Below are 72,089 nucleotides of genomic sequence, written 5' to 3' on the forward strand. Positions count from 1 at the left end.
ACCAAATATGGCATCAAAAGGGGCATAGGGGCAAATTAAATAAAATTCGAAAAACGCTACTTTTTGGCAAAAACGGCAAGGGTATAGTTCAGCTTTTTGTGAAAAAAATTGTAAATATTCGAATTGCCTAATATCCTCGAAATGAATGTGCATATATGCCATGAGATCAGTCATGACCAAATCTGGCATCAAAAGGGGCATAGGGGCAAATTAAAAAGAAAATTCGAAAAACGTACTTTTTGGCAAAAACGGCAAGGGTATAGTTCAGCTTTTTTGTGAAAAATTGTAAATATTCGAATTGCCTAATATCCTCGAAATGAATGTGCATATATGCCATGAGATCAGTCATGACCAATCTGGCATCAAAAGGGCATAGGGGCAAATTTAAATAGAAAATTCGAAAAACGCTACTTTTTGGCAAAAACGGCAAGGGTATAGTTCAGCTTTTTTGTCAAAAAATTGTAAATATTCGAATTGCCTAATATCCTCGAAATGAATGTGCATATATGCCATGAGATCAGTCATGACCAAATCTGGCATCAAAAGGGGCATAGGGGCAATTAAATAGAAAATTCGAAAACACTACTTTTTGGCAAAAACGGCAAGGGTATAGTTCAGCTTTTTTGTGAAAAAATTGTAAATATTCGAATTGCCTAATATCCTCGAAATGAATGTGCATATATGCCATGAGATCAGTCATGACCAAATCTGGCATCAAAAGGGGCATAGGGGCAAATTAAAAAGAAAATTCGAAAAACGCTACTTTTTGGCAAAAACGGCAAGGGTATAGTTCAGCTTTTTTGTGAAAAAATTGTAAATATTCGAATTGCCTAATATCCTCGAAATGAATGTGCATATATGCCATGAGATCAGTCATGACCAAATCTGGCATCAAAAGGGGCATAGGGGCAAATTAAATAGAAAATTCGAAAAAGCTACTTTTTGGCAAAAACGGCAAGGGTATAGTTCAGCTTTTTTTGTGAAAAAATTGTAAATATTCGAATTGCCTAATATCCTCGAAATGAATGTGCATATATGCCATGAGATCAGTCATGACCAAATCTGGCATCAAAAGGGGCATAGGGGCAATTTAATAGAAAATTCGAAAAACGCTACTTTTTTTTGGCAAAAACGGCAAGGGTATAGTTCAGCTTTTTTGTGAAAAATTGTAAATATTCGAATTGCCTAATATCCTCGAAATGAATGTGCATATATGCCATGAGATCAGTCATGACCAAATCTGGCATCAAAAGGGGCATAGGGGCAAATTTAAATAGAAAATTCGAAAAACGCTACTTTTTGGCAAAAACGGCAAGGGTATAGTTCAGCTTTTTTGTCAAAAAATTGTAAATATTCGAATTGCCTAATATCCTCGAAATGAATGTGCATATATGCCATGAGATCAGTCATGACCAAATCTGGCATCAAAAGGGGCATAGGGGCAAATTAAAAAGAAAATTCGAAAAACGCTACTTTTTGGCAAAAACGGCAAGGGTATAGTTCAGCTTTTTTGTGAAAAAATTGTAAATATTCGAATTGCCTAATATCCTCGAAATGAATGTGCATATATGCCATGAGATCAGTCATGACCAAATCTGGCATCAAAAGGGCATAGGCGATTTAAATAGAAAATTCGAAAAACGCTACTTTTTGGCAAAAACGGCAAGGGTATAGTTCAGCTTTTTTGTGAAAAATTGTAAATATTCGAATTGCCTAATATCCTCGAAATGAATGTGCATATATGCCATGAGATCAGTCATGACCAAATCTGGCATCAAAAGGGGCATAGGGGCGATTTAAATAGAAAATTCGAAAAACTAGTTTTGGCAAAAACGGCAAGGGTATAGTTCAGCTTTTTGTGAAAAAATTGTAAATATTCGAATTGCCTAATATCCTCGAAATGAATGTGCATATATGCCATGAGATCAGTCATGACCAAATCTGGCATCAAAAGGGGCATAGGGGCAAATTAAAAAGAAAATTCGAAAACGGTACTTTTTGGCAAAAACGGCAAGGGTATAGTTCAGCTTTTTTGTGAAAAAATTGTAAATATTCGAATTGCCTAATATCCTCGAAATGAATGTGCATATATGCCATAGATCAGTCATGACCAAATCTGGCATCAAAAGGGGCATAGGGGCAATTTAAATAAAATTCGAAAAACGCTACTTTTTGGCAAAAACGGCAAGGGTATAGTTCAGCTTTTTTGTGAAAAAATTGTAAATATTCGAATTGCCTAATATCCTCGAAATGAATGTGCATATATGCCATGAGATCAGTCATGACCAAATCTGGCATCAAAAGGGGCATAGGGGCAAATTAAAGAAATTCGAAAAACGCTACTTTTTGGCAAAAACGGCAAGGGTATAGTTCAGCTTTTTTGTGAAAAAATTGTAAATATTCGAATTGCCTAATATCCTCGAAATGAATGTGCATATATGCCATGAGATCAGTCATGACCAAATCTGGCATCAAAAGGGCATAGGGGCGATTTAAATAGAAAATTCGAAAAACGCTACTTTTTGGCAAAAACGGCAAGGGTATAGTTCAGCTTTTTTGTCAAAAAATTGTAAATATTCGAATTGCCTAATATCCTCGAAATGAATGTGCATATATGCCATGAGATCAGTCATGACCAAATCTGGCATCAAAGGGGCATAGGGGCGATTTAAATAGAAAATTCGAAAACACTACTTTTTGGCAAAAACGGCAAGGGTATAGTTCAGCTTTTTTGTGAAAAAATTGTAAATATTCGAATTGCCTAATATCCTCGAAATGAATGTGCATATATGCCATGAGATCAGTCATGACCAAATCTGGCATCAAAAGGGGCATAGGGGCAAATTAAAAGAAAATTCGAAAAACGCTACTTTTTGGCAAAAACGGCAAGGGTATAGTTCAGCTTTTTTGTGAAAAAATTGTAAATATTCGAATTGCCTAATATCCTCGAAATGAATGTGCATATATGCCATGAGATCAGTCATGACCAAATCTGGCATCAAAAGGGGCATAGGGGCAAATTAAAAAGAAATTCGAAAAACGCTACTTTTTGGCAAAACGGCAAGGGTATAGTTCAGCTTTTTTGTGAAAAAATTGTAAATATTCGAATTGCCTAATATCCTCGAAATGAATGTGCATATATGCCATGAGATCAGTCATGACCAAATCTGGCATCAAAAGGGGCATAGGGCAAATTAATAAAAAAATCGAAAAACGCTACTTTTTGGCAAAAACGGCAAGGGTATAGTTCAGCTTTTTTGTGAAAAAATTGTAAATATTCGAATTGCCTAATATCCTCGAAATGAATGTGCATATATGCCATGAGATCAGTCATGACCAAATCTGGCATCAAAAGGGGCATAGGGGCAATTTAAATAGAAAATTCGAAAAACGCTACTTTTTGGCAAAAACGGCAAGGGTATAGTTCAGCTTTTTGTCAAAAAATTGTAAATATTCGAATTGCCTAATATCCTCGAAATGAATGTGCATATATGCCATGAGATCAGTCATGACCAAATCTGGCATCAAAAGGGGCATAGGGGCAAATTAAAAAGAAAATTCGAAAAACGCTACTTTTTGGCAAAAACGGCAAGGGTATAGTTCAGCTTTTTTGTGAAAAAATTGTAAATATTCGAATTGCCTAATATCCTCGAAATGAATGTGCATATATGCCATGAGATCAGTCATGACCAAATCTGGCATCAAAAGGGGCATAGGGGCAAATTAAATAGAAATTCGAAAAACGCTACTTTTTGGCAAAAACGGCAAGGGTATAGTTCAGCTTTTTTGTCAAAAATTGTAAATATTCGAATTGCCTAATATCCTCGAAATGAATGTGCATATATGCCATGAGATCAGTCATGACCAAATCTGGCATCAAAAGGGCATAGGGGCGATTTAAATAGAAAATTCGAAAAAACTAGTTTTTGGCAAAAACGGCAAGGGTATAGTTCAGCTTTTTTGTGAAAAAATTGTAAATATTCGAATTGCCTAATATCCTCGAAATGAATGTGCATATATGCCATGAGATCAGTCATGACCAAATCTGGCATCAAAAGGGCATAGGGGCGATTTAAATAGAAAATTCGAAAAACGCTACTTTTTGGCAAAAACGGCAAGGGTATAGTTCAGCTTTTTTGTGAAAAATTGTAAATATTCGAATTGCCTAATATCCTCGAAATGAATGTGCATATATGCCATGAGATCAGTCATGACCAAATCTGGCATCAAAAGGGGCATAGGGGCAAATTAAAAAGAAAATTCGAAAAACGGTACTTTTTGGCAAAAACGGCAAGGGTATAGTTCAGCTTTTTTGTGAAAAAATTGTAAATATTCGAATTGCCTAATATCCTCGAAATGAATGTGCATATATGCCATGAGATCAGTCATGACCAAATCTGGCATCAAAAGGGCATAGGGGCGATTTAATAGAAAATTCGAAAAACGCTACTTTTTGGCAAAAACGGCAAGGGTATAGTTCAGCTTTTTTGTGAAAAATTGTAAATATTCGAATTGCCTAATATCCTCGAAATGAATGTGCATATATGCCATGAGATCAGTCATGACCAAATCTGGCATCAAAAGGGGCATAGGGGCAAATTAAAAAGAAAATTCGAAAAACGCTACTTTTTGGCAAAAACGGCAAGGGTATAGTTCAGCTTTTTTGTGAAAAAATTGTAAATATTCGAATTGCCTAATATCCTCGAAATGAATGTGCATATATGCCATGAGATCAGTCATGACCAAATCTGGCATCAAAAGGGCATAGGGGCAAATTACATAGAAATTCGAAAAACGCTACTTTTTGGCAAAAACGGCAAGGGTATAGTTCAGCTTTTTTGTGAAAAAATTGTAAATATTCGAATTGCCTAATATCCTCGAAATGAATGTGCATATATGCCATGAGATCAGTCATGACCAAATCTGGCATCAAAAGGGGCATAGGGGCATTAAAAGAAAATTCGAAAAAACGGTACTTTTTGGCAAAAACGGCAAGGGTATAGTTCAGCTTTTTTGTGAAAAAATTGTAAATATTCGAATTGCCTAATATCCTCGAAATGAATGTGCATATATGCCATGAGATCAGTCATGACCAAATCTGGCATCAAAAGGGGCATAGGGGCAATTTAAATAGAAAATTCGAAAAACGCTACTTTTTGGCAAAAACGGCAAGGGTATAGTTCAGCTTTTTTGTGAAAAAATTGTAAATATTCGAATTGCCTAATATCCTCGAAATGAATGTGCATATATGCCATGAGATCAGTCATGACCAAATCTGGCATCAAAAGGGGCATAGGGGCAAATTAAAAAGAAAATTCGAAAAACGCTACTTTTTGGCAAAAACGGCAAGGGTATAGTTCAGCTTTTTTGTCAAAAAATTGTAAATATTCGAATTGCCTAATATCCTCGAAATGAATGTGCATATATGCCATGAGATCAGTCATGACCAAATCTGGCATCAAAAGGGGCATAGGGGCAAATTAAAAGAAAATTCGAAAAACGCTACTTTTTGGCAAAAACGGCAAGGGTATAGTTCAGCTTTTTTGTGAAAAAATTGTAAATATTCGAATTGCCTAATATCCTCGAAATGAATGTGCATATATGCCATGAGATCAGTCATGACCAAATCTGGCATCGAAAGGGGCATAGGGGCGATTTAAATAGAAAATTCGAAAAACGTACTTTTTGGCAAAAACGGCAAGGGTATAGTTCAGCTTTTTTGTGAAAAAATTGTAAATATTCGAATTGCCTAATATCCTCGAAATGAATGTGCATATATGCCATGAGATCAGTCATGACCAAATCTGGCATCAAAAGGGCATAGGGGCAATTTAATAGAAAATTCGAAAAACACTACTTTTTGGCAAAAACGGCAAGGGTATAGTTCAGCTTTTTTGTGAAAAAATTGTAAATATTCGAATTGCCTAATATCCTCGAAATGAATGTGCATATATGCCATGATGAGTCAGTCATGACCAAATCTGGCATCAAAAGGGGCATAGGGGCAAATTAAAAAGAAATTCGAAAAACGCTACTTTTTGGCAAAAACGGCAAGGGTATAGTTCAGCTTTTTTGTGAAAAAATTGTAAATATTCGAATTGCCTAATATCCTCGAAATGAATGTGCATATATGCCATGAGATCAGTCATGACCAAATCTGGCATCAAAAGGGGCATAGGGGCAAATTAAATAGAAATTCGAAAAACGCTACTTTTTGGCAAAAACGGCAAGGGTATAGTTCAGCTTTTTTGTGAAAAAATTGTAAATATTCGAATTGCCTAATATCCTCGAAATGAATGTGTGCATATGCCATGAGATCAGTCATGACCAAATCTGGCATCAAAAGGGGCATAGGGGCAAATTTAATAGAAAATTCGAAAAACGCTACTTTTTGGCAAAAACGGCAAGGGTATAGTTCAGCTTTTTGTGAAAAAATTGTAAATATTCGAATTGCCTAATATCCTCGAAATGAATGTGCATATATGCCATGAGATCAGTCATGACCAAATCTGGCATCAAAAGGGGCATAGGGGCAAATTAAAAAGAAAATTCGAAAAACGCTACTTTTTGGCAAAAACGGCAAGGGTATAGTTCAGCTTTTTTGTGAAAAAATTGTAAATATTCGAATTGCCTAATATCCTCGAAATGAATGTGCATATATGCCATGAGATCAGTCATGACCAAATCTGGCATCGAAATGGGCATAGGGGCGATTTAAATAGAAAATTCGAAAAACGCTACTTTTTGGCAAAAACGGCAAGGGTATAGTTCAGCTTTTTTGTGAAAAAATTGTAAATATTCGAATTGCCTAATATCCTCGAAATGAATGTGCATATATGCCATGAGATCAGTCATGACCAAATCTGGCATCAAAAGGGGCATAGGGGCAAATTAAAAAGAAAATTCGAAAAACGCTACTTTTTGGCAAAAACGGCAAGGGTATAGTTCAGCTTTTTTGTGAAAAAATTGTAAATATTCGAATTGCCTAATATCCTCGAAATGAATGTGCATATATGCCATGAGATCAGTCATGACCAAATCTGGCATCAAAAGGGGCATAGGGGCAAATTAAAGAAAATTCGAAAAACGCTACTTTTTGGCAAAAACGGCAAGGGTATAGTTCAGCTTTTTTGTGAAAAAATTGTAAATATTCGAATTGCCTAATATCCTCGAAATGAATGTGCATATATGCCATGAGATCAGTCATGACCAAATCTGGCATCAAAAGGGGCATAGGGGCAATTTAAATAGAAAATTCGAAAAACACTACTTTTTGGCAAAAACGGCAAGGGTATAGTTCAGCTTTTTTGTGAAAAAATTGTAAATATTCGAATTGCCTAATATCCTCGAAATGAATGTGCATATATGCCATGAGATCAGTCATGACCAAATCTGGCATCGAAGGGCATAGGGGCGATTTAAAGAAAATTCGAAAAACACTACTTTTTGGCAAAAACGGCAAGGGTATAGTTCAGCTTTTTTGTGAAAAAATTGTAAATATTCGAATTGCCTAATATCCTCGAAATGAATGTGCATATATGCCATGAGATCAGTCATGACCAAATCTGGCATCAAAAGGGGCATAGGGTGATTAAATAGAAAATTCGAAAAACGCTACTTTTTGGCAAAAACGGCAAGGGTATAGTTCAGCTTTTTTGTCAAAAAATTGTAAATATTCGAATTGCCTAATATCCTCGAAATGAATGTGCATATATGCCATGAGATCAGTCATGACCAAATCTGGCATCAAAAGGGGCATAGGGGCAAATTAAAAAGAAAATTCGAAAAACGCTACTTTTTGGCAAAAACGGCAAGGGTATAGTTCAGCTTTTTTGTGAAAAAATTGTAAATATTCGAATTGCCTAATATCCTCGAAATGAATGTGCATATATGCCATGAGATCAGTCATGACCAAATCTGGCATCAAAAGGGGCATAGGGGCGATTTAAATAGAAAATTCGAAAAACACTAGTTTTTGGCAAAAACGGCAAGGGTATAGTTCAGCTTTTTTGTGAAAAAATTGTAAATATTCGAATTGCCTAATATCCTCGAAATGAATGTGCATATATGCCATGAGATCAGTCATGACCAAATCTGGCATCAAAAGGGGCATAGGGGCAAATTAAAAGAAAATTCGAAAAACGCTACTTTTTGGCAAAAACGGCAAGGGTATAGTTCAGCTTTTTTGTGAAAAAATTGTAAATATTCGAATTGCCTAATATCCTCGAAATGAATGTGCATATATGCCATGAGATCAGTCATGACCAAATCTGGCATCAAAAGGGCATAGGGGCAAATTAAAAAGAAAATCGAAAAACGCTACTTTTTGGCAAAAACGGCAAGGGTATAGTTCAGCTTTTTTGTGAAAAAATTGTAAATATTCGAATTGCCTAATATCCTCGAAATGAATGTGCATATATGCCATGAGATCAGTCATGACCAAATCTGGCATCAAAAGGGGCATAGGGGCAATTTAAATAGAAAATTCGAAAAACGCTACTTTTTGGCAAAAACGGCAAGGGTATAGTTCAGCTTTTTTGTCAAAAAATTGTAAATATTCGAATTGCCTAATATCCTCGAAATGAATGTGCATATATGCCATGAGATCAGTCATGACCAAATCTGGCATCAAAAGGGGCATAGGGGCAAATTAAAAAGAAAATTCGAAAAACGCTACTTTTTGGCAAAAACGGCAAGGGTATAGTTCAGCTTTTTTGTGAAAAAATTGTAAATATTCGAATTGCCTAATATCCTCGAAATGAATGTGCATATATGCCATGAGATCAGTCATGACCAAATCTGGCATCAAAAGGGGCATAGGGGCGATTTAAATAGAAAATTCGAAAAAGCTACTTTTTGGCAAAAACGGCAAGGGTATAGTTCAGCTTTTTTGTCAAAAAATTGTAAATATTCGAATTGCCTAATATCCTCGAAATGAATGTGCATATATGCCATGAGATCAGTCATGACCAAATCTGGCATCAAAAGGGGCATAGGGGCAAATTAAAAAGAAAATTCGAAAAACGCTACTTTTTGGCAAAAACGGCAAGGGTATAGTTCAGCTTTTTTGTGAAAAAATTGTAAATATTCGAATTGCCTAATATCCTCGAAATGAATGTGCATATATGCCATGAGATCAGTCATGACCAAATCTGGCATCAAAAGGGGCATAGGGGCAAATTAAATAGAAATTCGAAAAACGCTACTTTTTGGCAAAAACGGCAAGGGTATAGTTCAGCTTTTTTGTCAAAAATTGTAAATATTCGAATTGCCTAATATCCTCGAAATGAATGTGCATATATGCCATGAGATCAGTCATGACCAAATCTGGCATCAAAAGGGGCATAGGGGCAATTTAAATAGAAAATTCGAAAAACGCTACTTTTTGGCAAAAACGGCAAGGGTATAGTTCAGCTTTTTTGTGAAAAAATTGTAAATATTCGAATTGCCTAATATCCTCGAAATGAATGTGCATATATGCCATGAGATCAGTCATGACCAAATCTGGCATCAAAAGGGGCATAGGGGCGATTTAAATAGAAAATTCGAAAAACGCTACTTTTTGGCAAAAACGGCAAGGGTATAGTTCAGCTTTTTTGTGAAAAAATTGTAAATATTCGAATTGCCTAATATCCTCGAAATGAATGTGCATATATGCCATGAGATCAGTCATGACCAAATCTGGCATCAAAAGGGCATAGGGGCAAATTAAATAGAAATTCGAAAAACGCTACTTTTTGGCAAAAACGGCAAGGGTATAGTTCAGCTTTTTTGTGAAAAAATTGTAAATATTCGAATTGCCTAATATCCTCGAAATGAATGTGCATATATGCCATGAGATCAGTCATGACCAAATCTGGCATCAAAAGGGCATAGGGGCAATTAAATAGAAATTCGAAAAACGCTACTTTTTGGCAAAAACGGCAAGGGTAGTTCAGCTTTTTTGTCAAAAAATTGTAAATATTCGAATTGCCTAATATCCTCGAAATGAATGTGCATATATGCCATGAGATCAGTCATGACCAAATCTGGCATCAAAAGGGGCATAGGGGCAAATTAAAAAGAAAATTCGAAAAACGCTACTTTTTGGCAAAAACGGCAAGGGTATAGTTCAGCTTTTTTGTCAAAAAATTGTAAATATTCGAATTGCCTAATATCCTCGAAATGAATGTGCATATATGCCATGAGATCAGTCATGACCAAATCTGGCATCAAAAGGGGCATAGGGGCAAATTAAAAGAAAATTCGAAAAACGCTACTTTTTGGCAAAAACGGCAAGGGTATAGTTCAGCTTTTTTGTGAAAAAATTGTAAATATTCGAATTGCCTAATATCCTCGAAATGAATGTGCATATATGCCATGAGATCAGTCATGACCAAATCTGGCATCAAAAGGGGCATAGGGGCAAATTAAAAAGAAAATTCGAAAAACGCTACTTTTTGGCAAAAACGGCAAGGGTATAGTTCAGCTTTTTTGTGAAAAAATTGTAAATATTCGAATTGCCTAATATCCTCGAAATGAATGTGCATATATGCCATGAGATCAGTCATGACCAAATCTGGCATCAAAAGGGGCATAGGGGCAAATTAAAAGAAAATTCGAAAAACGCTACTTTTTGGCAAAAACGGCAAGGGTATAGTTCAGCTTTTTTGTGAAAAAATTGTAAATATTCGAATTGCCTAATATCCTCGAAATGAATGTGCATATATGCCATGAGATCAGTCATGACCAAATCTGGCATCAAAAGGGGCATAGGGGCAAATTTAAATAGAAATTCGAAAAACGCTACTTTTTGGCAAAAACGGCAAGGGTATAGTTCAGCTTTTTTGTGTAAAAATTGTAAATATTCGAATTGCCTAATATCCTCGAAATGAATGTGCATATATGCCATGAGATCAGTCATGACCAAATCTGGCATCAAAAGGGGCATAGGGGGAATTAAAAAGAAATTCGAAAAACCGCTTTTTGGCAAAAACGGCAAGGGTATAGTTCAGCTTTTTTGTGAAAAAATTGTAAATATTCGAATTGCCTAATATCCTCGAAATGAATGTGCATATATGCCATGAGATCAGTCATGACCAAATCTGGCATCAAAAGGGGCATAGGGGCAAATTAAATAGAAATTCGAAAACCCTACTTTTGGGCAAAAACGGCAAGGGTATAGTTCAGCTTTTTTGTGAAAAAATTGTAAATATTCGAATTGCCTAATATCCTCGAAATGAATGTGCATATATGCCATGAGATCAGTCATGACCAAATCTGGCATCAAAAGGGGCATAGGGGCAAATTAAAAAGAAAATTCGAAAAACGCTACTTTTTGGCAAAAACGGCAAGGGTATAGTTCAGCTTTTTTGTGAAAAAATTGTAAATATTCGAATTGCCTAATATCCTCGAAATGAATGTGCATATATGCCATGAGATCAGTCATGACCAAATCTGGCATCAAAAGGGGCATATGGGCAAATTTAAAAAAAAAATTCAAAAAACGTACTTTTAGGCAAAAACGGCAAGGGTATAGTTCAGCTTTTTTGTGAAAAAATTGTAAATATTCGAATTGCCTAATATCCTCGAAATGAATGTGCATATATGCCATGAGATCAGTCATGACCAAATCTGGCATCAAAAGGGGCATAGGGGCAAATTAAATAGAAATTCGAAAAACCCTACTTTTGGGCAAAAACGGCAAGGGTATAGTTCAGCTTTTTTGTGAAAAAATTGTAAATATTCGAATTGCCTAATATCCTCGAAATGAATGTGCATATATGCCATGAGATCAGTCATGACCAAATCTGGCATCAAAAGGGGCATAGGGGCAAATTAAAAAGAAAATTCGAAAAACGCTACTTTTTGGCAAAAACGGCAAGGGTATAGTTCAGCTTTTTTGTCAAAAAATTGTAAATATTCGAATTGCCTAATATCCTCGAAATGAATGTGCATATATGCCATGAGATCAGTCTCATGACCAAATCTGGCATCAAAAGGGGCATAGGGGCAAATTGAAAGAAAATTCGAAAAACGCTACTTTTTGGCAAAAACGGCAAGGGTATAGTTCAGCTTTTTTGTGAAAAAATTGTAAATATTCGAATTGCCTAATATCCTCGAAATGAATGTGCATATATGCCATGAGATCAGTCATGACCAAATCTGGCATCGAAATGGGCATAGGGGCGATTTAAATAGAAAATTCGAAAAACAGTTTTTGGCAAAAACGGCAAGGGTATAGTTCAGCTTTTTTGTGAAAAAATTGTAAATATTCGAATTGCCTAATATCCTCGAAATGAATGTGCATATATGCCATGAGATCAGTCATGACCAAATCTGGCATCAAAAGGGGCATAGGGGCAAATTAAATAGAAAATTCGAAAAACGCTACTTTTTGGCAAAAACGGCAAGGGTATAGTTCAGCTTTTTTGTGAAAAATTGTAAATATTCGAATTGCCTAATATCCTCGAAATGAATGTGCATATATGCCATGAGATCAGTCATGACCAAATCTGGCATCAAAAGGGGCATAGGGGCAAATTTTTAAAAAAATCGAAAAAAATGTACTTTTGGCAAAAACGGCAAGGGTATAGTTCAGCTTTTTTGTGAAAAAATTGTAAATATTCGAATTGCCTAATATCCTCGAAATGAATGTGCATATATGCCATGAGATCAGTCATGACCAAATCTGGCATCAAAAGGGGCATAGGGGCAATTAAATAGAAATTCGAAAAACCCTACTTTTGGGCAAAAACGGCAAGGGTATAGTTCAGCTTTTTTGTGAAAAAAAGGTAAATATTCGAATTGCCTAATATCCTCGAAATGAATGTGCATATATGCCATGAGATCAGTCATGACCAAATCTGGCATCAAAAGGGGCATAGGGGCAAATTAAATAGAAATTCGAAAAAACCCTACTTTTGGGCAAAAACGGCAAGGGTATAGTTCAGCTTTTTTGTGAAAAAATTGTAAATATTCGAATTGCCTAATATCCTCGAAATGAATGTGCATATATGCCATGAGATCAGTCATGACCAAATCTGGCATCAAAAGGGGCATAGGGGCAAATTAAATAGAAAATTCGAAAAACGCTACTTTTTGGCAAAAACGGCAAGGGTATAGTTCAGCTTTTTTGTCAAAAAATTGTAAATATTCGAATTGCCTAATATCCTCGAAATGAATGTGCATATATGCCATGAGATCAGTCATGACCAAATCTGGCATCAAAAGGGGCATAGGGGCAAATTAAAAGAAAATTCGAAAAACGCTACTTTTTGGCAAAAACGGCAAGGGTATAGTTCAGCTTTTTTGTGAAAAAATTGTAAATATTCGAATTGCCTAATATCCTCGAAATGAATGTGCATATATGCCATGAGATCAGTCATGACCAAATCTGGCATCGAAATGGGCATAGGGGCGATTTAAATAGAAAATTCGAAAAACACTAGTTTTTGGCAAAAACGGCAAGGGTATATATAGTTCAGCTTTTTTGTGAAAAAATTGTAAATATTCGAATTGCCTAATATCCTCGAAATGAATGTGCATATATGCCATGAGATCAGTCATGACCGAATCTGGCATCAAAGGGGCATAGGGGTGATTTAAATAGAAAATTCGAAAAACACTAGTTTTTGGCAAAAACGGCAAGGGTATAGTTCAGCTTTTTTGTGAAAAATTGTAAATATTCGAATTGCCTAATATCCTCGAAATGAATGTGCATATATGCCATGAGATCAGTCATGACCAAATCTGGCATCGAAATGGGCATAGGGGCGATTTAAATAGAAATTCGAAAAACACTACTTTTTGGCAAAAACGGCAAGGGTATATAGTTCAGCTTTTTTGTGAAAAAATTGTAAATATTCGAATTGCCTAATATCCTCGAAATGAATGTGCATATATGCCATGAGATCAGTCATGACCAAATCTGGCATCGAAAGGGGCATAGGGGCGATTTAAATAGAAAATTCGAAAAACACTAGTTTTTGGCAAAAACGGCAAGGGTATAGTTCAGCTTTTTTGTGAAAAAATTGTAAATATTCGAATTGCCTAATATCCTCGAAATGAATGTGCATATATGCCATGAGATCAGTCATGACCAAATCTGGCATCAAAAGGGGCATAGGGGTGATTTTAAATAGAAAATTCGAAAAACACTAGTTTTTGGCAAAAACGGCAAGGGTATAGTTCAGCTTTTTTGTGAAAAATTGTAAATATTCGAATTGCCTAATATCCTCGAAATGAATGTGCATATATGCCATGAGATCAGTCATGACCAAATCTGGCATCAAAAGGGGCATAGGGGCAAATTAAAAAGAAAATTCAAAAAACGCTACTTTTTGGCAAAAACGGCAAGGGTATAGTTCAGCTTTTTTGTGAAAAAATTGTAAATATTCGAATTGCCTAATATCCTCGAAATGAATGTGCATATATGCCATGAGATCAGTCATGACCAAATCTGGCATCAAAAGGGGCATAGGGGCAAATTAAAAAGAAAATTCGAAAAACGCTACTTTTTGGCAAAAACGGCAAGGGTATAGTTCAGCTTTTTTGTGAAAAAAATTGTAAATATTCGAATTGCCTAATATCCTCGAAATGAATGTGCATATATGCCATGAGATCAGTCATGACCAAATCTGGCATCAAAAGGGCATAGGGGCAAATTAAAAGAAATTCGAAAAACGCTACTTTTTGGCAAAAACGGCAAGGGTATAGTTCAGCTTTTTTGTGAAAAAATTGTAAATATTCGAATTGCCTAATATCCTCGAAATGAATGTGCATATATGCCATGAGATCAGTCATGACCAAATCTGGCATCAAAAGGGGCATAGGGGCAAATTACATAGAAATTCGAAAAACCCTACTTTTGGGCAAAAACGGCAAGGGTATAGTTCAGCTTTTTTGTGAAAAAATTGTAAATATTCGAATTGCCTAATATCCTCGAAATGAATGTGCATATATGCCATGAGATCAGTCATGACCAAATCTGGCATCAAAAGGGGCATAGGGGCTAATTAAAAAGAAAATTCGAAAAACGCTACTTTTGGGCAAAAACGGCAAGGGTATAGTTCAGCTTTTTTGTGAAAAAATTGTAAATATTCGAATTGCCTAATATCCTCGAAATGAATGTGCATATATGCCATGAGATCAGTCATGACCAAATCTGGCATCAAAAGGGCATAGGGGTGATTTAAATAGAAAATTCGAAAAACACTACTTTTTGGCAAAAACGGCAAGGGTATAGTTCAGCTTTTTTGTGAAAAAATTGTAAATATTCGAATTGCCTAATATCCTCGAAATGAATGTGCATATATGCCATGAGATCAGTCATGACCAAATCTGGCATCAAAAGGGGCATAGGGGCAAATTAAAAAGAAAATTCGAAAAACGCTACTTTTTGGCAAAAACGGCAAGGGTATAGTTCAGCTTTTTTGTGAAAAAATTGTAAATATTCGAATTGCCTAATATCCTCGAAATGAATGTGCATATATGCCATGAGATCAGTCATGACCAAATCTGGCATCAAAAGGGGCATAGGGGCAAATTAAAAAGAAAATTCGAAAAACGCTACTTTTTGGCAAAAACGGCAAGGGTATAGTTCAGCTTTTTTGTGAAAAAATTGTAAATATTCGAATTGCCTAATATCCTCGAAATGAATGTGCATATATGCCATGAGATCAGTCATGACCAAATCTGGCATCAAAAGGGGCATAGGGGCAAATTAAATAGAAATTCGAAAAAACCTACTTTTTGGCAAAAACGGCAAGGGTATAGTTCAGCTTTTTTGTGAAAAAATTGTAAATATTCGAATTGCCTAATATCCTCGAAATGAATGTGCATATATGCCATGAGATCAGTCATGACCAAATCTGGCATCAAAAGGGGCATAGGGGCAAATTAATAGAAATTCGAAAACCTACTTTTGGCAAAAACGGCAAGGGTATAGTTCAGCTTTTTTGTAAAAAAATTGTAAATATTCGAATTGCCTAATATCCTCGAAATGAATGTGCATATATAACATGAGATCAGTCATGACCAAATATGGCATCAAAAGGGGCATAGGGGCGATTTAAATAGAGAATTCGAAAAACGCTACTTTTTGGCAAAAACGGCAAGGGTATAGTTCAGCTTTTTTGTGAAAAAATTGTAAATATTCGAATTGCCTAATATCCTCGAAATGAATGTGCATATATGCCATGAGATCAGTCATGACCAAATCTGGCATCAAAAGGGGCATAGGGGTGATTTAAATAGAAAATTCGAAAAACACTACTTTTTGGCAAAAACGGCAAGGGTATAGTTCAGCTTTTTTGTGAAAAAATTGTAAATATTCGAATTGCCTAATATCCTCGAAATGAATGTGCATATATGCCATGAGATCAGTCATGACCAAATCTGGCATCAAAAGGGGCATAGGGGCGATTTAAATAGAAAATTCGAAAAACACTTTTTTTGGCAAAAACGGCAAGGGTATAGTTCAGCTTTTTTGTGAAAAAATTGTAAATATTCGAATTGCCTAATATCCTCGAAATGAATGTGCATATATGCCATGAGATCAGTCATGACCAAATCTGGCATCAAAAGGGGCATAGGGGCGATTTAAATAGAAAATTCGAAAAACACTAGTTTTTGGCAAAAACGGCAAGGGTATAGTTCAGCTATTTTGTGAAAAAATTGTAAATATTCGAATTGCCTAATATCCTCGAAATGAATGTGCATATATGCCATGAGATCAGTCATGACCAAATCTGGCATCAAAAGGGGCATAGGGGTGATTTAAATAGAAAATTCGAAAAACACTAGTTTTTGGCAAAAACGGCAAGGGTATAGTTCAGCTTTTTTGTGAAAAAATTGTAAATATTCGAATTGCCTAATATCCTCGAAATGAATGTGCATATATGCCATGAGATCAGTCATGACCAAATCTGGCATCAAAATGGGCATAGGGGCGATTTAAATAGAAAATTCGAAAAACGCTACTTTTTGGCAAAAACGGCAAGGGTATAGTTCAGCTATTTTGTGAAAAAATTGTAAATATTCGAATTGCCTAATATCCTCGAAATGAATGTGCATATATGCCATGAGATCAGTCATGACCAAATCTGGCATCAAAAGGGGCATAGGGGCAAATTAAAAAGAAAATTCGAAAAACGCTACTTTTTGGCAAAAACGGCAAGGGTATAGTTTAGCTTTTTTGTGAAAAAATTGTAAATATTCGAATTGCCTAATATCCTCGAAATGAATGTGCATATATGCCATGAGATCAGTCATGACCAAATCTGGCATCAAAAGGGGCATAGGGGCAAATTAAAAAGAAAATTCGAAAAACGCTACTTTTTGGCAAAAACGGCAAGGGTATAGTTCAGCTTTTTTGTGAAAAAATTGTAAATATTCGAATTGCCTAATATCCTCGAAATGAATGTGCATATATGCCATGAGATCAGTCATGACCAAATCTGGCATCAAAAGGGGCATAGGGGCAAATTAAATAGAAAATTCGAAAACCCTACTTTTGGCAAAAACGGCAAGGGTATAGTTCAGCTTTTTTTGTAAAAAAAAGTAAATATTCGAATTGCCTAATATCCTCGAAATGAATGTGCATATATGCCATGAGATCAGTCATGACCAAATCTGGCATCAAAAGGGGCATAGGGGCGATTTAAATAGAGAATTCGAAAAACGCTACTTTTTGGCAAAAACGGCAAGGGTTTTGTGAAAAAATTGTAAATATTCGAATTGCCTAATATCCTCGAAATGAATGTGCATATATGCCATGAGATCAGTCATGACCAAATCTGGCATCGAAATGGGCATAGGGGCGATTTAAATAGAAAATTCGAAAAACGCTACTTTTTGGCAAAAACGGCAAGGGTATAGTTCAGCTTTTTTGTGAAAAAATTGTAAATATTCGAATTGCCTAATATCCTCGAAATGAATGTGCATATATGCCATGAGATCAGTCATGACCAAATCTGGCATCAAAAGGGGCATAGGGGCAAATTAAATAGAAATTCGAAAAACCTACTTTTTGGCAAAAACGGCAAGGGTATAGTTCAGCTTTTTTGTGAAAAAATTGTAAATATTCGAATTGCCTAATATCCTCGAAATGAATGTGCATATATGCCATGAGATCAGTCATGACCAAATCTGGCATCAAAAGGGGCATAGGGGCAAATTACATAGAAATTCGAAAACCCTACTTTTGGCAAAAACGGCAAGGGTATAGTTCAGCTTTTTTGTAAAAAAAAGAGTAAATATTCGAATTGCCTAATATCCTCGAAATGAATGTGCATATATGCCATGAGATCAGTCATGACCAAATCTGGCATCAAAAGGGGCATAGGGGCGATTTAAATAGAGAATTCGAAAAACGCTACTTTTTGGCAAAAACGGCAAGGGTATAGTTCAGCTTTTTTGTGAAAAAATTGTAAATATTCGAATTGCCTAATATCCTCGAAATGAATGTGCATATATGCCATGAGATCAGTCATGACCAAATCTGGCATCGAAATGGGCATAGGGGCGATTTAAATAGAAAATTCGAAAAACGCTACTTTTTGGCAAAAACGGCAAGGGTATAGTTCAGCTTTTTTGTGAAAAAATTGTAAATATTCGAATTGCCTAATATCCTCGAAATGAATGTGCATATATGCCATGAGATCAGTCATGACCAAATCTGGCATCAAAAGGGGCATAGGGGCAAATTACATAGAAATTCGAAAAACCCTACTTTTTGGGCAAAAACGGCAAGGGTATAGTTCAGCTTTTTTGTGAAAAAATTGTAAATATTCGAATTGCCTAATATCCTCGAAATGAATGTGCATATATGCCATGAGATCAGTCATGACCAAATCTGGCATCAAAAGGGGCATAGGGGCAAATTAATAGAAATTCGAAAAACCCTACTTTTGGGCAAAAACGGCAAGGGTAAAGTTCAGCTTTTTTGTGAAAAAATTGTAAATATTCGAATTGCCTAATATCCTCGAATGAATGTGCATATATGCCATGAGATCAGTCATGACCGAATCTGGCATCAAAAGGGGCATAGGGGCAAATTAAAAGAAAATTCGAAAAACGCTACTTTTTGGCAAAAACGGCAAGGGTATAGTTCAGCTTTTTTGTTAAAAAATTGTAATATTCGAATTGCCTAATATCCTCGAAATGAATGTGCATATATGCCATGAGATCAGTCATGACCAAATCTGGCATCAAAAGGGGCATATGGGCAAATTTAAAAAAAAAATCGAAAAACGGTACTTTTGGGCAAAAACGGCAAGGGTATAGTTCAGCTTTTTTGTGAAAAAATTGTAAATATTCGAATTGCCTAATATCCTCGAAATGAATGTGCATATATGCCATGAGATCAGTCATGACCAAATCTGGCATCAAAAGGGGCATAGGGGCAAATTACATAGAAATTCGAAAAACGCTACTTTTGGGCAAAAACGGCAAGGGTATAGTTCAGCTTTTTTGTGAAAAAATTGTAAATATTCGAATTGCCTAATATCCTCGAAATGAATGTGCATATATGCCATGAGATCAGTCATGACCAAATCTGGCATCAAAGGGGCATAGGGGCAAATTACATAGAAATTCGAAAACCCTACTTTTGGCAAAAACGGCAAGGGTATAGTTCAGCTTTTTTGTAAAAAAAAGAGTAAATATTCGAATTGCCTAATATCCTCGAAATGAATATGCATATATGCCATGAGATCAGTCATGACCAAATCTGGCATCAAAAGGGGCATAGGGGCGATTTGAAAGACAATTCGAAAAACGCTACTTTTTGGCAAAAACGGCAAGGGTATAGTTCAGCTTTTTTGTGAAAAAATTGTAAATATTCGAATTGCCTAATATCCTCGAAATGAATGTGCATATATGCCATGAGATCAGTCATGACCAAATCTGGCATCGAAATGGGCATAGGGGCGATTTAAATAGAAAATTCGAAAAACGCTACTTTTTGGCAAAAACGGCAAGGGTATAGTTCAGCTTTTTTGTAAAAAAAAAGAGTAAATATTCGAATTGCCTAATATCCTCGAAATGAATGTGCATATATGCCATGAGATCAGTCATGACCGAATCTGGCATCAAAAGGGGCATAGGGGCAAATTAAATAGAAATTCGAAAAACGCTACTTTTTGGCAAAAACGGCAAGGGTATAGTTCAGCTTTTTTGTTAAAAAATTGTATATATTCGAATTGCCTAATATCCTCGAAATGAATGTGCATATATGCCATGAGATCAGTCATGACCAAATCTGGCATCAAAAGGGGCATATGGGCAAATTTAAAAAAAAAATCGAAAAACGGTACTTTTTGGCAAAAACGGCAAGGGTATAGTTCAGCTTTTTTGTGAAAAAATTGTAAATATTCGAATTGCCTAATATCCTCGAAATGAATGTGCATATATGCCATGAGATCAGTCATGACCAAATCTGGCATCAAAAGGGGCATAGGGGCAAATTACATAGAAATTCGAAAAACCCTACTTTTGGGCAAAAACGGCAAGGGTATAGTTCAGCTTTTTTGTAAAAAAAATTGTAAATATTCGAATTGGCTAATATCCTCGAAATGAATGTGCATATATAACATGAGATCAGTCATGACCAAATATGGCATCAAAAGGGGCATAGGGGCGATTTAAAGAGAATTCGAAAAACGCTACTTTTTGGCAAAAACGGCAAGGGTATAGTTCAGCTTTTTTGTGAAAAAATTGTAAATATTCGAATTGCCTAATATCCTCGAAATGAATGTGCATATATGCCATGAGATCAGTCATGACCAAATCTGGCATCGAAATGGGCATAGGGGCGATTTAAATAGAAAATTCGAAAAACGCTACTTTTTGGCAAAAACGGCAAGGGTATAGTTCAGCTTTTTTGTCAAAAAATTGTAAATATTCGAATTGCCTAATATCCTCGAAATGAATGTGCATATATGCCATGAGATCAGTCATGACCAAATCTGGCATCAAAAGGGGCATAGGGGCAAATTACATAGAAAATTCGAAAAACGCTACTTTTTGGCAAAAACGGCAAGGGTATAGTTCAGCTTTTTTGTGAAAAATTGTAAATATTCGAATTGCCTAATATCCTCGAAATGAATGTGCATATATGCCATGAGATCAGTCATGACCAAATCTGGCATCAAAAGGGGCATATGGGCAAATTTAAAAAAAAAATCGAAAGAATGTACTTTTGGGCAAAAACGGCAAGGGTATAGTTCAGCTTTTTTGTGAAAAAATTGTAAATATTCGAATTGCCTAATATCCTCGAAATGAATGTGCATATATGCCATGAGATCAGTCATGACCAAATCTGGCATCAAAAGGGGCATAGGGGCAAATTACATAGAAATTCGAAAAACCCTACTTTTGGCAAAAACGGCAAGGGTATAGTTCAGCTTTTTTGTGAAAAAATTGTAAATATTCGAATTGCCTAATATCCTCGAAATGAATGTGCATATATGCCATGAGATCAGTCATGACCGAATCTGGCATCAAAAGGGGCATAGGGGCAAATTAAATAGAAATTCGAAAAACGCTACTTTTTGGCAAAAACGGCAAGGGTATAGTTCAGCTTTTTTGTCAAAAAATTGTAAATATTCGAATTGCCTAATATCCTCGAAATGAATGTGCATATATGCCATGAGATCAGTCATGACCAAATCTGGCATCAAAAGGGGCATAGGGGCAAATTACATAGAAATTCGAAAAACCTACTTTTGGGCAAAAACGGCAAGGGTATAGTTCAGCTTTTTTGTGAAAAAATTGTAAATATTCGAATTGCCTAATATCCTCGAAATGAATGTGCATATATGCCATGAGATCAGTCATGACCGAATCTGGCATCAAAAGGGGCATAGGGGCAAATTAAATAGAAATTCGAAAAACGCTACTTTTTGGCAAAAACGGCAAGGGTATAGTTCAGCTTTTTTGTCAAAAAATTGTAAATATTCGAATTGCCTAATATCCTCGAAATGAATGTGCATATATGCCATGAGATCAGTCATGACCAAATCTGGCATCAAAAGGGGCATAGGGGCAAATTGAAAAGAAAATTCGAAAAACGCTACTTTTTGGCAAAAACGGCAAGGGTATAGTTCAGCTTTTTTGTGAAAAAATTGTAAATATTCGAATTGCCTAATATCCTCGAAATGAATGTGCATATATGCCATGAGATCAGTCATGACCAAATCTGGCATCGAAATGGGCATAGGGGCGATTTAAATAGAAAATTCGAAAAACACTAGTTTTTGGCAAAAACGGCAAGGGTATATATAGTTCAGCTTTTTTGTGAAAAAATTGTAAATAATCGAATTGCCTAATATCCTCGAAATGAATGTGCATATATGCCATGAGATCAGTCATGACCAAATCTGGCATCAAAAGGGGCATAGGGGCAAATTACATAGAAAATTCGAAAAACGCTACTTTTTGGCAAAAACGGCAAGGGTATAGTTCAGCTTTTTTGTGAAAAAATTGTAAATATTCGAATTGCCTAATATCCTCGAAATGAATGTGCATATATGCCATGAGATCAGTCATGACCAAATCTGGCATCAAAAGGGGCATATGGGCAAATTTTAAAAAAAAATCGAAAAAATGTACTTTTGGGCAAAAACGGCAAGGGTATAGTTCAGCTTTTTTGTGAAAAAATTGTAAATATTCGAATTGCCTAATATCCTCGAAATGAATGTGCATATATGCCATGAGATCAGTCATGACCAAATCTGGCATCAAAAGGGGCATAGGGGCAAATTACATAGAAATTTGAAAAACCCTACTTTTGGGCAAAAACGGCAAGGGTATAGTTCAGCTTTTTTGTAAAAAAAAAGAGTAAATATTCGAATTGCCTAATATCCTCGAAATGAATGTGCATATATGCCATAAGATCAGTCATGACCAAATCTGGCATCAAAAGGGGCATAGGGGCAAATTACTTAGAAATTCGAAAAACCCTACTTTTGGGCAAAAACGGCAAGGGTATAGTTCAGCTTTTTTGTGAAAAAATTGTAAATATTCGAATTGCCTAATATCCTCGAAATGAATGTGCATATATGCCATGAGATCAGTCATGACCGAATCTGGCATCAAAAGGGGCATAGGGGCAAATTAAATAGAAATTCGAAAAACGCTACTTTTTGGCAAAAACGGCAAGGGTATAGTTCAGCTTTTTTGTCAAAAAATTGTAAATATTCGAATTGCCTAATATCCTCGAAATGAATGTGCATATATGCCATGAGATCAGTCATGACCAAATCTGGCATCAAAACGGGCATAGGGGCAAATTGAAAAGAAAATTCGAAAAACGCTACTTTTTGGTAAAAACGGCAAGGGTATAGTTCAGCTTTTTTGTGAAAAAATTGTAAATATTCGAATTGCCTAATATCCTCGAAATGAATGTGCATATATGCCATGAGATCAGTCATGACCAAATCTGGCATCGAAATGGGCATAGGGGCGATTTAAATAGAAAATTCGAAAAACACTAGTTTTTGGCAAAAACGGCAAGGGTATATATATAGTTCAGCTTTTTTGTGAAAAAATTGTAAATAATCGAATTGCCTAATATCCTTGAAATGAATGTGCATATATGCCATGAGATCAGTCATGACCAAATCTGGCATCAAAAGGGGCATAGGGGTGATTTAAATAGAAAATTCGAAAAACACTAGTTTTTGGCAAAAACGGCAAGGGTATAGTTCAGCTTTTTTGTGAAAAAATTGTAAATATTCGAATTGCCTAATATCCTCGAAATGAATGTGCATATATGCCATGAGATCAGTCATGACCAAATCTGGCATCGAAATGGGCACAGGGGCGATTTAAATAGAAAATTCGAAAAACACTAGTTTTTGGCAAAAACGGCAAGGGTATAGTTCAGCTTTTTTGTGAAAAAATTGTAAATAATCGAATTGCCTAATATCCTCGAAATGAATGTGCATATATGCCATGAGATCAGTCATGACCAAATCTGGCATCAAAAGGGGCATAGGGGTGATTTAAATAGAAAATTCGAAAAACACTAGTTTTTGGCAAAAACGGCAAGGGTATAGTTCAGCTTTTTTATGAAAAATTGTAAATATTCGAATTGCCTAATATCCTCGAAATGAATGTGCATATATGCCATGAGATCAGTCATGACCAAATCTGGCATCAAAAGGGGCATAGGGGCAAATTAAAAAGAAAATTCGAAAAACGCTACTTTTTGGCAAAAACGGCAAGGGTATAGTTCAGCTTTTTTGTCAAAAAATTGTAAATATTCGAATTGCCTAATATCCTCGAAATGAATATGCATATATGCCATGAGATCAGTCATGACCAAATCTGGCATCAAAAGGGGCATAGGGGCAAATTAAAAAGAAAATTCGAAAAACGGTACTTTTTGGCAAAAACGGCAAGGGTATAGTTCAGCTTTTTTGTGAAAAAATTGTAAATAATCGAATTGCCTATATCCTCGAAATGAATGTGCATATATGCAATGAGATCAGTCATGACCAAATCTGGCATCGAAATGGGCATAGGGGCGATTTAAATAGAAAATTCGAAAAACGCTACTTTTTGGCAAAAACGGCAAGGGTATAATTTCAGCTATTTTGTGAAAAAATTATAAATATTCGAATTGCCTAATATCCTCGAAATGAATGTGCATATATGCCATGAGATCAGTCATGACCAAATCTGGCATCAAAAGGGGCATAGGGGCAAATTAAATAGAAATTCGAAAAACGCTACTTTTTGGCAAAAACGGCAAGGGTATAGTTCAGCTTTTTTGTGAAAAAATTGTAAATATTCGAATTGCCTAATATCCGCGAAATGAATGTGCATATATGCCATGAGATCAGTCATGACCAAATCTGGCATCAAAAGGGGCATAGGGGCAAATTACATAGAAATTCGAAAAACCCTACTTTTGGGCAAAAACGGCAAGGGTATAGTTCAGCTTTTTTGTGAAAAAATTGTAAATATTCGAATTGCCTAATATCCTCGAAAAAATGTGCATATATGCCATGAGATCAGTCATGACCAAATCTGGCATCAAAAGGGGCATATGGGCAAATTTTAAAAAAATCGAAAAACGGTACTTTTGGGCAAAAACGGCAAGGGTATAGTTCAGCTTTTTTGTGAAAAAATTGTAAATATTCGAATTGCCTAATATCCTCGAAATGAATGTGCATATATGCCATGAGATCAGTCATGACCGAATCTGGCATCAAAAGGGGCATAGGGGCAAATTAAATAGAAATTCGAAAAACCCTACTTTTTGGCAAAAACGGCAAGGGTATAGTTCAGCTTTTTTGTCAAAAATTTGTAAATATTCGAATTGCCTAATATCCTCGAAAAGAATGTGCCTATAATTAATTACACCACATAAAATCATATCACACCACATAAAACACGTCACATCATAGCATATCACATATCACATTACACCATATCATATCAAATAACATCTAACATCTAATCATTTCACATTACATGCAGCGAATCCAATCCCAACCCATCTCAACATGACATAAATCAAATAATCTTATTACATCATATCACAAGATCACATCACGTCATGGCACTACACGTTATAGTATTATGGAAAATGAGTTTAAAAAAAATCCCTTTAACCACATCACATCACGTCACATCACATCGTATCACATTAAATCACATCACATCACATTACCACATCGCATCACATCACATCACGTCACATCACATCATATCAGTCATCATGTCATATCACAATAAATTAAGCTATGAATGTCACTAGTCTCATGTGGCTGAATCACTTCCTCTACTGTGAACGACTGTAGATTTTGCTCAAAATTGTGTTAAAAATAACCAAAAATTGTTCTGAATCTCATGTCCGTTACGCTGGGATTGCCCAAATACGTATCAATTAAGTGCTCACACAATTTGTTAACAGAAACTTACTAAGTTTTAATCGCTTTAGTGTCGCTGGCCACTCCACAGTGGATCCACATTACGTGTCGAAGAAGCCTGGTTGAGATAGGCCAGGGCCTGAGTTCATGCTTTCACGTAGCATGACGTTGTCCTCGAGAGATGATAATCAAGTTGTAGAAAGTAAACAGTAAGAGGAAGATGAGGATGTTCTATTTCGCTTGAATTTCACTGTTTGCCCATCCTTGTTTTCTATTACAGCAAACGAATGGTCCTTAATTTGGCCGTCAACTGCTTATCGAGTGCAATGATACGTGACAGAGAGATAGAGAGAGCTCGCACCCGTATACAAGTACAAGTTGAATTCACTCGATTGTGACCATTTGTATTAGAAGTAATTAACCGCAATCACCTCGCATTCCAATGATTCTCAAATTATAATTGCAATGTCAAACAAAATGTTCGCTCCTCTCTTCAGCTGTTAATCATTGAAATGCAAGATAACTTGGTTTGAATTCATTTCAAGCATTGCGAGAGATGATACGAACCCGCCATGCAGGGCAGGAGAGATTATATTCTTAGGCAGATGAAAGTGATAGCCTGGTATTTAGAGGGCGGGAAAGTTAGAAAGGTCTTTTTTTAGGTGTATTAGAGAAAAAGAGAGAAAAGGGTCATCGTCGAGTAGGCATTTATTAGGTGTATTAGAGAAAAAGAGAGAAAAGGGTCATCGTCGAGTAGGCATTTATTAGGTGTATTAGAGAAAAAGAGAGAGAAGGGTCATCGTCGAGTAGGCCATTTTCGTAATATAACCAAATTGATGCAATTGCCTTTGTGAAGCGCCTTAATACAAATCATTTCATTCACCTGTTACGAGTAAATGTATCTCCATGCACTATGAACATGACTGACAATGAAAGCGGACAAAATATACAGTTCCTCAGGTAGACAAAGGAACATCCCTTCACTGCTATTATGTATAAAGGTGAATATGCATGTGACACCTGTTCTACATATTTTTACATAATAGCAGTGAAGGGATGTTCCTTTGTCTACCTGAGGAACTGTATATTTTGTCCGCTTCCATTGTCAGTCATGTTCATAGTGATGGTCAGAATTCAAATTATATATATATATAAGTTGTTGCTAGGTAGGACAAACATTATGGCTTGCCCTAACAGCACGTAAAATATGCAATTTGCATTCCGACTATTGAAATACAATTATTCGTAGCAGGTGAATGAAATAATTCGTATCAAGGGCAGGCCCTTAAGTTTATTTGGTTACATTATGAAAATTGCCGATTTTTCTTCACCTCTCTAGACCCATATGTCCTTTCCGCCTTTTTTGTTTTGTTATTTCGTTGTGGAAGAGAATCGCCCGCCCCCTCGGCTACGCCACTGCAACTTTTCCATAATGTTATTAAACGATTTCGTTTTCACTGGCTGCCTGCCGTAGCAACAAACATAGTTTTACTCACCACTCCGTTTCATTAACAATCAGCCATGCATGAAGTCTTCCGTTTTCTTTGTTGATAGGGCAGGCAGCCATTGGAACGGATTCGTTTAATAAAACCAGGGAGGTGAAAGAAAGGAGTCGAAACTCTTGTAATCATTCAAACGCATTCGTGAGTTCTACACAGCGTAACAATGGGATGTGTAACATATCACTTGGCTTTGAAGTTCCATGATCCGAGCCGCGCTTCCACTGCGGGGATTTTTTCGAGGCCAGGCACCAGTTTTACATTTATTACAAATTATTAAATTACCGGCAAAATTTCAGTGTAAATTATAAACTTTATATGGGGATTGTATTGGGAATAGTGCATCAAACAAGTTTTCAAATTTAGGACTCTGCCCTTCCTATAATTTGTGTGCCAGACATGGGCGTCAATCCTTACGTAATGCCTATTGTTCAGGGGGGATGAATGAATAGATCACCCCCCCCCCCCCTGAACAAAGGATTGACGCCCATGGTGCCAGAGTTGGTAACAGAAAAATTTGATCCCGACAAAAGGATAATGCGCTAATTTGTGCATAATTTAGTGTCCCGTTATGTAATCCATGATTTACAATCTTCGATAACTTTAAGTTTGCTAATGCGTGTTTTCGCGTGTTTTTTGTATTTTTGCAGTTCGAAAAAAGGATAAAATTTCACAAATTTGTGTTCGCTTGTTCTACTCTTTACACATTCAACAATGTATGAGAAATCATTGAAAGGGACAGCGAACAGTTGCTGTGATACCATTTCCTGATGTTGGAATTCTAAATCCTGAAATTTCATGCTCTCTTTTTTCTCACCACCTGGTCAACAGTTGCAGATTAGCGCATAACTTTTCGGCGGCTTGGAGCATGGGGTTAAAGGAAAAGGAAAGCGGCTTGATTCCAGTCCTTCTCTATCACGTCCCTGATAAAACTATGGAAATGCACGCAATAATTTAAACAAACAGAACTTTTCTATTATTCCTGGCTCATTATTCCTGATTGAGGTGTCATATGAAAGGGCAGAAAATGAACTTTCTGTTAATGTGATTTTCTCTTTGAAATTCAGATACCGTCCGCCAAATGAATTTTTGGTACCCTTTCTTCAATATGCGTCATGTGAGTTGCATCAAATCAAAGAGGATCTAAGTTATAGAAATATGTGTCATTTATTAATTATGATTGTGATGAAGTTATGATAAAACAATGATAGTTCTCGGGACGCACTGTATATATATATATTCATACATATATACACATATATACGTAGATAGAGAAAAGATATAAAGAGAGCGAAAGAGAGAAAAGAGAAAGGTAAGGAGAGAGAGAGAAAGAGAGAGTGGAATAGAGGGAAAGAGCCTGAAAAAGAGAGAAAGGGGGAAATATAAGAAATGCAAGCAAATAAGATCGCACCAACACTTTCGTAAGAAATTCAATGTCACTAGCCCTGCCCATCACATTTTGAAATGTGTGGAATTTACAATGACGTATTATTACCTAATCCGAACATAATTTTTTGGGTTGAATTTCGAAAGTCTTTACAGTCATGGTTAGAGAGAGTATGAGAAAGGGGAAAGGAAGAGAGAGAGAGAGGGGGGGGGAGGAGGGTGAGAGTGAGAGGAGAAGAGGAAGGGTAGAGAAGTGCATTATCCATATATACCAATGATTGAAAACCAAGCATTTCAGTCTAAATTGTACGCGTAATTGGATAAAAAGGAAGGCCCGAAGGCAACGAGATCCGAGGAGAAACATGTTTTATTATCATACATCTGCAAAGTCCATAGATTGAGGAGCTAGTCGTCGTCAGCATCGCTCCTTATCCGCCGCATCAACTTAGATTACAGCACACCTCCTATAGGACCTGTTAGCCATCAAGAATACATGAGCTATACCAAAAACAACGCCATCAGCTCACCATGCCTGCTTCCGATGTTGTATGTTGGGGGGTCTTTTGAAACATACACAAAAATTCTCGAAGAATACACAGATATTGCTCATAACAATGAACCAAGATAGTCGCCTGAACATCCAGTAGTATTGTTAACGCTTCAAACAATTCCAATTTAGTGTTATTTGGTTTCAGAGGTAAACGATATCATATATATCACATTCTAAGGTTGTTCTTATGACAGTCAGTCTCTGTTGACCAGTTGGGGAAACATCATTACTAGAGTAAAATTTCATATTTGTTAAAACTACACTTTGTCACCTACAATGATGCAGTTTTACTATTTTTGTTTGTGGGATTTAGTATCGTTACGACCTTACTTTCAAAAGATACCACGGAACGCTGGCAAGCCCAAAAACAAATTGGAATTTAAAAATAGTTAATGAATAAGTCAATTATTATACATCATTAACCACTGCGTAATATAGGATAACATGAGTATCAACTGGTGTTCTAAGTATATCTCTTTAACCTTAAAGGACAAGTCCACTTCAAAAATAATGTACTTTCAATAGATGCAGAAAAATCAGACAAACCAATAAAATAAAAAAAATAACGAATTCTAAATGACATGAAAAACTTGAAAAATCACATGACAAATTAGCAACTCACTCATGAGTCTGCGACGTCATTGCTTTATTATCCACTAATTGTTTTCTTTATATTGATGATATAAATTTCCAATTTTTTAAAGTTTTAATAGATGTTTATCTGTGATAATCATAGCAGGAAATGTTGGCTGTCAATTATGGATAAGGGATGTTCCTTTTTAGATGGCCATTTCTGGACTCTTCCGAGTCTTGACATTTTCCTTTGGACTTGTAATTTCCACTGGGTCTGCATTTTACCCTCGTTACCCATGTGAGCAGGCTTTTAGAAGTGATGACCTGCCAGCTCAATTAACAGGCAAGCAAGAGCCAAAAAGTAATTTTTATGCCAACAAAGTTTATGTTTTCAGGTTGTCCGTCCCGTTCTCATGATCGCGATATCTCCAGAATTGAATTGATGGATTCCCGCCAAACTTGGGTCATGTATGTTTCTTGCAGAGCCAATAAACTGATTAGATTTTAGGAACACAAGGTCAAAGGTCATGTGGTAATTAGACCGATGGACAGATTACCATCAGTTGAACTTTCCTTCCAGTTCTTTTTAACACCACAAATATTATTTTTGAAAATGTATCAATTTTGTTCGCCCCTGTGTATCTTTTTCACTGAGCCTCATACATTAATCTTGATGAACTGGTTAGATCACGAGGTCAAAGATCAAAGTGTCATACATGTATATGAAAAACAGCTTGTATTTTATGTATATTATAATCACGATATTCTGATAATGGATTACAATCAAACTTAAGTTTTAATAACTGCTTCCGTTTGTAAAATCGCTCTATGGCGGGGGCATCATCTTCATCTTCTGTGGATTTGCCCACGATGGATGGCTATTTCATTACGGATATCTGCTCAGTATCGCTGAAAGTGTTTGAAATGTACGTTTGTGTTGAAGAAGCAAGTCTTGGGTATACTGAATATGGAATACTGGTTATTAAATTCTAGAGTTTTTATTTTGTTGCCCGGACTGGAAGGCAGCAGCAGATATTGAGGGTGTGGGCCCCTGAGGCTATCCCAGCAAATGTCGTACAATCATAACCCTCAACTCCTTCACATTGTCAAATTATGGATGTTTTCGAGACGAAAATGTCGCCATTATAACATATTACCAGGGGAATGGGATAATAAAAACTGATGTTGTCACATCCACCCCCTTATACAGGACCAATACCGGCGAACAGAATCGGCCTCTCGATCATGCTCGCCACTTGACAAAGTGAGTTTTAAAAAGAGAAAGGAAATCAATGCAATATTTCTGCCAGTCATTAACCTGTCCCCCTAGCTATTTCAGGATTGAAGTTTTGTTTGAAGTTATGAATAAAAGGATGATACAAATAAAAATACAAAGATTTGTTATTTTTAGTATTATTTTATTTATATACACACATTGACTATGTTATTTACTGTATATACAAAGGAACAATTTTTATTACAAATTCATTTGATGAGGCTCTAAACATATTCATTGATAATGTAAATGAATATGATCAGAGCTCTACAGTGCGTCCCAAAAAAAATTCAAGAGAAAATCATATTTCTAGAAAATTCATTTTCTACCATTTCATATGACACCTCAATCAGGAAAAGTGAGCCAGGAATAACAAAATTCTGTTTGTTTAAAATAATGCTTGTATTTCCATAATTTCATTAAACAAATTCCTTTTCACTGGCTACCTGCCATAGCAACAGACAGATTCATTAAATAAAATTATGGAAATGCAAGCATTACTTTGAACAAACAAAACTTTGCTATTCCTGGCCCATTTTTCCTGATTGAGATGCCACATTAAAGGACAGAAAATGTGATTTTCTCATGAGTGAAATATGCATCATACAAGTTGCATCAAATGAAATAAAAGTGGAGGATCTATGCTTTACGAATATGTGTCATTTATTGATTATAATTAAGTTATGATAAAAACAAATTCTCAATGCTATTTTTGGTGCCTAAGCCAATATTTTTGGGTTGTCCATCGTTGAGATATAAGCTCGTATCGATTACCTAATTGTCGCATGCCTTGACCTGGCACCAAAAATCTTTTTAAAATCTGAAAATTAGGGATTGTATGAATTCATTTCCAGCTTTCATCAAGAGCAAATTGCTACTGTTTGATTTTCGCATGAAAAGTCTCTTTCCATCTCATATTCTGACAATCTCCACTGCAGTCCTGTTCACGGCTTTGTTGTCGGTCTTCTCATCATTCCCTGGGCCAGTATTTTTGACGACTAGTCTAGCATATGTCCCTCCAACTTGACCACTGGTCAGCAGACCGGGATTGATGCAGACAGCACTTTCGATTTCCTTGGGGAGAAGAAACAAAAAGTTAGGAGGCTATAGTTGGGTATATTCACAACATATTATTATTGGGTGCGTTGCAAATATATTAAAGATCATAATGCCATTATTACCAACGGGGATCACTTTAATTGGGCAATTGGGGACTTGCCTTACTCATAACTGTGCTGTCAAAATTCTTTTATGCTGAGTTTGGTCTGAAGCCATGAGTATGAGTGAAAAGCCATCAAATATTAGTTTTCATTCTGAAATAATTGCTTAGGTCTTTATGTCCACATTTGCATTCCCTGTACATTATTAGCATGTGAAAATTTGCAGTGTTAAAGCTAAGATACATTGGAAGCATGAAATAGAATTTATGAAAACCCTGTGTTACGCTTTAATATGAAATTCAAGGTTATTGGTTTTTAATTCAAAGCTACCAAAGTCAGGTACACGTTTGTTTGATTGGGAAGCCCCCCTCGCTTCCTTACCTTCACAAAGAAGCGTAACCGAGATGGGCAGACGAAGATGTGAGGAGCACACCCCATCTTGCCGTATTGGTGGAACTTTTCGTAATCTACCGGAACCTCTTCCGAGGCCGGATAAAGTGGGTAGAAGTTGTGCTGGGTGAGGATGTGACGAACAAGACGACCCAGGCGGTCCGAGGAACCTGGGGGACTGAAACAGAAAGGTTTATTCCTCGTTAATACAAGCTAAATAAAGAAGATAATACCAAGCCATAAATTTCAAACAAGACAACACCAGAAAATTATGCTAGTCATTCCAAACATTACAATTATTGACAATAACAAGAGAGTTGACAGCTTCTGGTCTAAACATCGATAAAACTCTTGCTTTTCTTTAGACAATTTCTCATTTTGATTTGTAAAGACACAATTTCATCTCGTGTACATAATGGAAAATTTAACTTCATGGTTTTTACTCTGAATCACAGTTACCAGTTTTACAATTTTATATTTACAATATTTTCACCACAAAATTTGGCATACATTATATACTTACCATGATATCTCTTCTCGACTGAGATGAAACAAGATGTCTGTTGAGGTGGTAGCTATGTTGATCCCATTGATATTAATCATCTCTGGCTCAGCCACAAAGTGCACTCTCTAGATAGAATGTAAAATAAAGAAACAAAATTGCAATTTGGGCAAAATGGGGGGGGGGGGCATTGTTTTGATTTCATACTCATTTCTAGGCCCTGCTTTAACAGTTGCGATTGCAAACTATAAACAAACTCCTTTAGTACAGAGTTGCAAAATACTTCCTCTGTTGAACCATTTTATTGCGATCCCAACAGATTCCACTTATGCAGAGTTAACAGTATTCCTTCATGTTTCGTCTAATGAAGGACAATTAATGAAAGAGAAGTAATTAGCAATGAGTGGTATTCTTTCATGTGTGGGTGAAGTCCTTGAAAAACTAGTAGAGCAGATGATAAATCAATAAAATTCACTTTCAAACCCAACAGTCCTTTTCAAGACTACCCTCATTCTCACATGATGTAACTGTAAACCCAATAAATGTTACTCACACCACCATGGAAATCTTCTGAAAGTGATTTCATTTAGTTTTCACTTTCACTTCATGACAAATTTGTTTACTTATAGAATTGTTGTAATTTGAAAGGAATAGAGAGGTTGACATTTGAAACTCCGAAGTCACTGGCCTAAGTTAAATCCAGTTGACTTGGTCTTTAAAAGAACACAGAAGTGGAATTGAGAAAAAAAAATTATCTTTTACGTTAGCAAAAATAAGTTAATTGCCTAATGAATAAAAATAATAAGGACAAGTCATTAATGTCTGCACAAGGTTGGCTGCGCACATGTGAAGTTAAAAGAGACATCTGCACAAGCATGCACCAATGATAAGTGTTCTTTTCTGAGTAATTCCTGTTGACATTTTTTTTCAAAACAGGCTCAAATCTTTGTCTTTACCTTTGGCTGGTTCTTGATCTCACTGTAGGGAGGTTGAGGATAGATGAAGTGATGATGGGCATCTCTCAAAGAAGGTTGGAAGATCAGCTCACATCCAACGCTGGAGGAAAATTGGAATATCAATATCACAGATGATCAAAGGATATTCATGACATTTGTCAGCGCTCTTTTTCCAAAGCTTCCGCTGAACTTTGGAACAAACTATCTTTACATGTAAAAAACTGTCAACCAATTCAAAACTTATCTTATGACACATTTGTTCCAAATTACCTTTAAAGATTAATTTACTCAGTTCACATTGATGTATATTTCATATGTATTGTAATTTTTTGTTTTGTGTAATATGTAATTGTTTATCTTGTCTTTTGTTTGTTATAGGGCTTAGAGACTTCGGTTGTAAGCGCTTTAAAAGCACTGTTTTTATGACTATTATTATAATACTATCAATCACACAGACCTGTTTAGGGTTTTTCATTTCATGCATATTCTCTCCAGAACCGCTGAATGCCAACTATTCAATTCACCTGCTAAGCACAAAACCATATAGATGGATAGAATCCAATTTGCATTAGTTGTTGCTATGTTTGGCAAGTTGGCAAACGGGCGTCATTGGCTTGCCGGCCTCTGACGCTCATGCCCTGGGGAAGTGTGTCACCATTGCAGCCATTGACACTCGGACTCGATGGAAGAGTGTCGCCATTGCGGCCACTGACACTCGGATCCCGATCACTGGCCTTGCTCCCGCTAGTGACATGTGCAACTTGAAGACTTGAGACTAGCCTGAATCCTCAGGAGCCGGCTTCCTCCCGTCTATTCTTGATGGTAGCATAGTTTTGGTAAACTAGAGAAAGTTTTTTCAAACTTCCAGAATACATTAAATTAGTAAACAAGTCTATGCATGGGAACACCCCTTGATGTAAATTGGCCAATCAAACTCTAGAACAGGTCGATTGTATCAAGATACTTGGTGCCAGTAACTGTTCAATCAAATTTGAAGCGGGATGGGCATACGGCTGATATTCTCTTAAAAGCCAATAGGAGAATGCACATGTTACGATCTATGACCCCATCCAAACTTCCCTAACAAGTTCTTATCACTATCTTTACAGGATTCATTTGACCACTGCTCGAATATGCAGTACCTCTCTGGCACTCCAGCCTTACCATTGCCCAAGCAAACCAACTTGAGCGTATACAAAAACATGCACTGCGACTAGCACTTGGCCCAACAAATAACCAACTTCGAAAACTTGCAAGACAGAAGAAAGCGATTATGCACCGAGTTTGCCCAAACCCTCGTAAAAGACGATAGATTTTGAAAATGGCTACCCCCTCAAAGGCAAAGCCTCGGTATGCGCACGCTATTAAAAAAGGGGCAATCTGTACCCAACATTAAAGTGTAGAATTGATCGATACATAAAGAGCCCAATCCCTTTTCTTGTCTCCATGCTCAATTGACTGTAGGATGAGAATCAAGAGTTTTCTATCATGTAAGATTTGTTAAAGTATCCTTGAGTATACTCCAGGTTACAGTTACAGTTTGTTTTCAATGTATTAGGTGTCACATAAAAGTCATACAAATAATATTTAATGTACTTGTAAAGTGTTAACTAATTAGTAGTTCATTCTGTTTTCTGCTATTGTTAGATAACACTTAATCAGTTTCGTTTCACTTGATACGGACGGAGGATGGTCCTCGGCCGGCCGAGAAGGTGCCAAGCCTTAACAATCAGGGGGCCCCAATGCAGCAGAGATGCTAAAAGAAGGTTTATTTTGCATTACTACAAGCAACACTTTGAAGTCCACGCTGGTCCAGATTTTCTCAACATGTCTAATTCAGACTCCGAATAAGGACCAGCAAATGTAAAATAAGAGCAAATGAAGTACAAGGACACAACACCCAACAATTTATGGGGAATTAGCAATACGGACCGCACACGTCAAATGGCATTCCACGCTCCCCTTTACGTACATGCGTGCGCCGTATATAAGCAGGCTCAACCCGCCGCCTTCGCCAGAAACCAGAACACAGAACCATGCAGTACCAGAAGTAAACATCTATAGCTAGAGACATCGGAGCATCACAGCAACACATCCAAGGATCGGACATCGGACATTGGATCTATCGGTGAGTTCTCTAAATAGAGATTTACTTTAAATTCATCTACCAGCTTCCGAACCAGAACGCCCACCTTCACATCATACTTTAAAACCACTAAGCCCACCTTCATGTGCGATTTGTTAATGTGCATGAAAGACGACATTTGATGGGGGCTTGCGGCTTCCTTTGATTCATGTGAGGATGTGGCTAATTAAGGTCTAATTGTTGTGCTTCTTCTCTCCTTTTCCGCGTGCACATTAATAGGCGGTAATGTGAGAATAAATTTGATTACTTTTACAATGTTGAATCAAGATATTAGTCAAGATCAGGACCACAGTTTGGGTGCTGAAGCTCCATCCGGTTCTCAGTACATAATTTTCAGCTTCAAAACAAGAATTCTTGCCTTCTGTACAGGACTTATCACAGGCAGTGGAAGAGCAACTGGACATATTTCATTTGGAGTGGATAGTTTTCTTCCTTGCTTAGACACATTTGAGGAAAGCTACTGAGCAGATTTTCATTATGTTGAATCATCAATTTGTACTACAGCCCCACATCTATGATTTTGTGTTAGATTTAGTGACCTGCCCTGTCTCTGTGTAATCCTTCGTAGTCGTACAGTCTACTGTAATTGGTATTACTCTTGGTGGTATCTAAAGGCTCTTTGGATTTATCCACGTTCATTCATCTATCGATTTGTTCTAGAAAACGAGCATGTTACCGCTTAAGCTTCTCCTTTCTCTCGCTGTCTCCGATGGACCAGTGCTCATTTGTAGCGGTACCCTGCCAGTTCCTGTTTCACTGTCTTCTTATGCTGGTTTTCAACCACACTCCATTGACCCATAGTCTACTAAGTAAGAGAGAATGATTTCTACTCTCCGATGGTCAACTTATCACGAGCCATTCGACCCCGATCTCGTCTGCACGTTGCAATGTTCGTCTAGCGCAGGGGACACTATCACAACCTGCAACGTTTGAAATGCGTTACCCTTTAATCGAACACTGGTCTAGTATAATAACAGCATTAATTTAATTCAACCCTCTTATATTAAACTATCATCTGATCTATTTTCAATTTGTCAACGTTCAATATTTGTGAATTTATGTTGTATCTCGTTGTATTGTGTATTTAAAATCCACACTATCATAGTGTATCCCCACTTAGCCAACCACAATCCATGTGAGATCTTAGACCAGCTGGTAAGCCTATTTTGTACTGTTCAACATTTCGTGCTCTGTTACATACTGCTGGTGACATTGAATGAATATCCTGGACCTAATAAAACTGCTACCACTAGTACCGGTCCTCATGAGAACATAAAGAGAGCTGGTAAGAAACATCTGTCATGTACACTACTGAATGCGAGAAGTTTGAGTAGTAAACTAGCTGAGTTAATAGCATTTGTGCAGTCGAACATCGAACTAAAAACCAGATATTCTCTGTATAACCTTGACCTGGCTGGGGGCTGATATTGATGATTGTGTACTGGGCCTTCCTCATTTCCTGATGATTACATGGTACTACGCCGTGACCGTGGTGGCAGACGTCGTATTATGAGAAATATTTTGTTTATGTTTTACATCGCTTGTTATTAATTAAGTTCATGCACTTCTATTGTAAGATCATTTGTAATTCAGCTCTCGAGCTGCAATGATGATTATTGAATGAATACTATTATATACATTTTCAAAAGAGTGCACAATGCGATCCTGTTTAGATCTCTGAAATATGTTGTGTGTTAAAATGAAATCCAACATGTAAATATATGCCAGTAGTGTTTGATTCAAATGGAAAGATTTTCTTAAAATAATACCATAACCGCAGTACTGCTTGTACAGCGAGCGGGATGCACGCATGTTTTCTGGCTCTCTGGTCGTATAGCTAATACACGCGTCATCGCGATGGTGTCGTTAGCTGCATTGCTGGAGTGGCGGGAATTTCAAACCCGGCCGCGCTGGGCGCTGGGCCGCGATAGGCTGGTTAACTGGATGCCTATCCTTGTATACACAGAGGACCATATTTCAACAGGCAAAGATGTGTTCTTAAATTTTCAGTGTCTTTAAAACTGACCTTTCTGTTTTCCTGACGATGGCCTGTACGATGTCACTGAAGACCTTGTCATAACTCTCACCAAGAGATCCATCCTAAATCAAGGTAAAGACAAATGTTAATATTAATCACCTTCCCTGGAGCTTTGTGAGATAAGGCCAACGCTCAAGTCCTTCTAAGATTATGATCAGTATTATAATGACCCTGCCATTGCAATGTCTCATAGCCAATCCAATTACTTTTATGCACAATAAATGCATCGCATTAAATCCAAATTAATATTATTGTTAGCAAACTATCAGGATTGCATTTGAAAATGATAGTAATCAACCCTGATGTCTAAACAACAAAAAAATCACCTATATTTTTTTTTTCGGGGGGGGGGGGGGGGAGGGGGGGGTCAGTGCTATAAGATCCCAGAGATTGATATTCGCTGATGACGATAAATTGCAGGGATGGAGGTTTGCTTGTGTTCAATTAAAAAAAATTGTGAAATGTTTAATATCGTATATCATAATTAAAGTTGTTTTTATGTTAACTTTCACAGGGACAATGCAAAGGATAGTATACAAGGCTAATAGTACTCAAGGCTTTTTTTTTTTTTGTTGCAATTCTTCCTTTCCCGCCCCCCCCCCCCCCAAAAAAAAAAAAAAAAATGTCAGCCAACTGTTACATTCAGATACCTGCTAAAAACACTAGAGGTATCAATATTTTACATTCTTGTGCAAAATTCTGATGAATCTTCCTACCTTGATTTGACCGTGTTCAACATCGACAAAGGGTCCCAGCTGTAAACAAGATCAAAATAAGAATTATGTCATCTTGACTAATAAAACAAGCCAAAACTACATCATACTTGTCCAGTCTTTACACAGCCCATTGTTCAAATACATGTATATTTACTCTTTACTTGGTAGGTACAATGTTCAATCATATTTTTGAAGTGTGTTCTCATGGATATAAGGAAACATCGTAAACGTGAAGTGCTGTTTACATTCGTCAGCTGATGCTCTTCACAAGTTTACACTCCTGCTTTCATTGTTTGATTGATATCCAGATAAATTGGGTAATCGTCTGGTTTTGAAGAGGATACCAATTTTATAGTTCAAAGAAGGGTTTAAGGGTTTAAATTGATCACATGTTCTTCAAGTTTTCTTTTACTGCTGCACTGTTCTAATAAAATGTAAAGTCTCGGTAAACAATATAACATATACATGCATAGAAACTTTGTCAATGGTTTTTTTTAAAATAGCGACCTTTGATCACACAATGATTTGGAACCTCTCAATGTCTGAGGAGTTTATAGCTTATTTTTCTTTTTAAAATCAATATGGTCATGCAATAAAAATGGACAAATGAGTGAAGAAATTTCTGCCCTCTTTTTTTCATTCTCTCATATATGTTTTAGGGCTCTGAATTAAAATTTACAGAGCCAGATCTCAAACTGTGGAATGCTTGTCTTACCGGTGCAGTTCATTTATTCTTTATTTTCCTTCCTCCCCTCCCCCCCCCCCCCCCCCCCTTATAAAAAGAAAATTTCACTAAACCTCCTAATGACATACTGTTCTTTGCATACAGGCAAGTTAAATAGCTAATTCGATTTTAATTCATTTCTCACCGGCATAATCTTTTATTTCAAATTACATTCAAATTTAAAAAGTACCGGTACTCAGTCATTTTGTATCCGATATGTTTTCACATATCACAGAATAATGAACACAATTAAAAAGTGAAAGCATTAATTCCATTCAAATTTGGTCACATCCAAGCAATAGTGGGGCTATCAACAACATAACAGTCATGATGAATATAGACATTGTCAATGTAACAAAATACAAAAATTTTAGAGGGAATTATCAATTATGGCTACATCTTGATTTTTGAAATTCATTCTTTCATCTTTATGCACATATACATGTGTATAATCTATGGAGTGGGGAAGAAGAAACATGCATGTGCTGATGGTGGTTTCCTATTTCACGAATATGCCCTCAATACAAATTCTAAGAGTAAAAAAATTACTCACCAAAATACAAGCATCAGGCCTGGTCTTCTTGATAACCTTGATAAGATCCTCCAGAGGTTCCAAGCTGAGGTTATCCGAGGTGCTGAACGGACCCGCTGCAACCAGGAGGTGAAGGTTACCTGTAGCCTCTGAGCAGTCTGTAGGCTTGAACTCTCCTGCCACACCCTGTAAAAGTTCAATGCATGAAAAGGACTCACTATTATACACGTTACTCTCATACAACTTTACACCAGGCAGAACAACTATTGGGTACAGTCATCACAATGGAGCAGCGTGCAGAGTTATTTCAATGAATAGATGCTTATTCCCTGAATGTCAATGGTAATGGACTTTAATGAATTATTAAATTATATGCATGCCTCTCCTTCAATAGTTGCTAGTGATGACCCAGCAGCTTGCTATGTCATTATAAATGAACATAGCAGCAAATTATACATGCAACCTGCATCTATCACTACTATTTGCTAATAGTCATTTAAAGATTTTTTTTCTTCATTTTTTGGAGGAAAAGATGGATAAAAGTTATGTGAACACTGCACATAATCACTGAATTACATAAACATTGACATACAATTAGCAAGTGTAGAGCAAAAAGCAAATTACAGCCCCTTTGCAAGTACAACACCAAGACTTACCGGATATATCTTGGAAGCCACAAACTTGACACCAGCACTGTTGACCCCGTCCATAGCAACGACCTGACCAGGAAACAGAGAGTACTCCTTGACCTCTGCTAGACTGACGGCGACTTGTTTACCGGCAGACGTCTCTACTGATCCTTCCATCATGACAGACTGAGCGTTGAGACGACCGTTGCTGTCACAGCAGATCCTACCGACTACCGTTTCTGGTTCCTGGGGTTACGTGAAGATGGTAATAATTTTTGTGTCTTTAATATCTTGGTTATAATACCAGTTTGATTGAACAAGTTTCTTACAATCTGGTCTGGTAGTGTGTTAAACTGAGCTTTATCCGAGTTGGTAAACAGAGAGGAATAATTGCAAGAGACCCTTTTAGCATGGTTGGAATCGCCTACGGGAGACATATATCTGTAATTAAGGAACGTCATTGTTTATTAACGTCAGACACTTTAAAAGTGTCCAATCAAACATGAATCTGTTCTATGATCCCTGATATTTTGAAAAGCTAAAGGCTAATATGAAAAGTGTGTTCCTCAGTAAAACTAATATTTCATAAAAACCTGTCAAAATACGAATGAAGAAAAAAAAACTCCAGTATATTATCATGCTCCTGTTACAGGTACATGCAGAATTTGACAAGGATAAAAAGGAAGTGAGATACAAGGAGGTAACATCTGTTAGTCTGCAACTCAACTCTGCTACAAGTTAGAGCATTGTGAACAACAGACAAGATGATCTCTCTTACCTGTATAGGTAATGCCAGATGGGATACACTCTCAATGTTGTGCTTCTCTTGAAGGGTTTTTGACATGTCCTCAATCATTTCATTCAGCACTGGAGGAAAAAACAGAAACACATGCGACCCTTATGATGAGAAAAGACTATGTATTAGCAGGGAGGGGAGGGGAGGGAATAGGATAGGAGGCCTACTTTGTGTAGACGCTACAAAAGGGGTATCTCACTGAGCGGCGAATGCTTACGAACGTGGCAAATTTTGGATTCGCCAGAGTTCGTACAAGGTTGCAAAAAGTTTGTAAAAGGCTGCAAGAAAGTTCACAAACAGTTTTCATTGTTGCACACAGTTTTCTTGTCTTCTTTGCAAATTTATTTTTCTGCAAACAGTTGCAAATTAAATTTTTGAAGATTTTTAAAAAGTCAATAATGAACATCGTTTGACACAAAATTGCACAAACTATCACATGTTTTCTTTTTAATACATCCAAAGCATTTGGGGGAAGGTTGCTCTACGGGCACTTTGGAATTTTCTCCTTTTTTGGGGGGTGAGGGGTCTGATACTCCTCAACAGAAAATGTATCAGTTTTTAAAACAACCCAAACTCTTCTTCTTCTTTTTTTTACAATGCACAATCATACTTATTCACTGACAGTTTAGTGCAATGGGTAGATAGGGAATAAATATAAGCCAAACTCTGGGGTCCTACCTTCTGCTTTCTTCTTCATCTTTTGCATCATGTACTTGTACTTGTCAGAGTTCTTCATGCACGGGTCGACTTGACCTCGAGACACGCAGCAGTTGGTCAGGTTTGACCCCTCCCAGATGACCGTAGTGACCGGTCCAAAGCTGGCCACCACCTCTCCTGACTTGCTGCGACTGCTGTACTTCTGAGAAGGAGTAGCAGTCCTGCAAATTTCATCAAATTCAAAGTTTTGCTTGTTACATACTACATCATCAAAGATTTTTTTTTTTAACTATCTAGTACTATTTTTATGCTAAACAGTGAAAACTCCATAATGAATTAACGATCCACAGGACATCACTATTCAACATTTAATATGTCAATCCCAACATTGATGATCACTCATTTTTGCACACTGCAATTGCACCAAAAAATTCTGCCACAAAAAAAAAAACAAGAAAAAGGTATAAATTTCTACTGAACTGCAGATTACAGTGCACCTAATTTGAATTTAAAGATAAATTATCATTGCAAAACCTTTTTTTTTAAACAAACAAACATCCTAATCCATAAAAAAACGGTCAATGCATGCCATATCATCCATCCACATGCAAACAAGCAACTAAAATAAAAATCGTGAAAATGTGAAACTTGATGGCCATAATCATAATCACAGTATAAACCAATACACATGAACGAATATCTATCCAATAAGCTCACAGTACTTATTTAAATCCATAGGCATACTGTTACAATCTTGATTAAAGAAAGACAAACTTACAATGAAGGCGAGCCCGCAGATGAAGTAATGTCCTCTTCTTTCTTGATATTGTGTTCTCTCAGGGGCGTCCTCTTGCTGCTGACGTTGTCTGGTGTCGTCATGACTCTCTTCTTCTGTCTGGCCTTAGGGCCGGGAGTATACGCATCAAGCAAATCCTCTGATTCATCATCATCATCAAGCCTAGAGTTGGTTCATTTTCTGGTTAAGGATGAATATTAACATACACTGTATATAGAATTGAATACTACCTGTTTGATAGGACGCAGAGTAGGACGTACCTTCAATTAATTCTCGATCTCATTCTGACCTTTTCAAATTGTTGAAATTTGGTTGAAATATTCCAACCTACCCTGTAATTCTTTAATGAGAACCCATACTTCTGTGTGTGAAAAACGTAAACAAGTTTACAAATTTTAAGCGCCAGCCAAGATTCTAGCCCACATAGGACATCCTTGTCCCACATACTCAAAGTGGTGTAGTTCCTCTACCACCAATTCACTTTTGGCGGGAAAGGCAGAGACTGGACAACAAGATTCACTTCCTGCAAGCTACCCAAGCACAATATTGTATACCAATACAACCTGCTACTACTTTCATGAGCTTCTGCTAGACTGCAAAAGAGTTGGGAGAGATTTTGCAATACAAATGTACAACATCAAGGCTAGATAAGTCTGATCCAAAGGCTCTACAATAAACAGGAAACAACTTGCAAGAACTCCGAGGTAAAACCTGAATATCTATAAACCCATGTTGCTGTCCTCTTTGGATCTTATGTTGCGTGAACTGTTGCCTGAACAACATGCATGCCTATCCTCTGTATTTGATATCATCCTCACTGTTGCATGAATATTATATCATATTCATTTATGTGCTTGCATGTCTCCCTTTTATAAACTTGCTTTAATTTTGCAACATTGCATGTGCTTGAACATTGTATGAACACCCTTGTTGTATAAGCTACAGGTAATCGCATGCTTTGTACAATTTGTATGTCTTCCTCTCACCCTTATCTTGCTTTATCAACCTTGCATGCTGTATGTATTCATCCTGTATATCCTGTAACTGTCTGTGTGTTACTTGTTACTGTCACTGACTGTTGACGTCTGTTTCCCTGTCAAGTGAAACGTAATGCATGTATATAGTCGTCTCCTGCATGCTGTATGTATTCGTCACCTCCTGTATAACTTGTAAGTGTCTGTAGAGGTCTGTTTCCCTGTTAAGTGTAACGTTATCCTCCTGCAGTAGTGTACTGTACAAACTTTAATTAGCATCTAAATTACTCCAAAGCTCATCACTTTCCTCTTCTGCCTGCATGCCAAATTGCTATACATTTATTGGTAATTCCAGAGTCATTTGTAACATCAAACAACTCGAAATACAATTACAGTGTACCACTGGTGAAGTCTTAATTGCTGAGAAACACCTATCCCAGCTCGTAAATATTATAATACCATGGATCTTGAACAAATAGAAACAAGACCACCCTAACTTCTTCCAGTTATCGGCTGAAAAATTCCATTTAAGAAATCCAAAAACCGCATTAGCTCTCAAATCCATTAGACACGCAGGCCCAGACATCTTTCTGAACTTTGGGAACTTTCTGCCCATTGTAATAAGAAACCTTAGGATATTTTATTCTTTTAAGAAGGCAGTTAAAACTATGTTATTGTCGAAGTATCGATCCTATCGTGTGTAATACTACTGTATTCATGTTCGTGTGTACATTGACTGTTAATTATGCATTCAATATATTTGTTTAATTTCGTTTATGATCTGTATAAAATTATATACACTTAAATTATTGTATCAAACCATATTGGCCCGAATTCACAAAGGAGGTTTGTCGACAAACCTTGGTTTTCGTACGTCATATGACGCGTTTTACGCGTTTTTTACAAACCTGGTTTGTAAGAACAAAAGGAGGTTTGACGAAACAAAAGGAGGTTTGACGAAACAAAAGGAGGTTTGAGCTCAAACCTTGGTCTGAGCTCAAACCTTGCTTTGTGAATTCGGGCCAATATGTTCATGAAAGAAAAAAAAAGATGCAGAAACCAATATATCAAATCAAATCAAATCAAATCAAATCTCTTTCATGATCTTGACCCATGCAGCTAGCGCTGCATCTTCAGATCCCAGGTGTCCTCCCTACACCTGCTCACCTGAGGAAAGAGTGATATTATGCCTACTTTTGCAATCTCTGCTGCCAACCTTCCCAAAGCCTTGTAACTATGAAGAATCAAATGACTCTGCCACTGATTCTGTAGAACCAACTGACACCGCAACGGCCCCCGAAATGGATCTCCTCCCATCAGGAAGTTGTATCACCCTTGAGGCAGCATCCCAAACTTTGCTTGTCAGTATCCCTGAGACAAACTTGGTAAATATAACCTGCCCAACATTGCCCTTTCCCTCGGTTGATCAGGATACTCAGCTGCCATGCTCTCCATGACCTAAGCTTGAAAAGTCATTGAAGACAACAAGAGGATATTATGGGGAAAAGAAACGAACATGTAACACATTGCTTTGTGAGCATGAAAGGATCATATGTGAACTTGAACAACTGAAAAGAGAGTATGAAACCCTGAAATTTTGACAAAAGAAAGACCAAGATATCATCAGGGAAAAAGAGAAGGCGACAGAACAGTAAAGTCTAAATCTTCTATCTGAAAACGACTACCTACATGTACATGTACACTCTGTCTATCTACAAAATGGTATTGCCACACATGGATTCATCCCTGATCCTCCTTCCCCTTCCATGTCTACCACAGGAGGTCCCGGTAGACCCATTGTAGTAAAGAATGCATTCAGCATTCTTAGTGACCTGGATGAGGTCTCTCCAGATAGTTGCAATAGAAAGAAGAATGCTTCTTATAAGAAGTTCTCACACTCTACAACACAACTCTGATTATGATTATGCTATGTTATATTATATGTTTGTTCAATTGTTTTTTTTAATAATTTTGTATGTATTTTTCTTGAAGGGTGGTTATATATGGGATCAGCCTCGACAGGCCAATGGTCTTTGTTGATCCCTCGCATCTACCACCCTTCATCCTTCTTCCATAGTACCATGTCAATGAATGTTTTTATGTTTATATTGTCTAATTTAAACTGATTTGTTTGTATATCTTCTGATGTGTTTTTAAAGAGATGTGAAATAAACATTTTTTTTTAATTTTATTGAATTCTGCATCTAATCAAAATGGTTTTGCTCTCTGTAATCATGACAGCAACATTTTCAGTAATCCTGACAGCACCGGTAGGAGGAACACCGATAGGAGAAAAAGTAGTCCGTCCACAAACAAAACTCTTACTTCTGTGGCTACTATTAAATTGTTACACATTATCAAATTATTTCTATGCTATAACTAGATGTCAGCTTATGGGTACGGTACTGGAAAAAATAAAAAAAATGTACGTAGGGTAGGTATTACTTCAGCAAATTATGATGTACTCCCCTTGGGGAATGATAATTGATCAGAGAATAAAGAAAGCACCAGTCAGAAACATTATATTTGACAAGGATACATTGCGAATGACGTCTGCTTGCCTGCTGGTTTACGGCTGGAAGGGGTCTTCACTTTAGAGCTCTTCTTGCTCAGAGTCTAGAGAAAGATACAGAGGTATCGCATTAAAGATTTTACTTGCTATTTTTTTTTTAATCCATAAATTTTGGAACAAAACAACTGTCCATACTAACTACTATGTTATAGAAAAGAATCAGGAATCAGAATTATTAATACAAACAGCATTTAGATCTGTTTTCCCCTGTATGTTATACATGCATACACTTTCATTTAATTTTTGGTTTTGTTATTGAAAGCAAGCCGATTCATTCAGATGTAAAGAAAATTCTGTTCCTCTATGATTTTACCAAAATTGTAAATGGAAAATTGTCAATCCAACTGATAATGATATTTCAAATTTACACGACAGCAGTTGTAGATCAATCCAATAATATTCTTTTGAGCTGCAACAATTTTGAAATCTCTGATTATCCTGACAAAGAGAATTTTAAAAAATACTTTTCTCAAGTAGAAACTGACAGCCTGTGTAATGTTGGAGATAATTTTTTCAACACTTAACGTTATTTTCTCAATGGTTCATTCATCACTAGTCATTTTAAGCCTATTAATCAAATAGAGGCGTTGTAGACGAGTGGATTAGTAACTTGACTTGACTTGACTTAGCCCGGGCTAATACGCCTACTACTGCAACTAAGCATCAAAACCTTCTTCAGGCATCCGAACCTCTCTTTCCAGCTGCTCCAGCGTATCCATGTTAATTGCCAGTCCGCTGTGAGTCGTAGAGAACGCAATCCACTCGGCCACCGCATCTTCTGCTGTCAGGCGGTATAACAAACATAATTCTTTCACTGTCGAAGAGAGAGAAAAAGAGAAAATTATAATTAATATAAAGTCAATACTAGCCACAGGTCACTTGTCCATATTGGCCATTTTTTTTCTCCTTCAAGAAAGAAATGTGTTGTAGAACCTGCCTACAGTCACCACTTACAGATTCACTTGGGTAACCTTAAAGACAGGTTTGCCTGTATTATGAACTTTCCACACTGTAGTTTAGTGGAAGCTAGACAGAAAAATATATTTAGTTTGTTTTGGAATATCCTCTACTGAGACTACAGCTTGATCTTTAATTCCATCTCGATACCCTTTTCCTATTGTTTTTTGTTTCCTAACAACGTAAGTTGAAAGATGTTATAAAACTCCTCCAACCATGCAGAATTTTCTGTCTGACTGCAAGCCGAAAATGGTAGTCTAATTAAGTGAAATTAAGAACAGATGGACTAATCTGTACCAAGTTAACTCTCAATCAAACAGTCTAGGTTTGTTTATAGACCATAATTGCCATTTCTATGTACAATCTAGCACAATAGGCTGACATGTACTTAGGTTATAACGACTCAACATGCAATCAATTAGGCCAGAGATGTAAATTCCTACATTACTTAGTACAGTATACAAAAAAATGACCCTCTCATCTAATTCTTGTCACTGACAGTGCAGTACTAGTAGGTATACAGACTCACTTAACTTTTAGCTTTCAGTTCTGAAGGTAGGCTGTGTCACATTCTACAGTTAAAGGAATTTCAAAACTTGATAAGGTGAAAGAGTATTTGTAAAGAGCAGTCATGATCATGACAGTGGTAAAAGGTAGACGAAAACTAGATAAGTTTTAGGTCTACTAAATAAATAAATAAAATTAAAAGAAAATTTTAAAACAGAAGAAACTCACATTTGTCAACAATGTCAGGATCATTGGTGTCTAACGTTACTCCAAACGTCTCAAACTGCTCAGAGAGGTCGTCTTCACTGACAGTAGCCATAATGCTCTAAATTTGCAAAAGGAGTACAAAAGGAGATTCTAAAACTCAAATAGGGCTCAACTCCAGTCCGACTCCACCGGCCAACCAAGTTCCAACATTTGAAACAAAATACACTTTGCAATTTATGAGTCGACTAAAAAAAACTTGAAATAGTAGCGTTACTCATAAGTGTCTTCTTTTTAACAATGAGTTGGAAAAACTGAGACGAAATACCGTATTTCGACCTCGATAAATGTCACTGATTGAAGAGCCTCGGCGCAAACCAATCCAATCGACCTAACACACTTTCCAAGACAGCTAGCCCAGCGCAGCCCCGTGAGTCTCAAGGCCCTCGTACCTCAAGCACTGCATAGAAATTCGCGCTCGCTGGTTAGATTTCCCGCGTTGTCACCTTTTGATGGTAGAGGGTGCTTTTTACTTCCGGTATTTGTGTGCACAAAGAGCTATAGAGGGCTCATGCTTACCTCTCAAAATAATGTGTTAGTGATCATGGTGTAGTGTTTTCAAAGAGATTGAGGGGAAGGGGAGGGGAAGGCATAGGAGGCCTACTTTGTGTAGACCCTACATAGTTTGTATATGATGCTATATATAGTTTAGACCTTTATCGTATACTTTCTGGGGGGATTATAGGCCAACAATTTGTTTCACTTACTACCTCTAGGATGCCATGTTATTTGTATGATCTCGACTATGAGATCTTTGTTAATGATTAGTTATTGGCAAATGCACCATCCAGCATATTTGAGGATATAGGATATTTTTCAACAACAGGGACATATAATGCATGACGTCTCATACTGAGGGGGGGGGGGGTAACCAAGTGATACTTTTCCTAGGGATTTACACCTTGTCCAAACTTGCCCGGCAAATTTGTTTGACTAAAAGATATTTGTTGTACTTTCTTATTATAAATAAATTTTCAAGGGGCAACAGCACCCCCCCCCCCCTGGCGATTGTATGAAGTGTATGGAGCAGAGAGGTGCCCGATTATTTTTCATAAATATATTTTTTTTATGTAGTGTGTTTCGATGCCGCTGACAATAATTTTACTATAACAAGTGTCATTATTATTTTTGTCCAAGGCTGCCTACTGAATATTCGACTTCTTATCCATCATTTTTTTCATTTTTTTGTTGAAATTTGCTTCATCGTCTGCGAATTTTAGATCTCTTTATCTTATCGGGACGGGGAACATTTTCTGATTATTTCATTTTTATATTAAAAAATAAATTGGCTCTGGGCTCATATACCACAATTCGTCTGGCCAAGAAGCCAAAACACTGACCAGCCCGTAAAGAAAATTCCCCGGACTCCTCATAATGGCTAGTCCGCCCCTGGCTGTAGGACCATATTCAGTATCTCATTCATTCTTTTTCTTTGAAATTAAGAACAGTCTCGCATTGTAATTAATCTCACTGCATGAAAAAATGACGTCTTTCGTCTCACATTAGAATAATGCTAAAAATCATATGATGTTATTATCTTGATTAATAATATTGTGTTTTGTAATTATGAAGTTGTCCTTCCTAACTCCCTTCATCTTATCTTATTTCACACTGCCTCCCTCTCTCTCTCTCTCTCTCTCTCTCTCTCTCTCACTCTCTCTCTCTCTCTCTCTCTCTCTCTCAGTTCAAACTTTTTTTCCAAGTTTTACTTTGTTATCTCATCCTCATCTCTTTACTTTTCTGTATATCAACATGATCACTTCGCTATTGTAAGTTGTTATAATAGTATATAACGGGCATTAAATATTTTGAAGTATTATTGTATTACAGTTTTATTCAATAACTTGGAAATTATGTTAGTCCTTGCAAATGCGAATGTAGAACATAGAGAGTATATGAAATTTAGATCCACGGCTTTTGTATATAATGATATAAAATTGTTTGAGGATAATTATGATTTCAGTTAGACAGTTGACAGTTAAAAGAATTATCATGAGTTGATTACAATAAAAAAAATTGAAGAATCTAGAGCAGATGAATTTTGGCGAAATGCTTTAGGAATTGAAAGTATACCTGCATGCATGGTCAGATGATTGGATATTTAAGCTAAAATGTATAAAAGACAGTTTACTGATCAATTTCAATTTCAAATTCTAATATTTTGGCAATACCAAATAATTTTTTTTAAATTGAAAGTCAATGCCAATGAGCAATGTTATTATATTGTAATCAACCAGGTGATTGTATGCATAATTATGTTCTTTTCTTGTAACGAGTTAAGTTTTGGAAAGAAGTTGAAAAGAATATAAAGAAATATGTCATGTTTAATTTTAATTTCAAACCACGTCATCTATTGTTTGGTATTGATTTTAATTCAAAGAAGGAAAAAGATGTTGACATATTTTTGAATTATGCACTTTTCACTATTTACAAAAGCTTTGTTGGAAACAAAAATTAAAAAGAAAAGAACAAAACAGAGACTTCTTCATATTTGGTTTACCTATTAAATTATCGTTTACAGATAAAAGAAAATAGTAGAAAACCATGTATATCCCTCCAGAAACGGAGGCAAATGCTGAAAATGTGAAAAATATTATATTATGAGGAAATGAAGAAGACCAGAAATGGTTATTTCACAAAAACAAAATTATGATAGGAAACAGTTTTTCCTGAATTAATACGTCTTAATGAATAAATAGAATACTAAATAAATACATCAATAAATTTCCCCGCCCCTTCGTCAAAGCCATGCAGCACTTTGTGTCGTTTGGGAAGACGCATAATATGGTAGTAGACTAGTCCAGGATCTGGCCTATTTAATTTTGATCCCCACCAAACCAACGCTACCTCCCTCTACTTACTTGCTAAAATGCAGCCGAAGATGGCGTGTTCATTACGCTGGCTAGCAGGATGGATGGGTCTCATGCTGGGCTGGTGAACATAATTATGAGTTCTTTGGCGGCGTGAATCAATATCGTAGACAACCTGCCAGATTCTGGACTAATAATAGACTTGCGCGATTTTTTAATTACCCCCTCACACCCCCCCCCCCCCCCCCCCCATAACTGGATTGGAAAAAAATAGATTCGCCCATCACACACCAGTCCCTTGTTGTTGTTGTGGGGTTTTTTTTGGGGGGGTGGGGGTAGGGATCGATGGGTTGCATATTCCTCTTATTTCTCTCATCTCTATCTAATATATATATACTTTCTCTCTTGATCTCCGGTTTATCAATTTTCTCTCTAATTTATCAACTAGAATCTCTCCAAAGTCTAATGTAATTATACCCCCCCCCCCCCTCCACCCTCACTGTCTCTATTCCCCTCTCTCTCTCTTTCTTTCTCTCTGTTTCTCACTGCTACCTTTTTTCACTTCTTTCCGTTCTATCTCAAAGCATTTACTTGCCTTGGACTAGTGACACCAATTACCACATATACAATCTCATTTAAAAGAATACACATATTAAACAATATTTTTTCATTTTACTTTTTCAATTTTTTCCTCTTTATTGTTACCTTCCACCACAGGAAGGAGAAAGAAAAGACAAAATCAAATTTAGGATAAAGTGACAACAAAATTATTAACGCTTTAATCATTTGTGTACATATGAATTGATAAAATACAGACCGATATACATTCAAATATTTGTATAGATAAATAGAGGTAAAGTATTCCAAAATCGTTCCCAATTTCCCAAAATTTGGAGATTAAAAAAAGCAGTTAGTGTACAATCATTTTTTTGTGTAGTTCGTGTTTATTCTGCCCAATCTTCTTTTTTCCTTTCTTTTTCTTCATGAAAGAAAACCACATTCCTGAGTGTAATACTTCTATTTCCCACAGATTGTATTAGTTCTATTTACAGTTATTGATATGCTTCAGAGACATTTATAATTTAACAGCTTTGCTTAAAAGACTTTGTGGCATTTCTGTGTCTATGATCAAAACCTAAATTCATGTATCCTTTCATCAAAAAGACAGAAAATGAACAAACAGCAAATTTAGATGATACTGAATACATGACTGATATGCATCTGTGAACAGCAAATATGAACATATTATGTACATTTTATTATATACATGATTTACACAAAACTATACAACGATCTTAAGGACATTTTTTTTTCTTCAGTTAATGTGCTCAGTGTGTTTGACAATTGATATTTGGAAAGAAAAAAAGTATGGCTTTGTGGCTTAGCTACAACAGCTCTTCCCTTGAAATAGCATCTATTTATTTATGTTTCAAAGATTTTACATTTGTATCCATGTTCTCATTCTAATATATGAAATATGTAAAGATCATGCCAGATTTTTTTTCTTTTTGCAAAATGACCTAAAATCTGTTCAGCTTCGAACAATTCCACCAACAAAAACTCTTGCTCTTCTAGTATGAATATTCATTCATTAATGCATGTGATATTCATTAATGAGACTATGAGACCTTCATTATTCTGGTCTGTCTCTCATTTCATATCTATACCATCACGGAAAATTTGAATTCCTAACCAACATGAGTTGAGTCTGCATATACATGTATGCCTATATATCTGCAACTGTAATTACACATGTATGCAAAAAGTATTTGGTACATGGTGTACGAAAACATAACAAAGGCAATGCATCTAACATCAATAGCATGTGTGTTATGTATAGATCCTTAAAACAGTCAAGCATCAAATAGACTATCTGCATCTCTGTAATCAGAACTTCACTCAACTGCAAACTCCACCCAACCTTTTACGATAATATCTAAAGGCTGGATTTCGTTATCTTTTCTTTTCACTGCTATTCTGCTGCAATAGCCTCAACTCTTGCCCCTTTTCCGTTTCCTCACTTCCCTGCCATGTAGTATGACAATGTCATTGGTAGCTTTGCTCTGTTAAAGCAGCATGCAAGCTCCTTCCCCAAACAGGAGATGCCAGCCAGCAACATCTCCTCTTGTGGAGACAGTTTCTTAGTTTTTCTTCATCTAGCACTCAACCCAGAATGGGGAAGTGAGAGATATGTTCATTGTTCAGTAGAAATAGTTGGTTGTTTCGTACTGATGTCCCTGTGAGAGCAACTCCTTCAGTTCGAGGTTGTGGGTCAGCTCGTACGCACACTGCCCCTCAAAGTTCTGGACTTGGGTGTCGGCCCGTGCCCCATGGAGCAAGAATGCAATGTCTACATGACCCCTTCCTGCTGCCAGGTGCAGCGGTGTGCAAAGGTCGAAGGTCACAGCATCAACATCGGCGCCCAGGTCACAGAGGATACACTGCACTAGGTGGAATTCATTCATCTCAACAGCATAGTGGAGGCTGGTGCGACCGCTCTTTCCATCGGGCTCGTTCACGTTGGCGCCGATTGCGACAAGGTACTTCAAAAGGTTCATGTCACGTCTCAGTGTTGCTAGGTGCACACATGTCAAACCTGGACAGAGGAAGAAAAATTCAAAAAAATGAGATGTATGTGAAAGCCATTTTAAATTCCCACTAAATTTTCTTAATCTGTTAAAATATGTAAATAAATAAGATGAATTAGGAAGTATTTTGAAATATTCACTAACTGGTAATACCCTTTAGTCTATATGATAAATATTTCCTTGACTCTTTAAAAAAAGAAACATTTCTGGTTTTGTATTACAATGTTTAAGGGGATAACACTTTGTCAATTCATCATTTGCTATGCCACACTATCACTATTTGTTTCTAAAAATAATAACAGGAAGATAAAATATCAAAAGTGATTTCAAGTTTCAACATGAAAAACATGCTGATTGGAAATATAAGAATAAACTTCCATTTCTACATCAACAAAAATAATTGCATTATAGTAATTAGTAAAGAATAAATGGAAGAGAATTTGCAAAAATAATAAACCCACTCAAATATTTCCTGGAATCACTTAAAAGGGAAGCAAACTATTAAGAATGCAATCCGGATCACTCTAAACTAGTCACCAGCCAACACATCTGGGAAAAACCAACGGGGAATCCCCATATGCAAATCACCACGTCTCACTATGGCTCACCATATTTGGTATGGTGATGAATAGGCATCACGCATATTTGAATAAAGCCTTTCATTTGCTTACAATGGGTTGCTCATGGAAACAAAGTTCAAAGTTCGGCCCAACCCACACTGAGCTTAGCTGACAAATGGCAGAGTCATTCTTCGTGCTAGCACACAATGGTACAGTGCACACACACACAAAGTCCCACACTGTGGTTTTTCTATGCAATAGGGTATTTCCAGTGGGAATTTTTTTTTCTTTTAAACTCAAGAAACATTATCCACACCTTTTTTTTTCCTGATGTTTTTTGTTACAGATTTGTTCCTCCCCTCTAGACAAAAACTGTTTTTGCAATAATTTGGATAATTCCCCTTTTACAAACTTCTAGATTTTTTTTTGTCTTCTGAGGTTGTACATTCATGATACATTTCATAAATGTTTTTCTAATAAATGTAATATTTTTCCAAATGATTAAAATCAGTAATTATGAAATCTTAAACAACAGGCTTCATTAATTGGTACTTAAGTCCATAGGAAATATTTAAATCCTATTAATTAAACCAACTGCTGAAGTCCTATTTATAAGACATTCTTTTTTTTCTATTTTTTTACAACCTTTTCCCTGTCATTAGGAGGAATTTCAGTAAAAGAGAAAATGTATGAGTAAAGAACAAGGCAATGTGATTATAAATGCAGCTAAATATCCATCCACCCAGAGGGAGCAAGTCCACTCCAATGTTACACAATTGAATCATCGTAAACACACACAAAAATCCAAAATGACTTGTTTCTTACCTTCATAATTCTTGAGACCAAGTTGCGATGTGAGTGACTGGGCTTGTCTGTAATTCCTTGCACTCACGGTATTCTTCATCTCGATTGGCTGTATCGGGGATGTCAGGTGCTGGATACATGCCGTGAAGCCGAGGCGGCAGGCCAGGTGGAGGGCGCTGTTACCCCCTTGGTCCTGAATGTCGACTGACGCCCCCGCTACCACAAGAGCTCTGCACACTTTGGGTTGGTTCGTCAGCACAGCCAGCATGAGTGGAGTCTGAAAATAAAGAACAACAATCAAGATAAAATTAAATACTTTGTCTTTGTTCATGTAATCACAGGTACATGTACATGTAATTTCTTTAATTTACAAACTGTCTTCTTTTGCAAGAAATATTCTATTGTAACAACAATCGTATCAATATATTTTTTTAAATTGTAAATTAATATCATTAATCAACCATTTATTTTCTACAACTTCAACTCACCTGGCCAAGACAGTTTCTGATGTTGAAGAATTCTGGCATTGATGTGTATCTGATAAATTTCAGCGCTATGTCCACTTTCTCATGTATGATCGACTGACTGAGTGGCCTGTATCGGGAGAAACAAATGGCATATACAAATTAGTAACATAACATTTAAAAGATTTCATCTTTTAAAAATGGTTACAACGCAACAAACAAATGCATCATTTATCACAAAATACACATCAAACAGATTAAAGCTGATACAAATTTAGCATTGAAATATATATATTAAGGGTTAATAAATATCATATCTTCATCTACATTGCAAAGATCAGGTTTAAAAAGTTTTAAAATAAATGAAATAAAGTAAAACTCACGTGTCTCCCTCCTCATCTTGGTCATATGCATCAGTTGTCAGATAAACCTCCTCTGACAGCGATTCCTCTGCTGGTCTCTTTTGAGGCCTAGCATTATCATTTGCAGTTCTTGATTCAACAGAGTCTTTGAAGTCTGATAACTGGATCCTTCCAGAAGATGAGCTCACTTGACTTTCAGATTGTCCATCACTGATACGTAGGTCTTGTAATCTCTCCGAGACTGAACTATAGGTACACTCAGAAAGGTAGGCCGAGTCGCATGTTGATTCGCATCGGTCCTGGTCTAGTTGACCCATTTTGTGCTGGAGCTGGAACTGACTTGCAACATTCACAGCAACGGCCGGCTCAGCGCCGTCTTTCACCGTATTGGAGTCCAATGTAAATCCATCCATCTTTGTAGTATTCAAACTCAGAATTGTTCCAGGCAAAATTAAGGCTGTCGTCCAAGTTAATTGGTATTCCTTAGATCCAAGAAAAGGTCGAGGAACCGGACTCAGAAGACAAAAGTGAGGATCGACAGCAAATAAGAAAATTGACAGGCCCAGGGTCAGCCGGCGTGGCAGTAGATTTCTGCTAGAATGTAGTAACAAAATATATCTTACTGCTATGTATAACTAAAACTTAATCAGCTGTTTAATGAAATCACTAGTCCTTTGGAAATATTAATCTCACACATCCAACGTCTTGGTATTGCGTAAATTCTGTATTGAAAGGAAGGAGAAGTCGTTACAAAATGGTCGCCACGTCGCCAGTCGCCAGTTATATAGCAGAAAGACAAGAAAGGGGAATCCCAAATCATTTACGGCTTCCAATTGGGCAACGAAGTCACGAGGTTCCATACACCCAATCATGAGGACGCATTCCGGGGAATCCCCGTTTTTTAGTTGAAGCAGATCCAATACGGCCGTTATGCACACAAAAAAAAGCACAGAGCGAGATATTTTCTAAATTGTTTTTTTTTGTGACCGCGAACAAGCCCAAACAAGCTGACATTAGAATGCCCCCATACTTGCAACACTTACGGAAAAAATTTCCCGAAGAAGGGAGAGGTTACCCTATTGGTTCATATTCTTTATAAATCATCTACAATAGCTGTTATGCAACAAATAATAATTTAGGGACCAATAAACTTACTTAGTGACATGTTACAGGGATTTAGACACAGGCACAGTTTATACTACAAAGTAATACTACAATACTGATCATAGGAAGAAGAAAAAATAACATCAGTTCCTAACTCTTTATCAACGTTTTGATTTTGCATACGGCAGGAAAAATTCAGAAGAAAAAAAGTAAATCTATATGCCTCTGTTTTTTTTTATTTGAAATTTGATCGTAAAACAGTGTAGGAAACCTAAATGCTTGTTATACATTTTCATTGCCAAAATCATCCTCTTACATTTCACCCCCAAAAAAGTCTATTAACTTTCCCAGGTGTAATTACTATAATGATGAAACTTGATGTCAACATCATTACATCTGATTATTCTTTTCTACATCATGTCCTTTTTTTCTCTGGCAGTCTACATAGCTTGAGTTGATTTCTCCTCTTTGCCATCGTGTGATGAAAGTTTACATTATGCCTATCGATTTTTATAATTTTTCTCTTATCAAAATCAATAAAGTTGTGCACACTGCACTCAGGTAGTACTGTTGCCACGCTGGCATGCTCAGAAGATCGAATTTTCTAGTAAAGCCCCTCGATCACAAATGCCATTACCAACGATTTTCAGACAATGGAAATTCGGGAAGACAATGGAAAAATAGGGAGATTCGTACGAAATTATCGTTCTCTGTGACCGTAGCATTAGGTTGATCATGCATTGCTGTCATGATTTATATGCAAAGAAATTAAACCTGGATCGGGCCTTTATAGGAGGACAGGCACATTGCCTACGTACGCGGCAGGGGCGGGGGTGGTTGGGGTCAGTGCCCCCCCCCCCCCGACAAATTTGAATACATTGATATCTGGGCACCCATCAACACGAATATATAATTTTATATCTTATCCAGTATGTTTTGATGACGAAATAACTATTGACCTATAACAATTGGTCTCCTTTTTTTTTACTCGCTGACAAATTTATACTGAAAAGTCGATCTTCGAGTAAGAGACATCAATTCTTGGGAAGATTACCGCGTGCACCTATACGATTAAAGGAAACTGCTATATGAAAGCAAGACTGTTTGGAGAGGAAGAGGAAATAAAGGTAACAGATAATATTGTACACAAGAAATGAAATCACATGAACGTAAGTAGAAAGAAAAAAGTAGATACAGTGTGAAAAGAAATGAATAGGTTAAACATTTAGAAATGTAAACAATAATGTAATGATATTTACATTTTGGTCATGAAGGCTTTCATCATTTCAAGAGAGTTAAATAAGGAAAGAACATGAGAGTCGGATGCGGCTATGAATTAAAATGTAAGAAATACAGACAATATTATTATGAAGCGATTAAACTGCAGTAGTGAAAATAATAGAAATTGTAAGTTTTAGTAATAATGATATTCATAATTCGTATGTTTTGGACTTGAAATAGGGCGCGTAATAACTTATCTGCATTTTTTACCAGAGACGATATCAATCATAATGGAATGAGATGAAGAGAGGTGAATGCTGAAGGTGGAGATGAGATAGGAGTAGGGAGTTTGTGTTTTACTATATTTCAATAGTTTTCATCAGAAAATATTAGCTTGTAATGTTTTTGTAATCTTTGAAATGGATGCTATCATCTTTAACGTGCATGAAAGGAAATGAATATTAGATTTTCAGCGAATTACTTTTTTTCAAACTATAAACGAATACACGAGCTCTTTCGCGAAATGTCATCATGCTAAAAGATAGACGAACAGGGAAGTATTTATTTCCAACTGGTATTCCACTCGTCATTTACAATGCTTTTTATCGTCATCATTAAGGCGAGAAGAGAAAAGACAAAGGGTATTCTTCGTATATTATGTTATGATATCAAATACAGGATTTGTTTTGTTTTTCTTAAAAACCCAAATCATCTCAATGATATATATATTTATGAGTTCGACTAATGGACCGGGCAGGCGGCGGGTGATATAGGGGAACATACCTTTTTAATTCAATTCAATATCATAGAAAGTGAATGCCCTACCGTGGTGAAAGAGTGTACTTTTTTTAAAATTCTGTTGAGCTCATTCTAGATGATGATGCTTCTCTTCGAACAGAATTCTGTAGCATTTCCCGTAAAATGTCCTTGTATACCGAGAAATGGTACTACCAGACACAAACTTCCTATACGTAATCTAAATTGTTTGACACTTTGTGATAAGAAATGGTGGGGGAAATAAAATGATTCAGCTAGTTTGAAGTGACACTTGTTGGACAATGCCAGAATGCAAACCAAAGAGCTGCCTTACCCTCTTAATCAACCACAGGCTTTAGACAAACAGGATGTCTTGGATCGGATTACTATTGACCGTTTCTATGGGAATTCTCCTCTGATAATGCAAGCAAAATTTAATGTCCGTACACGACAAACCTGATGAAGTCGTACATACTACCATCTTCATTTCCATATGGAACTAAATCAATCACCATTTCAGCTTACGGAAACCCCGAGTACATTTGACACTCAGTTGAATTTCCACCGAATTATTTTCTCGCGAAAAGGAAAGAAACAATTGCAGCAGCTTAATGATTATGAGGCAAACAATTTGAAATAAATATTTTTTCAAACAAAACATAAATACATCATTCATTGAAAAAATGAATAGAGAATATTTTAGGATCGTAATTTGATTTCGAAATTTCTCTCGTTACTTTGACAGAATATAACCCCTTTTCGAATTTCCTGGTTCCATATTTGGCCGAGGGCCCCTTCCTCATGCTGTAACGCCCCACTTTAAAAAAATATAATTGTGACAATCCACTTTCTTCCACTTAATCCTTTTCTTCTTTTCTTTTCTACTGACAGTCTGATAGCCTACAACCTTTCATTGATAACCAATTCAAGAAGACTATAACGATTTTTCTTTTACTTGGTATATATTCAAAATCATAATCAGAAAAAAAAATCATGTTTATTTGTGATTAATGAATTTGTTTTGTTTTGTTTTGTTTTTTGTTTGTTTGTTTTTTGTTTTTGTTCCGTTCGTTCATTATCCTTCACTTGGTGCGGGGGACACTATAGTGAAATGATTTTTTGTTAATGCCTTTGTATCTAAATCTACCCATACTAATTTCCAGAAAGTCGAGTGAACTCTATAATCTAACCTACACGTAATTGCATAAAATTGTAACGAATCACCATGAGTCCTTTATTTTAAAAGGAAAAGTATGAAAGATGTTTTAATCCTCTGTTTCTGCATGGAAAATTTTCAAAGTAACTCGAAAGATCATTACCAAAAATATTGATAATAATTATAATAGGTGTATTTGGATATTGAGAAATAAATTAAATAACAATGGCGAAATCATTATTTGTTACCGAATGATTATTTTGTTGTCATGATTTATTTTGAGAGGGGTATGACCATACTAACTCGCATATCGTCACGTGAAATGATTTTCTATGGAACGTATAGATTACTACGTGATCGCACAGACTTTCTCAATACAACGTTACGCAATACCCCAGATATATATTGCAACACTGTATGAATACAAGTCATGTATTGTGCGACATATACTTTGTGACAACACAGTTGTCTGATCTTACATAATGTAATTCCATTTAAAACGGGATGACCAGAGGAAGGGGATTTTTTATTTCAATATTAAAGATCAAATGATTTATAATCCACGTAATTACAAACATGGCAATGCGTCATAATGATTTATTTTGTATAAACGTAATATGAATTTGTATCACAATTGAAATAAAATGTAGGATTGCTTCAGATATAGGCCGCATCAATATATTCATGCATATTCATGTTTATCAATATTCTAGAATGTGCACAGTGAATTCGAATGAAGTGCACACGTCACAATTCCCCCACCCACGAATGTTCTCGGGTTGAGTGCGTCATACATGCATGCGTGGGTATATAATACTATGACGTATAATTTCCAAAGAGCACGTCCAGTCTGAACGCCTTCAGTATGTTTCTTCATGCAGTCAATCTATTCTTTTATAATATTTGTATTGATCAGTCAATGATTTTTTAGGGACGGGAATTTATTGCATTCATATCCATTGTGTTCTCTCTCCCCTATATGAATCATGGAATGGTTGTAAAAGGCTGTACGTGGAAATTATATCTACATCATTGACAAATTTAACTTTGTGATTCAGTTACACAACGTTCTCGCAATCTCGTGACTGGTTAAAATCAACAATGTCGAAAGTCAATAAAGATATACTAGTAGTCCGATCTAAATGACGATTCGTATGATGTCGGACGATAATCAATATGTACATTGTATTTAATGACTTGCGGCTCTGGTGATAATTGTTCTGATTTTAACTCTAACCGAATACATGTAATTATCATGGTATTTTCTACCCTGAACCCAATACTATAACCCTAAGCTTCTAAAACCCTAAACCTAACCTAAAACCCGATTGGAACTTGAGCCTGACAGCATTTTTGTTATGTGTAGTACAAAACAAATGTAACGCATACTTTTTTATAGTTTTATTTAGACAAATAAAACATTTCAAGATTATTTAAAAAAAGTTGAGTCTGACCCCTCTATCTTCGACAACATTAATGTCGAATGACCAAAGTCAGATTCTGATCATCCTTAGATTCCTTTTGCATCTTTGCAGTACTATCACAATAACTTTGCCCATTTTTGGTTTACTATCATTAATATATGTTCGATAGTTCACCCCTTCAAGAGCAGGGTGGTTATAGATGATGAATTTTATGTATTTACGTACGTAAATGAAATGGATTTATAGTTGATGATTTTCGAATCAATGTTTTTTTCCTTTGCATTAACATATATGCTAGTTCAAGACATAGACCTATATGTAATTCATAAATCATTTAACTCTTTTCAATAACTGTTCATTTGGAGTATATCTCTTTTTTCGCACCTTTTCTCCTATGTCATACCTTACCTACAACGGCAAAATAATAGTACAACATTAAATGCATTGTCAACAATGACTGTCAAGGTAATTCTGAGTAGGGGCGTATAACCCACCTCCGCCCCCTCGCTCCCCTTCTCATTATAATTATGATGACGCCCCCGGTCGACGCACAATAAACATGGTAAAGGGGAATTCATCTCTAAATTTTAGCATGCACGACAAGTTCGTTAAACAAGTACCGGTATCAATGTTTGCTTACCTCTACCCTATATTAGCTGTGGACTTCGATCTAATATAAATGTGTTCTACCATCATTCTATCCTGATATCTTTCCATCTGTTCTAGATCTTCTTTATCACTTTTATTGGCATTGATCCAAAGGTATGTCGTTCTTTATGTTACTACCTGTATTTGTTGTATGTTGTGTTGTAAAAGATGTACATGAGCTCTGTGTAGAACATTCTGAGGGTATGAACCCCCCCCCCCCCCCCCTTGCGTTGCGGTGCCCGTTGTAAGCATGCGCAAACAGCCTGATGAGTTCAAGATATTTCATGTGATAATGAACTACATGTTCATACTAAAGTAAACTGCGATGACTCGGCATTCCAATCTACCTATTTCTTAAAACAATGATTATAAACAAACAAACAACAATCAAATCAATTTATTGAGACATTCTATCACAGTGAACAAACTCGTACTGGAACTAAAAGTACATGAGTAGCTCAGGGCATGTTAATACCCGACAGACAGAATATAAACACCCTTTTTTTGTAGGGGGCGCTTTTAGACAACCAATATAGGTTATAGGCAAGTTGTATTTCCAAATATTAAACAATTATGCAGGGGCTTTTGGATGAAATAAAGTCATGTGATTCGTAATTGCATAAGAAAAGTTGTGAAAAGATAGTGTTATCATTTTGTTCGGTAGATTTTTGTGAAGGTTTAGGGCGGGCCAAAACTTGCATAATTTTACGCGCCGTCTGGTTGTCATCATTCCAACAGCTTGCGCAATACTGACTGCAATGCCCCCCCCCCCCCCCCCCCTTTTCTCTCTCTCTCTCTCTCTCTCTCTCTCTGACATTTATGTTTGGTTACATACACGCAGAATTTAAGACAAAATATGCATCCTAAAATGCGTGCGTTACGTGCTGCAAATAGAAGAGGAGAAATATTGTGGGCAATATAAAGTGTTTATCCAAAAATGCATTAAATTGGAGTAAAAACGATCTACCCTGCCCACAGAAGGCTGCTCCTTATACTTTCATTTCAGGCGAAAGGTGAAGGGGCGGCGCTGTACTTATAACGCCCCTTAGTATGTTATGGAAGCCCTTTACCACCCTATGAATTATTAAAATGTACACAATGAAAATGTTTTATAACAAAACTATCAAACATTAAAATCATATTAGTCTATAATCTAATCAACAACAAAAAATCCTAAGATCTGATTTTCTGGATCTAGACACTGAGGTGAAATAGCTTCAGTAGTCGATGGGGTGTGCATTTATTCGAGGGACTTAAAGGTTATGTATGTCTTTCCCCAGGGCATGATAGCGCACTGACATTGCTCTCACGGAAACACTCGTTTCCGAAACTGGATGTTATTATACCAGTACTTGCATTGCTCCCATAACACACGTATAGTTAAGGCAAACAGGGAGAGAGAGAGAGGGGGGGGGAGAGAGAAACTGGGTGGGTTGAGGGGGCGGTAGAGTTTGTATAAGTACCGAATATTTGAAAGGGGGTCCAGAACATAGGTGGCGTATCCATATACGTCTTCACATTTTGCCCTCAAACAGGGAGAAAGAAAGAAAGACATTAAAGGTTGTTTGGTCGCTTATGGCAAAGAAGAGTAGAAAATGTTTATCCCATCTAAATATTTTTTTGGCTAGACACTGCACTGTGTTATATCATTGCAAGCAACATTTTTTTAATTCTACTTGCAAGGCATCACGTAATCATAATAGGATGTATAGACCTATAATATTTGAAATTATGTGAGTAATAATCCTACTTATATCATGCTAGAGGAAGGAAACGGTGGTGGGTCTTGTCAAAACAAAAGAACCATAACATGACCTTCCCATGGATATCAGCCGAGTGAACTGAGCATATTTACACGTCCCTGCTTCTGATGATATATATAACAGAAGTGATTTAAAATGGGGGTCGGAGTAATTTAAACTTGTATGCTTCATTTTTACACGGTAAAGAAAGAGAAATAAAGAAAAAGGAGTAAAGTCAATTAAGAAGCAAATTATTGTAACCCCTCCCTTCTGCATTCTCACCCCATAGTTATTTCCAGTCACCGAGTAAGGTTGTACCCCACCCCTCCCCCCCCCCCCCATGATATCAGTGCCCCCTCATTGACGGGACCGTACACTACGCCAATACAACCATAAAGCAGGGGCGGCGATCCCGGGGGACGGGGGGGGAAACGTCCCCCCTCGATTTTTGTAGGGGGGATCGTCACCCCCCCCGGAAAATTTGAAAAAGTACACACAAATAATGTATAGCGAATACTGACTAAAGACTGCAACACACTATTAGGCTATGGAGGGCCCAAGAGTTCAGCGTTTAGACAAATAAAAATGCAAAAATCTTCTGGCTCGTGAGCTATGCTCCCTCGCATAATATCCTTCAAAATGTACAATTAATATTGTAGAAAAGTGAAGTGTGAAACAGGTATTTTGTTTGTTTTCATACTATAGTTTTGCTAAGGAATATAATTTACCTTGACCCCTCTCGTTCACTATGCTCACTCTCTCGTGCTTTGGGCAGTCCCCCCCCCCCCGATAAAATTCAAACGTGGTAGATTTCTAATTCGATACTAATTTGATTTGATTACTAATGTACAAATGTTGCTGAAATGGAATGATTTTCCCCAAGCTTCCGGGGCTCTGCCCCCTGTACCCACTAAGGGCCCTAAGGCTTGTCCCTGGTTACTCAGCTAACCATAATTAAATTCCTAAAACACCTGAGCTTCCGCCGGGGCTTTGCCCCTGGACCCCACGCCAAAGTTACACCCAACTTAATTGCTTTGCTCTATCTGATCGCAAATATTTATCCCCCCCCCCCTCCAATTTTGAAAAACGGTTCCTCGGGGCCTGCATGTAACATGTAAGAGCGATGATGATGCGGATTTTTTTTTTCTCCCCTCCCCCAAAAAAAACGTTTTGGCTCATTTCGTCACTCCTCCCTCGTTCCTCGCATTTCGTCCCCCCCCCCCCCCCGGTCATGAAAAGAAATCGCCGCCCCTGCCATAAAGCATACCTTGACGCGCAATACAATGCGTTAATTTTTTAGATGTCTGAACTCTATACACTACAACTTCATGACTTTTCTTTCTGTCTTTGAAACTAATATTTCAAAAAAGAAAAATAGGCGCGCTATAGAACTCTAATGGCTCTTTGCAAACAATCAAAACTTTCCGAGAATATTAAGCAACCCTATAGTTTGTGCAAGGATGTCAATGTCAAATGATATTGAATCATATTCACCGCGTCCTGTTTTTTGTAATGAAATTTACCTGGTATTTAAGTGTTGTCAAACCTTCATACATCACACATTGGGTAATTGACATTACACTTGGCATAACTAACCTGTAACTTATTTATCAAATCAATATACCTGCGTTAGATGTGTCATGTTTCTTATCAGAAATGTGATGATATAATAAGACATTCAGAATTTGATAACTGGTGGCAAGGCCTCATTATATTTGGGCAGTCTAACATCACACGTCGATTATAAAACAATATTATTATAATTTTGGCTTTTCTGTTGGTTTGCATGAGTTTGGGCTACCAGTTATCACAATCATTGTCGAGTTATAATTCTGCAAGACATATATATCAATCGTAATAGCAAGGAGATTCGAGGCGTGAGTAAAACAAAAGGCTGGAAGGTCAATAGGCCACTGATATACCATTAAAAGAAATTTTCAGCTGCGTTTGGGCTTCGGACTTTGGAGAAAAAAATGTCTTTTAAACGTCAGGTTTACCCCTATCCTCCCCCACCCCCTCCCCCTCCCCTCACTCCCTCTCTCTTCTCCTTTCCCTCTCTCCTCCCCTCACTCTCTCCTCCTCTGCGTCTCTCATGATTCCCCTCCCCCTCACTCAGTCTCATCCCCTCCCTCTCGCATCCCCTCCCTTTCTCCCTCCGTCCCTCCTTTGCCTCCCTCCCTCTCACCCTTCCCCTCCTCCCCTCTCTCTCTCTACCCTTCTTACTCTCTATAAAATAAAAATGGTGAAGGCGACAGGGAGAACCACCATTCTTTTCCAAGGAGTCATGGAATTATAATTATAGTCATTTTTCCACATATCGAAACAATTTGGTATTAGTCACCCAGACCACGACCTCACTCTCTATTTCGAGATCACAGTCAGAGATTTTTGGGGTGTGGGTGATTAATCTGGAAAAAACAGAAGAAATGTCAAAATTAATCATAATGTTGCATGGTTTGATGTCATCAGTATATCGACCAGGGGTTTTTCAGAAATCAATGATTATTATTTAAAAAAAATATGAAATAGCGTTACGGGTCAGAAGCCCCTAAAACTCATTTTTCTCCATATTCTTTTTTGTAAAATCATTTTGACACGATTTTGCATGCGCACTGATTGCATTATCCATTACAACTGCATACAGACCTTAGAACAGTGTCATACATGTACTTGGGATTCGGTAACCCTGAATTGACAATTGAAGGGAATTGTTTTTTTAATTAAAGTTCATACTAAATCCTTCATTTTGAGAATAACGTCGTTTTAACGGGAAACGGATAAGCGAGAGTCAATAAACACGAAGAAAAAAAGAGAACACAAACTTAACGGATACAATCTATACACGCACATACTTACCGCCGGATTATAATGCGCATAATTAATATCACCATTTATGGTTATGCCGTATGTAATATACCTGGATGTACATAATTACTAGTTGGCGATCGGTCGGGGATTCCCCGATTTAAAGGGAAATAGTTTCTCAAGTGACTGTATGATGTGTTTGGTATATGGGCGCGCCTCCGCTCCAAACTATAGGTGTGTATACTATGGGTGTATCGCCTTCAGTTTTTACATAATTGATGGAGGAGTCACTGATAAAATTATTATCGGGATTCCATTCAGAGATGAAATCTTAAGTGGAATTTCCTTTTTAAAAATGGAATGCCTTTTTTTATCATTCATGCAAACATGCAGGTAATGAAAAATATGTAAATAAAAAATATTCGAATTAATAAACAATCAGTCGCCATACGAAATTAGCCAAATTAATTGTTATAACATCGAAATGAAAGGAGTAGACACCTACTAAAATTGTATGCTACTTTGATTGTAAGAAAGCAGTAAATAAGAAGAATTGGAAATTGAGGGAGAAGAGCAGGGGGTTTCTATTATATTTTATATTTTTATTCTCATTTCCATCACTATATACAAATGAAAGAGAAAGTGGAAGCCGTCATTTATTTTAAATTCATATTAATGTTAATTCTTACGCCCAATATTAATCGAAATAGAAACAAAATGATCACAATCATAGCTCAGCCGGGTACAACACTCATAAAAACGTCTGATCTATTTAAGTGCAGTGTACTAAGTGATACAATCATAATAATCATAAATGACAATATTTAGACCTTTATTCGGTATGAGTATAATCATCATAAGGGATGAAATTGAGAAGGAAGCGTTGTTTCTATTTTAAAGAAAGTGTGTTTCCTCATATAAACATAGTCGACTTATTAAAGTTTCCAAGAGTAATTTTGTTGAGGGGAACTTGATATGAATCGTTCTACTTTCAACCATAATTTCTAGGTATTAGGCTTTAATCTGTAGCCAAACTTGTTCAAGAGTTGTATTTATTTATATGAATCAAAGCAGAAATTACTTATTGTGCTATAATTAGTTGATTTATTTTTAAAGTTTTCCGCGACTGCATCACAATTGACCAAACTGTCAATTTGAGATTCGCAGCATAGCAATCTCAGATTTCAAACATTCATAATCATCTCATTATTGGTCATAATGTACTTCAAACTTTCGCCATTCTGTCTGATTTCCTACAAATTATCTTGTTACAGGGTTGGATTAATGGGATTTACCCCCCCCCCCCCCCCACCCTTTCTATATAGCGACGTCTAGTAATAATAATAATAATAATAATAATAATAATAATAATAATAATAATAATAATAATAATAATAATACTAATAATAATAATAACAATAACAATGATATAAATGAGAAGAACAAAATCAGCAATATCGCATCCGAATACTTGCCCTGGGTCACTGTCTGGTGGATAAGGACCACACACAAAAACGGGGAATCCCCATTTTCATCTCGAATGCTCTATGACGCCTTTCAGTTGCATTTTGCAGTGTTGTGGGAACGTTTCAATACTATTGTCTACTGGATTCATTGTCTCATTTTAATATCGTCGACTAGTGTTCGTCATGATTGTGTTTGTTAGAACCTCGATTGACGCTCATGCAGGCAGTCATGTATGAACATGGTTGTGTCACCAAGATACCAGATGCCAAATAATTATTATGCTAATAAATATTTCGCATCGTAAAACAATATGGTTACAGAGGTTGTTTTTGTTTTGGGTGCAGAGGAGGAAATAACATGTCTATTTGCGCAATTTCGAGAAAACAAAACCCGAAACCATTATTTCCTGAAAACCGGCAGGGAAAACATTGCATTACCAGATCTGACCCTTGATTTTAAAGGGGATTGTGCGATAAATGAAAAGATAATTATGCATGGCCATGCTACCGATATATCTTGCTCACATTAATCATAGTCGGGGAAAAGAGCATAACTTTTGTTTCAACCCACTTCGTTTCTTGCAAATAAAACCAATATCTTTTAATTCCCCTCCAACTTCCGAACTTATTTTGACAGGTCTTAAAAGTTTGATATGGCAACCCCCGCGACTTCTGCTTAACCATACCGTGGACATCACTGGCGTACTGGTGGGGGAGCTAGGGGGGGCGCCAGCCCCCCCAAATAAAATTGAACCATGACTTATTTTCAATTCCATATACAAGTGATGTATAAATGTTCGTGATATCACATGATTTTCAACAAAATGCTCGTTTCTCCATTTGAGTTGCAAACTGACACATTCCCAAATGGCCAGGAATTAAGAGCATATGTTTTTTTATAGTCACTAAGGGGCCGTGGCCCTAACAGTAACACTAGTAAAAAAATCCTTTCCAGAAGCAACTGTAACACTGCACATGTACCGTTAAAGGTACTATGTCCCTTTTGCAGCCAACCTCAAATGCTGTAGAACTTTGCAGGAATTATGAATATGTCATGTATGTCCTATCTGTGAAATTTAAACGTTAGCAGTGTCCTCATATTCAAATTATGCAAGGAAAACCGTATACTTGCTAGACTTCAATGTCAGACAGTATTGAGTGACTGACTGGCTTTTTTTTCTTATTTGGTAATAACATACATGAAAAGAGTTGTAAAGGGTACATGAGCATTTGTCTACATCAATAACCCACTTCTTGTGATGGCCAAGATTAAACTGATTGAATCTTTGCGCAGCATAAAACGTATGACCATTCGGTACAATTGTCTGAAAATCAAGACTATTACTTTTGGGCTCTATAGCCCTAAAGTCGATTTGACAACTAATGGTCGTTATTTTCCCACTTGAAGACATTTTCAAGCCCCACCTTTTTTAGGGAAGTTCTAAATTAGTATTATCCTTCAAATGCAGTTGGAATTTAACTTTTTCATTTTTTTGGCCTGCAAATGGGACATAGTCCCTTTAAGGGGCCCAGTGGGGAAATTGAATTCAGACAAGATTAAGAGTATAGTGAACGGTACAGCGAATCGTCTTCTTTCTCTAATAATTTAATGAAACGGCAAAGCTTCCGCGCTTCGGGGGGGGGGGAACTGAATTCAGACTAGGATTAAGAGTCGAGAACGGTACAACGAATCGTCTTCCTTCTTTAATAATTTAATGAAGTGTCAAAGCTTCCGCGCTTTGCGCGGGAGGGTTAGGGTTAGGGTTAGGGTTAGGGGGGAACTGAATTCAGACAAGGATTAAGAGTCGGAACCGGTACAATGGATCGTCTTCTTTCTCTTATAATTTAATGAAATGTCAAAGCTTCCGGGCTTCGCGCGGGAGGGGGAACTGAATTTAGACAAAAACACGATACAACGAATCGTCTTCTTTCTCTAATAATTTAATGAAATGTCAAAGCTTCCGCGCTAAGCGCGGGAGGGGGGAAACTGAATTCAGACAAGAACACGATACAACGAATCGTCTTCTTTCTCTGATTTTTTAATGAAAGGTGAAAGCTTCCGCGCTTTGCGCGGGATGGGCGAATATGAATTCAGACAAGGATTAAGAGTAATAGTTTAATAAAACGTCAGAGTTTCCGTGCTTCGCGTGATAAGGGCGAAAATGAATTCAGACTAGGATTAAGAGTCGAGAACGGTACAACGAATCGTCTTCCTTCTTTAATGAAGTGTCAAAGCTTCCGCGCTTCGCGCGGGAGGGGGGTGGAAACTGAATTCAGACAAGAACACGATACAACAAATCGTCTTCTTTCTCTGATTAATTAATGAAACGTGAAAGCTTCCGCGCTTCGCGCGGGATGGGCGAATATGAAATCAGCCAAGGATTAAGAGTAATATTTTAATAAAACGTCAGAGTTTCCGCGCTTCGCGCGACATGGGCGAAAATGAATTCAGACAAGGATTAAGAGTCGGAACCGGTACACTGAATCGTCTTCTTTCTCTAATAATTTAATGAAGTGTCAAAGCTTCCGGGCTTCGCGCGGGAGGGGGAAAACTGAATTTAGACAAAAACAAGATACAACGAATCGTCTTCTTTCTCTAATAATTTAATGAAATGTCAATGCTTCCGCGCTTTGCGCGGGAGGGGGGGGGGGGGACTGAATTCAGACAAGGATTAAGAGTCGGAACCGGTACAATGAATCGTCTTCTTTCTCTTATAATTTAATGAAATGTCAAAGCTTCCGGGCTTCGGGCGGGAGGGGGGGGGGGAACTGAATTCAGACAAGAACACGATACAACGAATCGTCTTCTTTCTCTAATAATTTAATGAAACGTGAAAGCTCCCGCGCTTCGCGCGAGATGGTCTAAAATGAATTCAGACAATCATTAAGAGTTATTTTGTATTGAAACGTCCAAACTGCCGCGCTTCCCGCTGGAGGAGTTGTGGGGGGGGGGGGGGAACTGGATCCAAACAAGAATTAAGAGTCGAGGACGGTACAACGGATCGTCTTCTTTCTCTAATAATTTAATGAAATGTCAAAGTTTCCGCGCTTCGCGCGGGAGGGGGGAGACTGAAAAATAACTTAGTTACTGGCACCGGGTTTATAGGGTTAAATTTATAAACCTTTGGACATTGGCAAATTTGTCGGTAATTGGTTGCTCGTTTTGTCTGTAATCGGTGGCCTCTATCCCCTCCCCACTCCCCCACTGACAAAGATCTAGCGACGCCCCTGATAACGACACAGTTTATACACTCGACCACACTTTGCGAAACGTTCAGCGGGGCCTGCATGTTAGTGTAGGGTGCTGCGGATTTTTTTTTTTTGTCAGCCCCCCCAAACGTTTTTGCTCATTACGCCACTGGTGGACATGATGACCGGCATCTTTCTGTATTATCCTGCATCATAATAGCACATCCTCATTGCATTGTCATGCATTGTCATTGTCGCTATAAACAAAACCAAAAAAAATCCAGCCTGATTGCTCTAAACGGAGGTGTATAATTTCGAGTTCATTTAAATATTGTTTGCTCCTAAGGGAATTATTGACTTGTTTCCAACAATACACATCAAAGTGAATCCGTGACGAATAGATAAGTTTGAAAAGAGACGGGGCACTTAAATTGTTGAATTTTTCGATCTTGCAATATTATGTAAGCCAAAGGGCACTTCCCTCACTTTGGTACGCCACTACATTATATCATTTACTAGGGAAATGCC

The 72,089-nt window shown here is 36.9% G+C and overlaps 2 protein-coding genes across 2 annotated transcripts; both read right to left on the reverse strand.

Moving 5' to 3' along the window:
• Window positions 1-31,844: 31,844 nt before the first annotated feature.
• LOC574732 (DNA polymerase alpha subunit B) lies at window positions 31,845-48,933 on the reverse strand. The gene is made up of 15 exons (XM_030999537.1): window positions 48,731-48,933; window positions 48,427-48,523; window positions 47,424-47,548; window positions 46,702-46,778; window positions 43,171-43,350; window positions 42,414-42,613; window positions 41,718-41,806; window positions 40,967-41,185; window positions 40,332-40,496; window positions 39,055-39,093; window positions 38,327-38,400; window positions 34,155-34,254; window positions 33,220-33,326; window positions 32,688-32,874; window positions 31,845-32,220 (listed from the first exon to the last, which is right to left on the reverse strand). The coding sequence occupies exons 2-15, from the start codon at window positions 48,515-48,517 to the stop codon at window positions 32,059-32,061; spliced, it is 1,815 nt and encodes a 604-aa protein (XP_030855397.1). The 5' UTR covers window positions 48,518-48,523; window positions 48,731-48,933; the 3' UTR covers window positions 31,845-32,058.
• A 3,313-nt stretch (window positions 48,934-52,246) lies between these two features.
• On the reverse strand, window positions 52,247-56,842 carry LOC574850 (NF-kappa-B inhibitor epsilon). The gene is made up of 4 exons (XM_775252.5): window positions 56,072-56,842; window positions 55,713-55,818; window positions 55,246-55,501; window positions 52,247-53,868 (listed from the first exon to the last, which is right to left on the reverse strand). The coding sequence occupies exons 1-4, from the start codon at window positions 56,461-56,463 to the stop codon at window positions 53,474-53,476; spliced, it is 1,149 nt and encodes a 382-aa protein (XP_780345.1). The 5' UTR covers window positions 56,464-56,842; the 3' UTR covers window positions 52,247-53,473.
• Between the last annotated feature and the right edge of the window lie 15,247 nt (window positions 56,843-72,089).

Source organism: Strongylocentrotus purpuratus, unplaced genomic scaffold (assembly GCF_000002235.5).
Source record: "Strongylocentrotus purpuratus isolate Spur 01 unplaced genomic scaffold, Spur_5.0 spur5_scaffold_5, whole genome shotgun sequence".
Classification (NCBI taxonomy): Eukaryota; Metazoa; Echinodermata; class Echinoidea; order Camarodonta; family Strongylocentrotidae; genus Strongylocentrotus; species Strongylocentrotus purpuratus.

Coding starts and splice junctions, on each gene's coding strand:
- LOC574732 (XM_030999537.1), bottom strand. CDS start 48,517: ATGGCTACTGTCAGTGAAGACGACCTCTCTGAGCAGTTTGAGACGTTT. Junction 41,186..41,717: donor ATCTGGCATTACCTATACAG/GTAAGAGAGATC, acceptor ACGTAACCCCAG/GAACCAGAAACGGTAGTCGG. Junction 34,255..38,326: donor ATCGTCAGGAAAACAGAAAG/GTCAGTTTTAAA, acceptor ATTTTCCTCCAG/CGTTGGATGTGAGCTGATCT.
- LOC574850 (XM_775252.5), bottom strand. CDS start 56,463: ATGGATGGATTTACATTGGACTCCAATACGGTGAAAGACGGCGCTGAG. Junction 55,819..56,071: donor CAAGATGAGGAGGGAGACAC/GTGAGTTTTACT, acceptor CTCCCGATACAG/GCCACTCAGTCAGTCGATCA. Junction 53,869..55,245: donor TGGTCTCAAGAATTATGAAG/GTAAGAAACAAG, acceptor TCCTCTGTCCAG/GTTTGACATGTGTGCACCTA.